This window comes from Salvelinus fontinalis, unplaced genomic scaffold (genome assembly GCF_029448725.1).
Source record: "Salvelinus fontinalis isolate EN_2023a unplaced genomic scaffold, ASM2944872v1 scaffold_0009, whole genome shotgun sequence".
Lineage (NCBI taxonomy): Eukaryota > Metazoa > Chordata > Actinopteri > Salmoniformes > Salmonidae > Salvelinus > Salvelinus fontinalis.
Window position 1 is genome coordinate 212264 of NW_026600218.1, and position 70237 is coordinate 282500.

General features: G+C 43.4%; 2 protein-coding genes across 3 annotated transcripts in view; both read left to right on the forward strand.

The window, feature by feature from the left end:
• The window catches only part of LOC129842051 (guanylate-binding protein 1-like), a 20502-nt gene extending 3403 nt beyond the window's left edge, over nucleotides 1–17099 (forward strand). For both annotated transcript variants that reach the window (XM_055910429.1, XM_055910430.1), the window contains 8 exons: nucleotides 7584–7711; nucleotides 7870–7979; nucleotides 8589–8785; nucleotides 12227–12469; nucleotides 12594–12874; nucleotides 13260–13472; nucleotides 13634–13736; nucleotides 16587–17099. In XM_055910429.1, coding sequence (XP_055766404.1) covers nucleotides 7584–7711; nucleotides 7870–7979; nucleotides 8589–8785; nucleotides 12227–12469; nucleotides 12594–12874; nucleotides 13260–13472; nucleotides 13634–13736; nucleotides 16587–17044 — 1733 coding nt within the window. In that variant the 3' untranslated portion in view covers nucleotides 17045–17099. The remainder of the gene's footprint in view (nucleotides 1–7583; nucleotides 7712–7869; nucleotides 7980–8588; nucleotides 8786–12226; nucleotides 12470–12593; nucleotides 12875–13259; nucleotides 13473–13633; nucleotides 13737–16586) is intronic.
• A 19686-nt stretch (nucleotides 17100–36785) lies between these two features.
• On the forward strand, nucleotides 36786–56859 carry LOC129842052 (guanylate-binding protein 1-like). The gene is given in 10 exon segments (XM_055910431.1): nucleotides 36786–36831; nucleotides 37576–37770; nucleotides 42897–43024; nucleotides 43183–43292; nucleotides 43898–44094; nucleotides 46667–46909; nucleotides 47036–47316; nucleotides 47703–47915; nucleotides 48082–48184; nucleotides 56141–56859. Coding segments are annotated over 9 exon segments (1884 nt in total). The 5' UTR covers nucleotides 36786–36831; nucleotides 37576–37598; the 3' UTR covers nucleotides 56578–56859.
• Nucleotides 56860–70237: the final 13378 nt, after the last annotated feature.

The window sequence follows — 70237 nt, forward strand, 5'->3', positions numbered from 1 at the left end:
TTTACCATAAGGACCCCTTCATGACCTCATTACATGTAGTGAAACAAGACCACTCACGGTCTGGAAAGTTCTCTACTTTTGATAGATTTAAACAAAAGTATTGAAATCACCATGGTCACAATCATAACCTGTCATCTCCATCTCCCTTATGAAACTAAATAAATACTGCACTCTGAACCACAACACGTATTTGATTCATGATAGTGTTAGACAAAGCAAGGAACGAGAACTTTAAAACATGATGTGTTTTTTTTGGGAATTTGCAGCTGTTGTTGGTAAGTTACGAAATATGCTAGCTTCTGAAATTACTTTCTCAACCTTGAAATCCTTTAACCTGTCTAGCCCCGGGGTTCCGCTAGCAGAACTCCTCCCACATTCCACTGAAAAGGCAGAGCGCGAAATTCAAAAAATATTTTTGAGAAATATTTAACTTTCACACATTAACAAGTCCAATACGGCAAATGAAAGATAAACATCTTGTGAATCCAGTCAACATGTCCGATTTTTAAAATGTTTTACAGCGAAAACACCACGTATATTTATGTTAGCTCACCACCAAATACAAAAGAGCACAGACATTTCTTTCACAGCACAGGTAGCTTGCAGAAAACCAACCAAACTAACCAAGAACCAACCAAACTAACCAAGAAACAACTTCATCAGATGACAGTCTTATAACATGTTATACAATAAATCTATGTTTTGTTCGAAAAATGTGCATATTTGAGGTATAAATCAGTTTTACATTGCAACTACCATCACAGCTACCATCACAAATAGCACCGAAGCAGCCAGAGTAATTATAGAGACCAACGTGAAATACCTAAATACTCATCATAAAACATTTATGAAAAATACATGGTGTACAGCAAATGAAAGACAAACATCTTGTGAATCCAGCTAATATTTCAGATTTAAGTGTTTTACAGCGAAAAGACAATATAGCATTATATTAGCTTACTACAATAGTCTACCACACAACAGCATTGATTCAAGACAACAGTAGCGATAGCGACAAAACCAGCAAAAGATATTAATTATTTCACTAACCTTCATAAACCTCATCAGATGACAGTCCTATAACATCATATTACGCAATACATATATGGTTTGTTCGAAAATGTGCATATTTAGAGCTGAAATCCGTGGTTATACATTGTGAAAACGTAGCAAATATTTTCCAGAATCTCCGGATATATTTCTGACACTCACCTATTCTGACCAAATAACTAATCATAAACGTTACTAAAAAATACTTGTTGTACAGCAAATGATAGATACACTAGTTCTTAATGCAATCGCCGTGTTAGAATTCTAAAAATAACTTTAGTACGACATGCAGCTTACGTTATAGCGAGAGAGCGCCCAAAATCTGGGCGTAAACTAATAGTAAACATTTTCGACAGAAATATGAAATAACATCAAATGGGTCCTACTTTGGTTGAGCTTCCATCAGAATCTTGCACAAGGGGTCCTTTGTCCAGAACAATCGTTGTTTGGTTTTAGAATGTCCTCTTCTCCAGTCAATTAGCACGGAAAGCTAGCAAAGTGGCACGAAGCTCTCCTTCGTGAACAAATGCAGACAACGCAACACGCCTAACGTCCCGAAAAAATTTCAATAATCTAATAAAACTATATTGAAAAAACATACTTTACGATGATATTGTCACAATTATCAAATAAAATCAAAGCCGGAGATATTAGCCGTCTATAACGACAGCTTTTCAGAAGGCAATACCCGGTCCCTTCTCGCGCCTTCCAGAAAATAGGAAATTGGTGTCACGTCATGCCAAGAGCTCTTATTCGACCTCAGATCAAGTTATACACTCCATTTCTTCTCTCACTGCCTGTTGACATCTAGTGGAAGGCGTATGAAGTGCATGTATACTAATACATATCAAGCACATTTATAGGCAGGCCCTAGAACAGAGCATCGATTTCAGATTTTCCACTTTCTGTCAGGAAGATTGCTGCAAAATGAGTTCTGTTTTACTCACAGATATAATTCAAACCGTTTTAGAAACTAGAGAGTGTTTTCTATCCAATAGTAATAATAATATGCATATTGTACGAGCAAGAATTGAGTATGAGGCCGTTTGAAATGGGCACCTTTTATCCAGGCTACTCAATACTGCCCCTGCAGCCCAAAGAAGTTAACTTCTTGGAACTATAGGGGGTGCTGTTCCGCATTAGCATATTTGGGTCTCCAAATTAAACTGCCTCGTGCTAAATTCTTGATCGTACAATATGCATATTATTGTTATTATTGGATAGAAAACACTTTCTAGTTTCTATAGCCGTTGGAATTTTGTCTCTGTGGTACAGAACAATATCTACAGCACTTCATGACAGGGGTCAGATTTCAGAAATTTTTACCCCTGATCTGGAGTCTGTTTTTAAGGCGACAGTGAATGCTATGAAGAAACCGACACTGCCTACGTCTTCCTCTGGGTGTCTGTACGTCATCACGTTTTGAATGGAGTCTATTGCACAATCACAGCCACTATAAAACAAGAAAACGTAGAAGTACCGCTCTCTTCCTGCATGCGTCGTGCGCAAGATGGGCATCAGACCTGCCTCCTTCCAAATCGTTGTTTAGAGAGTGATATTTCTCCGGTCATGTTTTTAGTCGTTATAGTTGTTAAAAACATCATAATGTAGTTAATTTGAACCGTTTTATAGCAATTTATATCCGTTTAGTGCGATTTTGAGGAATTTCTTTGTTGTGCACTCTGAAACTTTGGACACGTTTTGGGGTCCCGTTCGATCGTTAGTGGATATTTCGAAGGACAGAGGACATCTATCGACCAAAAGAAGATTACAACATAGAAAGGATACATTGCCCAAGAATCTGATGGAAGAACAGCTCAAAGTAAGCAATATTTAATATGATAAATCGTTGTTCTGTCGAAATATTTTAAACGCATATTTCGCCATTTTGTTTGTTATCGCGTCACTTGGCGAACCCTGTATTGAAAAGTAAGGATAATTTTAAAAATGTAAGTCAGCGGTTGCATTAAGAACTAATTTGTCTTTCGATTCCTGTCAACCCTGTATTTTTTAGTCAAGTATATGATTAGCTTTCGATTAAACTAGATCACTCTGAAAACTGACGTCCCTCATTTTGATGCTTGAGTTGCTACTATTTTCATTGTATAACCACGGTTTTGTATGGCTAAATATGCACATTTTCGAACAAACTGTATATGTATGTTGTAAAATGATGTTACAGGAGTGTCATCGGAAGAATTCTGAGAAGGTTAGTGAAAAAATTAATATATTTTGGCGGTGATTACGTTATAGCGCTCTTTGGCTGGAATCGATGCTCTGGTAACGTTTTCACATGTGGTATGCTAACTTATCGATTTATTGTGTTTTCGCTGTAAAACGCTTAGAAAATCTGAAATATTGTCTGGAATCACAAGATCTGGGTCTTTCCATTGCTATGCTTTGTCTATTCTTATGAAATGTTTTATTAAGAGTAAATTGGTCATACACGTTGCTCTCTATAGTAATTCTAGTCGTCTTGTGATGGTCGGTGCAATTGTAAACTGTGATTTCTACCTGAAATATGCACTTTTTTCTAACAAAACATATCCTATACCATAAATATGTTATCAGACTGTCATCTGAAGAGGTTTTTTTCTTGGTTAGTGGCTATCAATATCTTAGTTTAGCCGAATTGGTGATAGCACCTGAAGTAGTAAGAAACTGATGGAGTTAGAAAAGTGGTGTATTTTGCTAACGTGTTTAGCTAATAGATTTACATATTTTGTCTTCCCTGTAAAACATTTTAAAAATCTGAAATGGTGGCTTTATTCACAAGATCTGTATCTTTCATCTGGTGTCTTGGACTTGTGATTTAATGATATTTAGATGCTACTATCTACTTGTGAAGCTATGCTAGCTATGCTAATCAGTGTGTGGGGGGATGGGGGGTGATCCCGGGGTAGAGGCTCGTTAGAGGTTAATGCAACCGCTGTGTCAGATTTAAGAAAAGCTTTACCGAAAAAGCACACCATGCAATAATCTGAGTACAGAGCTCAGACAAAAACACAAGCAATACACATATCCGCCATGTTTTGGAGTCAACATAAGTCAGAAATAGCATTATAAATATTCTATTACCTTTGATCTTCATCAGAATGCACTCCCAGGAATCCCAGTTCCACAATAAATGTTTGATTTGTTCGATAAAGTTCATAATTTATGTCCAAATACCTCCTTTTTGTTTGCGCGTTTAGTACACAACCCAAACTCACGATGCGTGAGCAGACAGAAAGTCAAAAAGTTCCGTTACGGTCCGTAGAAACATGTCAAACGATGTATAGAATCAATCTATAGGATGTTTTTATCATAAATCTTCAATAATGTTTCAACCGGACAATTCCTTTGTCTTCAGAAATGCAATGGAACAGAGTTAACTCTCACGTGAACGTGCGTGGTCAGCTCATGGCACTCTGCCAGACCTCTGACTCATTCAGCTCCCATTCCCCCCTCCTTTATAGTAGAAGCATCAAACAAGGTTCTAAAGACTGTTGACATCTAGTGGAAGCCTTAGGAAGTGCAAAATTACCCCATAGACACTGTATATTCAATAGGCCATGAGTTGAAAAACTACAAACCTCAGATTTCCCACTTCCTGGTTGGATTTTTTCTCAGGTTATTGCCGGCCATATGAGTTCTGTTATACTCACAGACATCATTCAAACAGTTTTAGAAACTTCAGAGTGTCTTCTAATCCAAAAATACTAATACTATGCATATCTTAGCTTATGGGACTGAGTAGCAGGCAGTTTACTCTGGGCACCTTATTCATCCAAGCTACTCAATACTGCCCCCATACTGCTCCCAGCCATAATGAATGTTCTATTGTCTCCAAATTTCATCTCATTAGCCTAGTATCTGCAAATGTTACATTCTAACTAGTTTAGAAGTTAATACCCTACTACTGGGTTTCACTTTACAATAATTTGCTTGCTCTGGTACATGATAATTACTGTGTAACTACATTGTTCTTAAACTGGGGTCCATTTGGTGTCGATTGCATCTCTCTGATTCAGAGGGGTTGGGTTAAATAAGGAATACCCATTTCAGTTCAATGCATTCAGTTGTACAACTGACTAGGTATCCCCCTTTCCTTTCCATTGAGCCAGGTCATAACATATTAATTAACCTGTTGAAAATAACCAGTAGTTAATGACAGAGTATGCCTTGTTACAATTGTTGTTACCAGGTCCTAGCCTTGGACCGGCACTGCATGAGGAGTTATTACCATGGTAATACACAGGTGACGTTCCAACATGTAATTACAAATCACAATAGTTACATATGGGAACAATAAAATGTGTAATTACATCAAATAAATCATGAATAATTACACATGTGGAACTAAAAAATCACTTTTCCTGACAAACATTTGGTGTTGTGATGGTAATTAAAGAAATGTAGGGGTAGTGGTCAGAGCCTTTTGGGGGCCCCAAATGTTTTTGGTGTTAAAATGCATTTCCTGCAATTCTACACATTTTGCCATGGGGTGGTGAGAAAGGTTTGCCATTTTAAAGCACATTTCCTGCGATTACACACATTTTGTCTTTATTTAACTAGGCAAGTCAGTTAAGAACAAATTCTTATTTTCAATGACGTCCTAGGAACAGTGGGTTAACTGCCTTGTTCAGGGGCAGAACGACAGATTTGTAATTTGTCAGCTCAGGGATTTGAACTTGCAACTTTTCAGTTACTAGCCCAATGCTCTAACCACAAGGCTACCCTGCCACCCCAAATGTGGCAGATAACATATAACAAAATCAACAGAAACCCCCTGGAGGTCAGGGTCCCTGAGCACATGCCCTGCTTGTCCGGTCGGTCATTTGGTGATGATTAAGCCTAGGGTTAGATAATTGTCTGGAATACCTTACCTAGCAATCTACAGTAAAAGCTGACGTGGGCTAATTGAGTAAATGACGTGCAGTAACAAGAGGGTATGTGCTGATTCGCCAACACATTTTGAAGTTTCACTTTGTGTATTCTACTTTTCTGACTCTCAATAGTAAGTTGAGACCCCGACTGAGCTACAAAATATATATACAGTAGATATATATACAGTGAGCAAACAACGTATTGGTAAACATTTTGTGTTTTGGCTCTGTACTCCAGCACTTTGGATTTGAAATGATAAAATGAATATGAGGTTAAGCTGTAGACTGTCAGCTTTATTTTGAGGGTATTTTCATCCATACCAAGTGAACCGTTTAGAAATTACAGCACTTTTTGTACATAGTCCCCCCTTTTTAGGGACCAAAAGAATTAGGACAGATTCATGTGTATTAAAGTAGGTTTAGTATTTGGTCCTATATTCCTGGAACACAATGATGATATCAACCTTGTGACTCTGCAAACTTGTTGGATCCATTTGCTGTTGGTTTTGGTTGTTTCAGATTATTTTGTGCCAAATGGAAATGAATGGTAAATAATGTGTTGTGTCATCTTGGACTCACTTTTATTGAAAATAAGAAAATAATGTTTCTAAACACGTCTCCATTACTGTGGATGCTACCATGATTACACAGAGTCCTGAATGAATCGTGAATAATAATGATTGAGAAAGTTACAGACGCACAAATATCATACCCCCAAAAATTGATAACTTCCCCTGTTATTGTAATGGTGAGAAGTTAGCATGTCTTGGTGGTATGATATAAAATGCTAACCTCCCCTGTTATTGTAATGGTGAGAGGTTAGCATGTCTTGGAGGTATGATATAAAATGCTAAACTCCCCTGTTATTGTAATGGTGAGAGGTTAGCATGTCTTGATGGAATGATATAAAATGCTAACCTCCCCTGTTATTGTAATGGTGAGAGGTTAGCATGTCTTGGAGGTATGATATAAAATGCTAAACTCCCCTGTTATTGTAATGGTGAGAGGTTAGCATGTCTTGGAGGTATGATATAAAATGCTAACCTCCCCTGTTATTGTAAAGGTGAGAGGTTAGCATGTCTTGGGGGTATGAACTTTCTCACTCATCATTATTCACGATTCATTCAGGACTATGCATAATCATGGTAGCATCCACATTGTGTTACCAAACATATACTATTCTTATTTACAACAAAAGTGACTCAAATATGACACGATACATTATTTACCAATTATTTCTTAGTGAATTTTGTCCCAATACTTTTTGTCCCCTAAAATGGGGCAACTATCTCCCCCTACCCCCCTAGTTCTGGTCTGCAGTAGTTCTGGTCTGCACTAACTAACTCTGGTCTAGGGTTTTGCTAGTAGCTAGCTAGTTCTGGTCTGCAGTAGTTCTGGTCCGCACTAACTAACTCTGGTCTAGGACTTTGCTAGTAGTTAGCTAGTTCTGGTCTGCAGTAGTTCTGGTCTGCACTAACTAACTCTGGTCTAGGGCGTTGCTAGTAGTTAGCTATTTCTGGTCCGCACTAACTAACTCTGGTCTAAGGCTTAGCTAGTAGTTAGATAGTTCTGGTCTGCAGTAGCTTTGATCGAGCTCTGTAACAGTGTTATAGGCTGGTTTAATATTTATACTGTAAATGTCCTCAACAATCTATGTTGATATAGGTTTTGCCCTTGGAGCCACCATCCAGTCCAAGACTAAGGGCATCTGGATGTGGTGTGTCCCTCATCCTGAAAAAACAGACCACACCCTGGTGCTGCTGGATACAGAGGGACTGGGGGACGTGGAGAAGGTGGGAGGTCAAAGTTCAATCTCTTTACAATCCACATTAAAGATTCACATTCCTTCATTTACCAACAAAGCACGGTGAACACATATCTGCACACTCATCTTTTAAATGAGATGATTACTTAGTCAGAGATCCAATACATGTTGTGATACTTGTTTCAGGGGGATTCTAAGAATGATGCCTGGATCTTCTCTCTGGCCATTCTGTTAAGCAGTACTCTGGTCTACAACAGTCAAGGGACCATCAACAATGATGCTGTGGAGAAGCTTCAGTATCCTTTTGGGTTAACATTTGGCTCCATTCTGTGGCATCTTGTGGACACAATCTGTGGTATTTGATATGATAGTTTGCTTGTTTGTTAGGCTTTTGACAGTCATCTCAGACATATTAGTGGTAGCCAGGCTAATTGTGATGGACATTTTCATGAATTTGTATGTATATTTTAATCATTATTTAATTGTAGGCTAGACCTAATCACTGATATGGTAGAGAATTTAAATGTTCATAATGTGCCAACTAAATATGTTCCATTTAATTAAATATACTATATGCAAGTTGCATATGTCGTGTTTATCAGTACTACGTAGTAATTTATTTCTCTGGAAACTGTAAAGGGCTTGAGAAATCTCAGGATGCCGGTTCCCGGGATTGATTCTTAGCTTTAGTGAACATGAAGAGTTGGTGTTGACTAAAAGCAATGTCTGTGACTTTCAAACAAATGAAGTTACTGTGTCAGTTGAAATCTAAACTGAAAATTACTTGTTTTTTTTGTTTTTTTTGTTTGTAGTTTCCCTGAAATTCAAACCCCTGTACTCAAACTGTTCATGACACTGACATGAGCTTTGGGAACTCCTGTATCAATCCTCAACCGGTCCTACAGATATGTTAACGAGCTGACAGAGATGATCAAGGTGAAGTCTTCCACTGACAATGAGGAGGAAGGAGAGGGCACCCAGTTTATGCAGTTCTTTCCTAATTTTGTGTGGACCGTCAGAGATTTCACTCTACAGCTCGAGATCGACGGCAGAGAAATCACTCCAGACCAGTATCTGGAGAATTCCCTGCAACTCAAGAAAGGTGAATGTCATTAATATAAACCATGTAGTTTGAGACCTAGATGCTGATTGGTTCAAATAGCATTCCAGCTGTGTGTATATCAGACAATATACCACGGTATGATGCAAAGCGTAGCGTTATGACTATAACTACTGTTCCCTGAAGGAGTACAACATACTATGGGGAGTCACACTCTCGCGACTTCGGATGAAGGATCTACAATCATGCCTGATAAGGCCAATGAAATCCTGGGACTGGGAGAGATTCTTCCACCAATCTTGACAACTGTGTGTCTCAACATGGAGATGGGACACTTTTCATCCAACTCATATGTGGGAGACACAACACTTTTTACACCCGTGAACACTGTGGAACTCAGTTGAAAAACCTGTGTTCATGTGCCAAGGTTTGCCTAAAGCCTTGCCCACTCTGGGTACACAGGCTCCAGCGATCAGTGAGGAGCCTAGAGCCTCACTCGGTTTAGGCGGTAAGATGCGTTCCGGCAACCGGCTGGTACCCAGCACTGGAACGCATGCATTACAAATAGACCTAGGGAAAAAGCCTTATCATGGAGGTTACCCTACCGACAAGTCATAGCTACTGGCGACAAAATACATTGTAACATAGCTGGGAATAGAACAGACAGCTGTTGTAACAGACCTAATTCCCAGGAATGAAAAGAGTTGAGCTGGAGACAGACAGCTCATTTGGGGGCTCATCATTTGGGGGCTCATATGAACCACAGAGACTTTGTGTTGGATAATAGGGTGGTCGTGTCCAACCCTGCTCGTTCCCTCAACTCCGCTACCAGCAACTAATCACCTATAGAGACCATAACCTGTATCACTAGACACCAGAGGCCATTGAGATCCAGGCAGGGAACAGCAATGAATCTCAGTAATGAGCCACCCATGGGGGAGGGGCGCCCCCTTGTGGACAAATACCCAACTTTTCACTCTCACTCTGGAGAGATTGATATAGCCCCTGAACCCCGTTGACACCGTGGAACGTGGGGTAACAAAGGGGGGGGGGACATTAAACATAGACAAGCTTCCAACATATGTAGTGCTTCCATGAGACTGTATAACCTGCTATATCTGTATAACCTAAGCTAGCATCTGTGACCGATGCAGTCTATTTAGAATAACCAAGTGACTTTACGCTACGTATTCTTAACAGGGCAGCTAACCCAGCAACTCCACCATGGGCAGGTAGGAATAGCTAGTTATATGCAGTGCTTGTTTAGCTAGCCCAGTCTCAAAAGTCCAAGTAGTGAATGGTTTACTGGGGTGGGACCGGACCGTTCATCAACATGTCTGGGAAGAAAGGTAAACGGTGCTTGACCGAGGCAGGCACAGGCAGCGGGGGGTACCCACCGAACCTGGCCACCCTCTCTCTTCGGGTAGCCTCATCCTAACTGGCGACAGGAGCGCACAGGAGCCAGGTGGCTGCGCAGGTAGGAACTCGCTTTGAGTCCCACAATCACACCGGCGTGATTCATTAACTTCAACCCCTTTAAAACATTGTGTGTTTGAGCTACATACTCCTTTTTTTGCATCAGATTCGTTCCTTCTGTATCCACAGATACCAACAATTAACATGTGTAATTAATGGGGGCTGAGCTAGAGTGGAGTTTGTGTGACAAGGACGGATCCCGAAAACGGTTCTTCTCACAAAAAAAAGTCTGTAATGTCCAACCAGTTTGAGCTACGGACCATTATGACCCCAATATGAAAAGCTTGGACATACAAACGTATACATCTTCTACATAGAAGATGATAGGAAATCCCAGGACATAGTGTCTATAATACTGTAAGGGGTTCTTCTACATAGAAGATGATAGGAAATCCCAGGACAGTGTCTATAATACTGTAAGGGGTTCTTCTACATAGAAGACCATAGTAAATCCCAGGTCACAGTGTCTATAATACTGTAAGGGGTTCCTCTACATAGAATATCATAGGAATCCCAGGTCATAGTGTCTATAATACTGTAAGGGGTTCCTCTACATAGAAGATCATAGGAAATCCCAGGACATAGTGTCTATAATACTGTAATATGATCACATAGTTGCTGTCACAAACTCCAAACTCCACACAGTCGTCACTGAGTAGTTGGATATTAGTTTCCCACTGAGCAAACAATTTCTGGACTTAAAAATTATCAGGTTTCTGTTAAGTCGGACCGTATTTTTTACTTTTTTTACATTTGAAATAAATCTCACGAATGCAACTGTTTATGTCAAATTGTTGTTCTACATGTAGTCTGGTTGTCCTGAAAAGAGCGTGGTAAAACACTTCAATGTGATGCTAAATATAAGATCAAGCAGATGAATGAAACCGAGGCGGTCAGTGACGTTTAAGACGAGGGAGAAAGAATCTTTTTTTTCATGAGCATGGACTTATTTCTATTACAGCATATTGGATGACTGTCATTCATATTCCATTCACCCAGTTTAATTACTTCTTCGGGATCGGTGTACCTTCCACGGGACAGTTGAGCTAACGTAGGCTAATGCGATTAACATGAGGTTGTAAGTAACAAGAGCATTTCCCAGGACATAGACATTTCTGATATTGGCAGAAAGCTTAAGAAATGTTTTTCAACAGAATCGGCGGAATGAATACACCCCTGATCACACGCAAACACTGTTCGTTTCATAGCAGCCACATACAAACGGCATGATCATTTTGCTCATTTTATATATATATTTACATATAAATATATAATTCCTTCGCGCGTCTACACGCTCTCCACCTGTCACCATTTTCCCTTCATTTGTAGACTTCAGTGCACAACACATCAGCTGTCTGTGACCAGGCAAAAAAAGTAAAACCTTCATATCATAACTGCTAACTACTACACACATCTGCATCATTGTCACCATATTAGCTAACGTCATAGTCAACATAGCTAATAGAAGTAAGGTGTTACTAAACCCGCTACATTCATGCAATAACGTTACAGTTAACAGTCAGCAAGCAGTTTAGCAGTTAAACCGGCGGGCCCTGGTGGCAATAAATTACTAAAACCAAAAGCTTACCTTGGAAGAGTTTCAATGTTAGACTTTTCCAGCTAGGTAACATAGCATCCCTCGCTGTTTTAGCCGGTTGTTTGAGTAGGCTAAACTAGCTAGCTGCATTCACTAGCTAACTGAAAGTGGAAAAAATACAACAAAAAATACACCATCGCTTCTCCTTCATTTTTAAAGAAATTAATTAGTTAAAATCTGTTAAAATATTGTCTTTCTCTTTGAGTCAATTAATCATTACACTGCAGTGCTAGCTAGCTGTAGCTTATGCTTTCAATACTAGATTCATTCTCTGATCCTATGAATGGGTTGATAACATGTCAGTTCATGCTGTAAGAGCTCTGATAGGTTGGAGGAGAAAGGAGATATTATTGGGACGTCTAAGATCTGCTTGTAATATAAAAACTAGTAATGCCAATGTTATCTTTCAGGTACTAGTAAAAAGATCAATGACTACAACTTCCCGCGAGAGTGCATCCGGAACTTCTTCCCCTCACGCAAGTGTTTTGTGTTCCCCTCCCCTACAACTCCTGACAACATGCAACGACTGGACTCCATGGACGAGGCTGAGCTGTCTGAAAGATTCAGAGAGGTCGCAGATACTTTCTGCCGCTTCATTTTCCAGGAGAGCCGTACGAAGACTGTTATAGGGGGACACACATTGACCGGAGAGAGTGAGTCAGATATCTACCTACAGTACAGTATGTGAAAATTGATAAATATATTGATATATTGAATTTTATTATACCACTAAATATTAAGTGGCACATGTTTTTCCTCACACCTGTCTGATTGCAGTGCTGGGGCACTTGGTCACCACCTATGTGGAGACCATAGCCAAAGGCAATGTGCCTTGTCTGGAGAATGCTGTGTTGGCCATGGCTAAAATTGAGAACCAGGCTGCTGTGGATGAGGGCCTGGCGGTGTACCAGGAGGGAATGGAGGATGTGAAGGCCTTATTCCCGGTGGACATCAATCAGCTGTCAGAGAACCAGCTTTGCTCAGAGGCCCAGGCCAGACAGGCGTTTATGAAGCGATCCTTCAAAGACGAAAATGGGGAATTCTTGAAAGCTCTTGCGGTATGGATCATCATTCTAGATCTGTGCCTGGTTCACACAATGCATTTTTAACATCGTCAAGGCCGTTCAATAGAAACATTATTGGTTAGTTTATGCAACAAAATGATAATCACCAGTAACAATAACACCAGTAGGACCCAAGGACACTAGGTGGAATATGACCAAGCAGTGCAATTCCTCAATCAATTAACTTCTAGAGACAAAAGAACACAACTGCAAAAATCATTGCTCAGATTAGATTTTTAATCTTGGAATAAAAATTACACTATATTGAATAAAAGCCTAATATAGATATGGAGCCAATATGTAACAATTTATCACTGTAGGAACACGGCATTCCGGGTTTCACATGCCTGAATCTGAAAATTCCCAATAAATCTTTCAGGAAGCCATTGGCAACCACAACGTCAACCTTTTCAAACAGAACAAGGATGCCTCTGAGAAGAAGTGCAAGGCCCTTCTGGAGAATCTGTCTGCTCTGATGGATCAGTGGGTGAAGAAGGGGACGTACACCACACCAGGAGGCTATGAGCTTTACTGCAATCACCATGACAACATAGTGGCACAGTACCGGGCCGAGCCCAACAAAGGAGTCCGGGTAAGAGCTAGAACCCAAACAACATCAACAATGTAGTGTATTAGAGAATCAAAACATCCATCATTAGTCAGTAATGATGACCAACATTTCAACATTTTTGTCACCTGGTTACAGTTTGAATCAAATTCAATGCAACAACCTATAAGGGCTGTTTTCTGCAGGCTGAGGAGGTTCTGGAGCAGTTCCTGAAGGGAAAGAGTGCAGAGTCCAACTCCATCCTGCAAGCTGACAAAAAAATGACTGAAAAAGAGAAGGAAATCCAAGGTAAGCCACACCTCAAACTTTTTTATTTCCAATTAAAAAATAATAATCAACTGTGTGAGGTTAATGTTCGGAAGACAAGACCAGTGGCAACGCCCTAATGCCAGGCCCCGCCCAAAAAGACAACTTTAAGTAATATGGAGTTAAAAGTATTATTAGTGGCTGGCTAGAACATATAAATTATGACAGATTTTACAAATAAGCATTTTGCTACTATCTGCTATTTTGAATGATATGATTTTATTTCCAGTCCCTTCAGAAAGTATTCCCACCCCTTGACTTTTCCAAACACAGATTCAACCATAAAGACCAGGGAGGTTTTCCAATGCCTCTAACCGATGTGAAATGGCTAGCTAGTTAGCGGTGGTGCGCGCTAATAGCGTTTCAATCGGTGACGGGTGACGTCACTCGCTTTGAGACCTTGAAGTGGTGGCTCCCCTTGCTCTGCAATGGGTAAAGATGCTTTGAGGGTGACTGTTGTTGATGTGTGCAGAGGGTCCCTGGTTTGCGCCCGGGTCGGGGCAAGGGGAAGGACTAAAGTTATACTGTTACACCTCGCAAAGGTCACCTATTGGTAGATGGGTAAAAAGAATAAAAGCTGACGCTGAATATCCCTTTGAGCATGGTGAAGTTATTAATTACACTTTGGATGGAATACACCCAGTCTTTACAAAGATACAGGCGTCCTACTTATTAACTCAGTTGCCGTAGAGGAAGGAAACCACTCAGCGATTTCACTATTAGGTCAATGGTGACATTAAAACAGTTACAGAGTTTAATGGCTGTGATAGAAGAAAACTGAGGATGGATCAACAACATTGTAGTTACTTCACAATACTAACCTAATTGACAGAGTGAAAAGATGGAAGCCTGTACAGATCAAAAATATTCCAAAAGATGCATCCTGTTTGCAACAAGGCACTCAAGTAATACTGCAAAAAATGTGGCTAAGAAATTTACTTTTTGTTATGAATGCAAAGTGTTATGTTTGGGGTAAATCTAATAGAACTGTCACGTTCCTGACCTTATTTCCTTTGTTTAGTTGTTCAGGATGTGAGATGGTTGGACATTCTATGTTTTGTGTTTCTATGTTGGGTTTGTTGTTTGGCCTAATATGGTTCTCAATCAGAGGCAGGTGTTTGTCATTGTCTCTCATTGGGAACCATATTAAGGTAGCCTGTTTTTCACTGTTGGTTTGTGGGTGATTGTTCCTGTTCGTGCGTTCATGTGTTTTATGTTCTCTAGTTCAGGACTGTAGCTTTGTTGGTTTTCGTTTGTTTATTGTTTTGTTCGTATTTGAAGAACTATTCTAATAAATATGGATACATACCACGCTGCGCTTTGGTCCTCTTCTTCAACCGACGAAAGCCGTTACAATAACACATTGCTGAGTACCACTCTCCATATTTTCAAGCATAGTGGTGACTGTATCATGTTATGGGTATGCTTGTAATTGTTAAGGACTGGGGCCATTTTTGTATTTTTTTAAAAGTTTAAACATGTTGTCATTGTAGGTTAATGTTTGTAGGTAGGTGAGAGAAAACATATTTAATCAACAAAACAACAACATGTGGAATAAGTCAAGGGGTATGAATACTTTCTGGATGCACTGTCTACCAATCTGGTGCCCAACTAACTAGCGCCGTAGGGATATCCAAATTGAACCCAAATTTAACTCAGGCATTACGATCGGGTTGCGTGCAGCTGCACTCTGAATTGATGATTACTTGCGTGCTGCCAGCAGGGGGCATGTGGGCCGGATTGATACAAACCCAACCTTCATTTACATTGTGATGCCGTCACGACCACAAAAATCTGTTTTGGGACTGACTTCATGACCAAAATGATCCTTTATACACTTTTTAGTACATTTTAATAGTAGAATAAATGTTGGACTCATATCGATTAACTAAAGGAGAAGTCTGTTTTTTTACAGGCAGTTGCTCTTTAAAATCAAGGGGAATAGACCAGACCCGAGCTATGAACCAGCTCACCACTGCAAAGCACTGAATAATCGCCCCTCTTCAAACATGCAATATGTGCTGTTGAGGGTAATTTACAGTGGAAATTAAATTGATTTACAAAGTAACTCAAAATGTGCTTGCCTGGTTCAGCAACGATCATCTCGCCCATTTGTTGTTTGATTAATTCTTAAAAGTACAAAACAGTCTATATAAAACAATTATTTTATCAAATATTGAATTCAGCCTTAGAAACGCATTAAATAACACACTCTTAAATGGCAAGAAAAGACAGTCAAATTAAATCATAAGGAATAAGGTTTTGAAATGTCTGTCCTAAATCTAGGAGATATAAGAAAGCTCGGGGGAAAAAATATATACTTTTTTTTACAAATATTTAACACTTTTTTTTGTTGGCACAAAGCTACCTCCTTTTTTAAACCGGTGCTGGGTTACCTTCAGATGAGTCCCGTGACACTTGTGGTAATAGAGCAAAACGGGGAACAAGATGTCCGTGAGAGTCTCCACTTTCTACAGAGTGGTCATATTAGTTTGTAGACCAAACCGTTCGGATACTACAGATGTTTTCATGAGAAGACCAATTTTCATGATGTCTCCCGGTCTGACAAACAGCGCAGTAGATCTGCCCCTTTCCACCGCAGATGCGGAAGGGCGACATAAATGGATGTGGTGGATTGAGACTCAGCTCAATGCAAAATAAATCTCTAGTTTAAATCTGCCAGATTTTAATGGGTATTTTTTTATTTTGTTACTTAGATTGACGCACCATTGCGCCAATAGACTCTAGAGGGTTTTAATGAGTGTGAATCTGTATGAGAAAATGAGTTGTCCAGTTTTCCTACTTATTTCTCGCTCTCCTTGGCTCTTCCAGCTGAGAAGATGAAAACAGCTGAGCTGGAGCACGAGAAGGCAGCATTCAAGGAGCAACAGGCAGAGATGGAGCGCACCATTGAGAACAATCGCATTCGCCAGGAGAAGTACTTGAAGGAGATGGAAGAGAAGATGGAGAAGGAGAAGAAGCAAGAGCAGCAGGAGTTCAACAGGACCCTGGACCGCAGGATGCAGGAGCAGAAAGATCTCCTGGAGAAGGGCCATAAGGAGAAGGCTGAGCTGATGAGACAAGAGATCTTGGAGATTAAGAAGAATAATCAATTGGAAAGGGAAGCCAATGCCCAGAATCAGAAGGCTCTGCAGGAATTATTCAAGCAGCAGGCTGAGGGACAGAGTAAAGAGAGGGAAATGTTAATGAGGGACCTCAACAATAGATCACAGGCCCCTGTACAAGTTGTTGAACGACTTGTTCCTCAACAGCCCTGTATCCTAATGTGATCCACTCCACCTTGAATTCCTGACTATGAAAAGTAAACTGATATTGAGTCTTGAAGCGTTGAAGTGTTTGTCTTCTATAACCATCATTGTTTTTATCTGATCCTGCTGGTTATCTATGAAAGCTGATGTAACAAGGGCTTTATAAAATACAGTTGATTGATTGACCTCTTGTGAACCCTCCAAACCCTAAACAGTCCACACACAGATCGTGAGTATCTTTCAGATAAATGCTATAAGCACATGACTGGGATCCTGATCTCGATCCCGAATCCGGCTCAGTCATCGTCGTCCTTGTCGTTTTCTTGCACCAGCAAATTGAAGAATAACTAATTGATTGTGATTAGAAAATGTATAAGCACAAGTACAAACTTCAGCACACAACATCCAGGGAGTAAGCACTCTGCCAATAAGGGAAATGTTAGTTTGAGCAACATAAGACCATCTCGCTTTCCAATTGTTTGATTTAGTAGCGTGAATCATTCCTGTGCACACCAAAGAGAAGAGGGAATAATTGAAGGAATGAATCAGAGTTTATGGTAGCAATAAGGCACCTCAGGGGTTTGTTATATATGGCCAATATACCACGGCTAAGGGTTGTATCCAGGGACTCCGCGTTGCGTCGTAAATTAGAACAGCCCTTAGCCGTGGTATATTGGCCATATACCACTCTCTCATGCATTATTAAATATACCTCACTCTCTCATGCATTATTGCTTAAATATACCTTACTCTCTCAGGCCTTACTGCTTAAATATACCTCACTCTCTCATGCCTTACTGCTTAAATATACCTCACTCTCTCAGGCTGTACTGCTTAAATATACCTCACTCTCTCAGGCTGTACTGCTTAAATATACCTCACTCTCTCAGGCCTTATTGCTTAAATATACATCACTCTCTCAGGCCTTATTGCTTAAATATACCTCACTCTCTCAGGCCTTACTGCTTAAATATACCTCACTCTCTCAGGCTGTACTGCTTAAATATACCTCACTCTCTCAGGCCGTACTGCTTAAATATACCTCACTCTCTCAGGCCTTATTGCTTAAATATACCTCACTCTCTCAGGCCTTATTGCTTAAATATACCTCACTCTCTCAGGCCTTACTGCTTAAATATACCTCACTCTCTCAGGCTGTACTGCTTACATATACCTCACTCTCTCAGGCCTTATTGCTTAAATATACCTCACTCTCTCAGGCCTTATTGCTTAAATATACCTCACTCTCTCAGGCCTTATTGCTTAAATATACCTCACTCTCTCAGGCCTTATTGCTTAAATATACCTCACTCTCTCAGGCCTTATTGCTTAAATATACCTCACTCTCTCAGGCCTTATTGCTTAAATATACCTCACTCTCTCATGCATTATTGCTTAAATATACCTCACTCTCTCATGCATTATTGCTTAAATATACCTCACTCTCTCAGGCTGTACTGCTTAAATATACCTCACTCTCTCAGGCTGTACTGCTTAAATATACCTCACACTCTCAGGCTGTACTGCTTACATATACCTCACTCTCTCAGGCCTTATTGCTTAAATATACCTCACTCTCTCAGGCTGTACTGCTTAAATATACCACACTCTCTCAGGCCTTATTGCATAAATATACTTCACTCTCAGGCCTTATTACTTTAATATACCTCACTCTCTCAGGCTGTACTGCTTAAATATACCTCACTCTCTCAGGTTGTATTGCTTAAATATACCTCACTCTCTCAGGTTGTATTGCTTAAATATACCTCACTCTCTCAGGCTGTATTGCTTAAATATACCTCACTTTCTCAGGCCTCTACTATTTACCAATTGAAGTATAATCATGATAAATCAGCAATAGGCCTATTATTTTTTATCTATCTCGCTTTGAGTCCCACAATTACACCAGCGTGATTTAATACTTCCAACCCCTTTATTTTTTAGCTACAGTGAGGGAAAAAAGTATTTGATCCCCTGCTGATTTTGTACGTTTGCCCACTGACAAAGAAATGATCAGTCTATAATTTTAATGGTAGGTTTATTTGAACAGTGAGAGACAGAATATCAACAAAAAAATCCAGAAAAACGCATGTCAAAAATGTTATGAATTGATTTGCATTTTAATGAGGGAAATTTCTATTTCTATTACAGCATAGTCATTCATATTCCATTCACCCAGTTCAATGTAACAGTGATAGGTTTAGGCGACTACATGATACTTTAATGTTCCCTATACCCATCATGAGGTTTCTACAACCTGGCCTATGAATTAAAGTTTACAACGTAGGTGCACAGGTCGAGAGACAAATTTGAGTAATCAAGGTGACAGACAGTGACACGTTCAATACCATCTTGAACACTCTGGCCTGCATCTAGCTGATCTAGGCTGTAATCATTAGTCCAACAGTTTCAAACGAGATTTTCTATTGGACAAATTCAAGTATGTTAATCCCCGTTTTCTTCCATTTAAGAAATGTTTTTCAACAGAATCGGGGGAATGAATACACCTCTGATCACACGCAAACACATGACAAACAGCATGATCATTTTGTTTCTTGTAGAATTCCTTCTCACATCTATGCGCTCTAATCCTCTCACGTTTTCCCTTCGCTTGTGGACTTCAGTGCACAACACATCAGCTGTGTGTGACCAGAAGAAAAATACCTTTCCAAACCTTCATATCATAACCACTAACCGCTACACACAGCCTACATCATTGTCACCATATTAGCTAACGTCATAGCTAGACAACATAGCTACTAGAAATTATGCATTAGTAAACCAGCTACAATCATCCAGTACAGTGTACAGTCAGCAAGCAGTTAAGCAGTTACACCTGCAGGCTCCGGTGGCAATTCATTCATAAAACCAAAAGTTTACCTTGGACGAGTTCCAGTGTTGGATAGCCATGGCCAGCTAGCTAATATAGCATTCCTCACTATTTTAGCCGGATGTTTGAGTAGGATAATCTAGATAGTTACATTCGAAGTTTTAAAAACTGCAACTAAATATTGCTCTGTCTCTCTCTTTCGCTTCTCCTTCATTATTAAATAAATGAATTTGTTAACTGTTAATCTATTGTCTTTCTCTTTGTGTTCATTACTCACCACATTTTATACACTATAGTGCTAGCTAGCTGTAGCTTATGCTTTCAGTACTTGATTCATTCTCTGATACTTTGATTGGGTGGACAACATGTCAGTTCATGGTGCAATCTGATAGGTTGGAGGAGAAAGGAGATATTATTGGGACATACCCAAAATTGAGAACAATCGCATTAGCCAGGAGAAGTACTTGAAGGTGATGGAAGAGAAGATGGAGAAGAAGAGGATGCAACAGCAGCAGGAGTTCAACAGGACCCTGGAGCGCAGGATGCAGGAGCAGAAAGATCTCCTGGAGATGGGCCATAAGAAGGCTGAGCTAATGAGGAAAGAGATTGAGGAGATAAAGAAGAATAATCAATTGGAAAGGGAGGCCAATACCCAGAAATAGAAGGCTCTGCTGGTTGAATGTAAAAAGGTGAAAAGCTCAAAAGCTCCTAAACACTTGTGATCCACTCCACTTTGAATGCCTGACTATGAAAAGCCAACTGATATTGAATCTTGAAGCGTTTGTCCTCTATTGCCGTCGTTGTTTTTATCTGGTTATCTATGAAAATTTTAACGTCTTGAAAAACAATCTGGCGTTAATGGCCACATGAGCCTGGTTCCTCTCTAGTTTTCTTCCTAGGTTCCTGCCTTGTAGGGAGTTTTTGCTAGCCACTATGCTTCTGCCTCTGCATTGCTTGCTCTTTATGGTTTTAGGCTGGGTATCTGTAAATCACTTTGTGACAACTGCTGATGTAAAAGGGCTTTATGAAATAAATAAAGTTGACTGTGCCTTTAAACAGCTCTGAAAATTCCAGAAAATGTTGTCATGGCTTTAGTAGCTTCTGATAGGCTAATTTACATAATTTGAGTCAATTGGAGGTGTACCTGTGGATGTGTTTCGAGGCCTACCTTGAAGGAAAATCAAAGGAAATCAGCCAAGACCTAGGAATAAGAAATTGTAGACCTCCACAAGTCTGGTTAATCCTTGGGAGCAATTTCCAAACGCCTGAAGGTACCATGTTCATCTGTACAAACAATAATACGCAAGTATAAACACCATGGGACCACGCAGCCGCCATACCGCTTAGGAAGGAGAAGCATCCTGTCTCCTAGAGATGGACGTACTTTGTTTTGCGAAAAGTGCAAATCAATCCCAGAACAACAGCAAAGGACCTTGTGAAGAAGCTGGAGGAAATAGGTACAAAAGTATCTATATCCACAGTAAAACGAGTCCTATATCGACATAACCCGAAAGGCCGCTCAGCAAGGAAGAAGCCACTGCTCCAAAACCGCTATAAAATAGCCAGACTACGGTTTGCAACTGCACATGGGGACAAAGATCGTACTTATTGGAGAAATGTCCTCTGGTCTGATGAAACAAAAATCTAACTGTTTGGCCATAATAACCATCGTTATGTTTCGAGGAAAAAGGGCGGTCGCTTGCAAGCCGAAGAACACCATCCCACCCATTAAGCACGGGAGTGGCAGCATCATGTTGTGGGGGTGCTTTGCTGCAGGAGGGACTGGTGCACTTCACAAAATAGATGGCATCATGAGGAAAGGAAAATGATTTGGTATATTGAAGCAACATCTCAAGACATCAGTCAGGAAGTTAAAGCTTGGTCGCAAATGGGTCTTCCAAATGTACAACGACCCAAAGCATACTTCCAAAGTTGTGGCAAAATGGCTTAAGGACAAAAAAGTCAAGGTATTGGAGTGGCCATCACAAAGCCCTGACCTTAATCCCATAGAAAATGTATGGGTAGAACTGAAAAAGCGTGTGCGAGCAAGGAGGACTACAAACCTGACTCAGTTACACCAGCTTTGTCAGGAGGAATGGGCCAAAATTCACCCAACTTATTGTGGGAAGCTTGTGGAAGGCTACCCGAAACGTTTGACCCAAATGAAACAATTTAAAGGCAATGCTACCAAATACTAATTGAGTGTATGTAAACTTCTGACCCACTGGGAATGTGATGAAAGAAATAAAAGCTGAAATAAATCATTCTCTCTACTATTATTCTGACATTTCACATTCTTAAAATAAAGTGGTGATCCTAACTGACCTAAAACGGGGAATTTTTACTAGGATTAAATGTCAGGAATTGTGAAAAACTGAGATTAAATGTATTTTGCTAAGGTCTATGTAATCTTCCGACTTCAACTGTACATGTAGGTAGAGTTAATTAAAGTGACTGTGCATAGATGACAACAGAGTGGCAGTGGAGAGGGGAGGGGGCAATGTGAATAGGTTTAAGTACCTCACCCTCATACACTGGGCTCCCAGTAGGGGACGTACGGCCCAGAGAAGGCAGGAACAAGGTATTTATTTTTATTTTTAAATTTAACCTTTATTAAACTAGGCAAGTCAGTTAAGAACTAATTATTTTTTACAATGACGGCCTACTCCGGCCAAACCCTAACCCGGACGACACTGGGCCAATTGTGCGGTGGTTGTGATACAGCCTGGAATCGAACTGAGATGCAGTGCCTTGGACCGCTGCGCCACTCGGGAGGCCGAGTAACATCCATAGAACGAGCCCACATCACCTGAAGGGGGAAGGGAGAGAAGGAAAGGGGGGAGACGAGAGAGAGCGAAGTGGGGGTGAGAGAAGAGAGAGAGAAGTGGGGGGAGAACAGAGAGTGAAGTGAGGGGAGAAGAGAGAGAGAAGTGGGGGAGAAGAGAGAGAAGTGGGGAGAGAAGTGGGGGAGAAGAGAGAGAGAGAAGTGGGGGGAGAAGAGAGAGAGAGTGAGAGAGAGAGGGAGAGGGAAATAAAAATAGGGAGAGAGAGGGAGAGGGAAAGAAAAATAGGGTGAGAGAGGGAGAGGGAAAGAAAAAGAGAGAGGGAGGGAGAGGGAAAGAAAAAGCGAGAGGGAGAGAGAGGGAGAGAGAGGGAGAGAGAGGGAGAGGGAAAGGAAAAGAGAGAGAGAGAAGTGGGGGAAAAGAGAGAGAGAGAAGTGGGGGGAGAAGAGAGAGAGAGAAGTGGGGGGAGAAGAGAGAAAGAAGTGGGGGGAGAAGAGAGAGAGAGAAGTGGGGGGAGAAGAGAGAGAGAGAAGTGGGGGGAGAAGAGAGAAAGAAGTGGGGGGAGAAGAGAGAGAGAGAGGGGGAGAGAAAGGGAGAGGGAAAGAAAAATAGGGAGAGAGTGGGAGAGGGAAAGAAAAAGAGGGAGAGGGAAAGAAAAAGAGAGAAGGAGGGAGAGGGAAAGAGAGAGGGAGAGGGAGAGGGAAAGAAAAAGAGAGGGAGAGAAAAAGAGCGAGAGAGAGAGAGAGAGATGTGTATGAGGAGGGTCTTTAGTAAATATTCATCATAGAGTTATATTACACTGCTAATGCCTGCCAGTCCACCCATTATACCATTGAGTTGAATGGGGAGGCCCATTCTAAGGATTACATTTCCATGATACTATACACCTTCTAGATGTCTGGTGTGTTGCAGAGCAGAGCTCACCTATCTCTGAGGAGGACCGGATGATTCCCAGGTTATCTTCCAGCCAGCGCACCACCACCCCAGCTATGGACACCGACCCCTGGAATAGACCAATCGCAGGTCAGCGCCAGGAGAGGGGAGCCAATCAGAGCATGGCACATACACATACTGCAAGGCTTCATTTGATAGGGGCCATAATATGACTAATATAACTGTAGACGAACACCTCGAGAGCGTAGCAGGCCGGTGTGTCCTTCCCCAGTTTGTAGGAGTGACACAATGACAACCTAAACCATCACTTCCTGTTCCAGAGAGAGACAGTGTGCTAGGGCACATGCCCAACCATACCAACCAACCACACCACAGCCACACCTAACTGTAAACCCATAGCAACAAATAACCGGAAACCCATAGCAACACCTAACCATGAACCCATAGCAACACCTAACCATGAACCCATAGCAACACCTAACTGTAAACCCATAGCAACACCTAACTGTAAACCCATAGCGACACCTAACTGTAAACCCATAGCAACACCTAACCATGAACCCATAGCAACACCTAACCATGAACACCACTAGCTGTACTAATGTTACCCCAACAGGCCACAGTCTTGTTACCCCAACAGGCCACAGTCTTGTTACCCCAACAGGCCACAGCCTTGTTACCCCAACAGGCCACAGTCTTGTTACCCCAACAGGCCACAGTCTTGTTACCCCAACAGTTCACAGTCTTGTTACCCCAACAGGCCACAGTCATGTTACCCCAACAGGTCACAGTCTTGTTACCCCAACAGGCCACAGTCTTGTTACCCCAACAGTTCACAGTCTTGTTACCCCAACAGGCCACAGTCTTGTTACCCCAACAGGCCACAGCCTTGTTACCCCAACAGGCCACAGTCTTGTTACCCCAACAGGCCACAGTCTTGTTACCCCAACAGGCCACAGTCTTGTTACCCCAACAGGCCACAGTCTTGTTACCCCAACAGGCCACAGTCTTGTTACCCCAACAGGCCACAGTCTTGTTACCCCAACAGTTCACAGTCTTGTTACCCCAACAGGCCACAGTCTTGTTACCCCAACAGGCCACAGTCTTGTTACCCCAACAGGTCACAGTCTTGTTACCCCAACAGTTCACAGTCTTGTTACCCCAACAGGCCACAGCCTTGTTACCCCAACAGGCCACAGTCTTGTTACCCCAACAGGCCACAGCCTTGTTACCCCAACAGGCCACAGTCTTGTTACCCCAACAGGCCACAGCCTTGTTACCCCAACAGGCCACAGCCTTGTTACCCCAACAGGCCACAGTCTTGTTACCCCAACAGTTCACAGTCTTGTTACCCCAACAGGCCACAGCCTTGTTACCCCAACAGTTCACAGTCTTGTTACCCCAACAGGCCACAGCCTTGTTACCCCAACAGGCCACAGCCTTGTTACCCCAACAGTTCACAGTCTTGTTACCTCAACAGGCCACAGCCTGTTACCCCAACAGGCCACAGTCTTGTTACCCCAACAGGCCACAGCCTTGTTACCCCAACAGACCACAGCCTTGTTACCCCAACAGGCCACAGTCTTGTTACCCCAACAGACCACAGCCTTGTTACCCCAACAGGCCACAGTCTTGTTACCCCAACAGGCCACAATCTTGTTACCCCAACAGGCCACAGTCTTGTTACCCCAACAGGCCACAGCCTTGTTACCCCAACAGACCACAGAGGAACCTCCGAGCCCCTGAGATGGGAGCCCCTGAGATGGGAGCCCCTGAAGATGGGAGCCCCTGAAGATGGGAGCCCCTGAAGATGGGAGCCCCTGAAGATGGGAGCCCCTGAAGATGGGAGCCCCTGAGATGGGAGCCCCTGAGATGGGAGCCCCTGAAGATGGGAGCCCCTGAAGATGGGAGCCCCTGAGATGGGAGCCCCTGAAGATGGGAGCCCCTGAGATGGGAGCTCCTGAGATGGGAGCCCCTGAAGATGGGAGCCCCTGAAGATGGGAGCCCCTGAAGATGGGAGCCCCTGAGATGGGAGCTCCTGAGATGGGAGCCCCTGAAGATGGGAGCCCCTGAAGATGGGAGCCCCTGAGATGGGAGCCCCTGAAGATGGGAGCCCCTGAGATGGGAGCCCCTGAAGATGGGAGCCCCTGAGATGGGAGCCCCTGAAGATGGGAGCCCCTGAAGATGGGAGCCCCTGAAGATGGGAGCCCCTGGAGATGGGAGCCCCTGAAGATGAGAGCCCCTGAAGATGGGAGCCCCTGAAGATGGGAGCCCCTGAGATGGGAGCCCCTGAAGATGGGAGCCCCTGGAGATGGGAGCCCCTGAGATGGGAGCCCCTGAGATGGGAGCCCCTGAAGATGGGAGCCCCTGAGATGGGAGCCCCTGAAGATGGGAGCCCCTGAAGATGGGAGCCCCTGAAGATGGGAGCCCTTGAGATGGGAGCCCCTGAGATGGGAGCCCCTGAAGATGGGAGCCCCTGAAGATAGGAATCCCTGAAGATGGGAGCCCCTGAGATGGGAGCCCCTGAAGATGGGAGCCCCTGCCAGTGAGTCATAATTCTACAGAATGGACATAAAGAGAGAGGCATGATGAGAGTAAGACAAAAAGTTACTGATCCAGACCTGTGTCAAATCTCAACAAATTCCATCTCCTACTTCAATCCCATTTAAATATTTTCCCTTTAAAAGTCCTCAATCAAATCAGATATCCTTGTCATTGAGAACTAATAGCAGTGGTTGGGCATGTGCCCTAGCACACTGTCTCTCCCTGGAACAGGAAGTGATGGCCACCCAGACCATACTAAAATGTAAACCACACCCCTACAGGGCATCCGCCCAAATAGCTGTTACCCCTCCTGCTGTGTTCCGGTCGAATTGGACCAATTTACAAGTTTTCTCTCTGAAAAATGTATTTAATTTACTCTGATTGTCATAAGGTTCCATGACTTTGTCCACACAGGGCATCTGAACACACAAAATACATTTTGATGATTTTCATTACATTTCGGGTGTTTTATTTAACTTTTGTACACTTGTGGTGCTCCCAGTCAAAAATGACCGGTCATTAGAAATGAATGGGTGAGACTACAATTAGTGTATAAAATTGAGTTCAGGCACATGTCCATTCATCAGATGGACACACGTTCTCTCCCAGACCCCCACATGCATGTGTGTTTGAGCACACACACACACACACACACACACACCTCACTCCCCTTCATAGCTTCCATGGCAACCCCCACTGGAACCTTTCCCCAATAGAATCTTTCCCCCACAGGAACCACACCAATGGCAACATTGTTTCAAAAATATATATAACTTTTCTAGCAGCTCTGGTATATAAAGCTTTGAGGCTTTGCTCACAATTCATTCTGTGGCAGCACAATGACCAAACAATATACTGTATGTAAACATGACTCTAACACCATCATTAAGTTTGCTGACAACACATCATCAGTTTCAAAGATTGTGATAAAAAAAAACATTGGTTGGTTTTGTCTTTGTGTTTTCTTCTCCCAGAGCTATTGTGTTATATTCTCCTACATTCAATTCACATTTCCAAAAACTTCAAAGTGTTTCCTTTCAAATGGTACCAAGAATATGCATATCCTTACTTCAGGGCCTGAGCTACAGGCAGTTAGATGTCATTTAGGAGAACATTGAAAAAAAGGGGGCTATCCCTAAGAAGTTTCTACACCCAAGCCATAAGACTGCTGAACAATTAGTGAAATGGCCACTGGACTATTTACATTGACCCCCTCCCTTTTGTACACTGCTGCTACTCACTTTTTATTACCTATGCACAGTCACTTCACTCCTACCTACATGTACAAATGAACTCTATCCTGTACCCCCTCACATTGGCTCGGTACCGGTACCACTGTATATAGCCTCGTTATTTAATAAAAAATTAAAAAATACTTTTGTTTATTTGCTAAATATTTTCTTAACTCTTCTTGAACTGCACTGTTGGTTAAGGGCTTGTAAGAATTTCACTGTAAGGTCTACATGTGTTGTATTCGGCGCATGTGACAAATAAAGTTGGATTTGATTTTATAAATGTCAGCTAGCATGCTAAATGGCAGCTAGCATGCTAAATGGCAGCTAGCATACTAAATGGCAGCTAGCATAGTAAATGGCAGCTAGCATGCTAAATGGCAGCTAGCATGCTAAATGGCAGCTAGCATGCTAAATGGCAGCTAGCATGCTAAATGGCAGCTAGCATGCTAAATGGCAGCTAGCATACTAAATGGCAGCTAGCATGCTAAATGGCAGCTAGCATACTAAATGGCAGCTAGCATAGTAAATGGCAGCTAGCATGCTAAATGGCAGCTAGCATGCTAAATGGCAGCTAGCATACTAAATGGCAGCTAGCATGCTAAATGGCAGCTAGCATGCTAAATGGCAGCTAGCATGCTAAATGGCAGCTAGCATACTAAATGGCAGCTAGCATACTAAATGGCAGCTAGCATGCTAAATGGCAGCTAGCATGCTAAATGGCAGCTAGCATACTAAGTGACAGCTAGCATGCTAAATGGCAGCTAGCATGCTAAATGGCAGCTAGCATACTAAATGGCAGCTAGCATGCTAGCTGCACCTATAGACTTCCAGTCATTGCTTCCAGGGCTTAGTTGCCAAAATGCTGAACTATCCCTTCAAAACATTCAAAGTAAAACCAGGCATGAAGAATGATTCTCTTGTCCTCCATCACAGTTCAGTCACACAGTCTATCTAGTTACACCAATCACACAACATAGCATTTCTTCAATGATTAGTTCACAGTAGGGATTTTGTACATGGGACTAAGAGGAAGGTGATGTGTACAGAAATGCTGCATACAGAGAGGAGGCCATGGCAGTACTAGAAATCGTCTCAGGGAGAAGGCAAAATACAGTATGCCCAAACAACCATCAGATGTAGGTGCTATGCGGACCTGTGGCGGGGTGGGTGTTACATTATGTATGTTCCCCCTTCAATTCAATATTCATTACCATGCTACCTTAGTTCCTAGTGACTAGTGGTGGCCTGTGTGATTAGAGGGAGACGAGGGTGACAGGTTTAGATGACAGCATAGAGATGGTAATAACATTGGTTTATTAAAATCATAATCTTTAAGTCATTGAAATGATCAACACAACAGTTAAGGTCTGTGTTGATGGTTTGGCTATGGTAGTTTTACAGTGGAGAAGCATCTCACTCAAGACACAAAAACATAAACCATATGGCATCCGGATCCTAGAGGTCAGTTGACATGGAGAGAGGGGTGGGAGGGATACCCCAGGATCCTCCATTCCCCCTCGGTCCCAACACTGCAGTTATAGAGGACATAGAGAGAGACCCGGGGTATCATGGTCAGACTATACCATGTGTACTATACATAATGGTGCAGCATAGACCACAACAAAGGAGATGGGTAACGCAGTTACAAACAGGCTGTGATCTTATTGGTCAATACTCACCGTTCCCATTGCTGATAGGCTCCGTGGTCTCCCAGTTCAAGGCCCTCTGGACGGCCTTCTATCAGCGTGTGTTCCGGAACTCTCTCTCTACAGGAGAAAAAGAGACAGTTTCATCCTGACTGATCATTGGATCATCCTGTCCTCATGAATACTATGCAATTAGTGGCACCTGTATTGTTTTGTAATGTATACATTTAACCACCAGATGGCAGTCTGAGGTAAATATTGACAAGGCATCTCATGGTCAGGACTAATGACAGGGTTGGGGTCAAATCAGTCAATTGAGGACGTGGATTGAAATGAAATGAATTAATGAATTTTCTCATGGAAAAACAACAAGGTTTTAAATTCATGGTCTGATGCTGCTCTCTCACCCTCAGGGTTGATCTGGGTTTGATATTTCTCAGTACAGATGGTTGTGAGGTCACCAGGGGCCAGGCTCCAGACACTGGCCCCCTCTGCTACTCCAGCTACCATGGCTGAACCCAGTGCAGGAACACATATGACTTGAAAATCCAATACTGCACTCCCTCAGGAGTAGATAGAGGTTCATGTTAGAATGTACTCTGTGTTATTGTGCTTTCAGAATGTACTCTGTGTATTTGTGTGCTTTCAGAATGTACTCTGTGTGTGTCTGCTTTCAGAATGAACTCTGTGTCTGCTTTCAGAATGTACTCAGTGTCTGTGTGCTTTCAGAATGTACTCTGAGTGCATCTGCTTTAAGAATGTACTCTGTGTCTGTCTGCTTTCAGAATGTACTCTGTGTCTGTCTGCTTTCAGAATGTACTCTGTGTCTATGTGCTTTCAGAATGAACTCTGTGTGTGTGTGCTTTCAGAATTTTTTATTTTTATTTAACCTTTATTTAACTAGGCAAGTCAGTTAAGAACAAATTCTTATTTTCAATGACGGCCTAGGAACAGTGGGTTGACTGCCTGTTCAGGGGCAGAACGACAGATTTGTACCTTGTCAGCTCAGGGATTTGAACTTGCAACCTTTCGGTTACTAGTCCAACGCTCTAACCACTAGGCTACCCTGCCGCCCTCAGAATGTACTCTGAGTGCGTCTGCTTTTAGAATGTACTCTGAGTGTGTCTGCTTTTAGAGTCATGTTTTCCTGTGTAGAGTGACGTCAATGTGCCTGTGTGTCCTTGGGAGTGGACTTACAAATGTGTCTATTTGAGTCAAAGTTCATGTTAGAGTTTACTGTGTGTGTGTGTGTGTGTGTGTGTGTGTGTGTGTGTGTGTGTGTGTGTGTGTGTGTGTGTGTGTGTGTGTGTGTGTGTGTGTGTGTGTGTGTGTGTGTGTGTGTGTGTGTGTGTGTGTGTGTGTGTGTGTGTGTGTGTGTGTGTGTACCTACCCGTGCCTCTCTCCACCTGGAGCTGGCTCAGAGGAACCCCATAGTCCTGGTTCATGGCATCCAGGATCTGGACAATTATCCATCCATTATTTAATATCAGAGTGCTATCTGATGTGTGTGATGGTGTCTGAATGGAATGAAAAGCCTTTACCTCTAGTCTGATAACAGACAGCTTCCAGCTCAGCAGGAACCAGGTGAGATGTGTTAGTGGACTGAGTCAGTCCACAGATGATACCGTCAGAATGAGAGAGGGAAGGAGAGAAGGAGAAAGGGATGAAATCAAGCTGTAAACATATATACAGGCATCTCTGTTGAACTAGAGGTCAGAATACATGCATGTTAAATTAAACACACCTCAAATACAGTGACGTCATATGAAACCTTGTTGGGCTCTGAAAAACTGTTTGAAAAACTAAACGGACAACTAGCTCAAACCAAGTTTATTCACTCAATGGGTCCAACAACTGCATAGACAAAAACATGTTCCCACCAGCACCAGTATTTATACCCCCTTTAGGTGGAGTCTCCTCCGTTTGTCTAAACATTCAATGTTTTGTTGCTACTGTAGGCAGGAAGTTAAGTGACGTGTGAAATAAAACTGTTCCTTCTGCCTTCATGTGACCTGACCTCGGCCCACGTTCCTCACTAATCCACAGCTTTCCACCCGTATCAACCACGTGATTGCCTTTTCCCTTACTTAGTCATTTTCCAGGCCCATACTTCTTTTCCACCCTCCATTGACCCCATAAAATACATTCCTCCTACATACAAACATTACATTTTGGTGTTGCAAGTTTTTCCGCAGCTTGAGGTAGTTTTAAAGGTTGACGTCACTCAACCTCGTGCACTGGGCTCCCAGTAGAGGGCGTACAGCCCAGAGACGGCAGAAAGAAAGTAATATCCATAGGACAAGCCCATATCACCTGCCAGCTTCTCTGTGAGAGTAGGGGGAGAGAGAGAGAGAGAGAGAGAGAGAGAGAGAGAGAGAGAGAGAGAGAGAGAGAGAGAGAGAGAGAGATAGAGAGAGCAAAAAAGAGAGAGAGGGAGAGAAAAATAGAGAGAGAGACAGAGAGAGAGACAGAGAGAGAGAGAGAGATGTGTATGTGGAGGGTCTTTAGTAAATATTCATATTTTTTTTTTAAGCGTAATAAATTGTTTCCAGCAGCACAGTAACAGTCACCAACGCTCTGGGTAACATGAAAACTGCCTAACCAGCTCTGCTAGGGTGAGTAAAATGGTCAGAGTGTTCTCATTTGTGTCTGGAAGTAGCTAGCAAGCTAGCCAATTGTTGCGTCAAAAAACAGAACACTCAAAACATGAGCACAATGGCAGCTCTTCCTTTAAAGAACTCCGTAGAAGACTGGTGGTGGATCCCAGGAGGCCTGAACAGTGCTGACATCATAACAAGAGGGGCAGCCCCAGAAGACCTGCAGGAAGATTCCATGTGGCAGGATGGACCAGCATTCCTGAGGCAACCTGTGAAAGAGTGGCCACATAAGTCAGCCAAAGAAATCGCCGCGTATGCCAAGGAAGGCATAAACAAACTTTGAAGGAAAGCTTTCTCGGCAGCACTGACCAGAGCGCAGGTCAAGAGAAACCAGAGTGATGCACAGCAAAATAACCCAGATGAACCCAAGACTCGGATCCGAAGATCACCAGCCGGCTCTGCGGTAACCAAACTGATTGACATCAGGAAATTCAGCAGTCTGACCAGGTTGAGCCGAGTCATTGCCTGGGTTTGGAGAGCCGCAACGAGATGGAAAGAAATGTTGACCAAGAATTCAGCCTCAGATAAACCAAAGTGGGAGGACGCTCTTTCAACAAACTGGAGGTACAGAGCCAAACAAGCTGTACTCACTGTTGGGGAGTGTGAAGATGCACTAAGAGACTTGTTCCTTGCAGCTCAAGAAGGTATAACCTTTCAAGACACCACTCTCAACAGACTCGCTGTTTACAGAGATAAAGAGACTGGGCTCTTAGTTTGTGGAGGAAGGTTCCAGATCTTTGATGAGGACGAAACTGCCGTACCAATTCTACCATATGAGGCATGGATATCCACTCTCCTAGCTCAAGAGGCCCATGGTGCAAACCATGAAGAAATAGCAGGCACACTCCTCCGGATGAGGAAGAAAGCCTGGGTGATAAAAGGCCGGAAGCTGGCTAAAAAGAGAGTTGACAACTGTGTCGTGTGCAGAAAGGCCAGGGCCAGAAAGTGCCAACAGATCATGAGTGACCTTCCATCCGAGCGGATAACACCAGCCAGACCATTTGAGTACACAACAGTGGACTTATTTGGACCGTATGAAGTCAATGACGAGGTGAAAAAGAAAACCAAGCTCAAGGTGTGGGGTATTGTCTTCTGTTGCATGGTATCCAGAGCTATACACACAGATGTTGTCAGTGACCAGTCGACTGAAGGCTTCCTACTGGGTTATCAAAGATTCACGGCACTGAGAGGGCACCCAACACATAGGAATGTGGCTGTTGGAGATGTTGTCTGGCTGGCTGACCAAAATGCCTGGAGGGGTCACTATAAACTAGCCAATGTCATCAGTGTCAACATTGACAAGAAGGGCATCGTCAGAGATGTGCATGTCAGAACTTTTCCCAGCTACCCAGTCCCAACTGTGAAGCCTGCTCAAGAGAAGTCAAAGAAACTCTCAACTAAAATACCTGCTACAGTTCTTCATAGGGATGTCAGACGCATCATTGTTTTACTTCCTGTTGAAGAAGGAATAGCCTGATAGCTGAAATCGAACCTGCCCCAACACCGAGGTTCGTGTGACCTCCTTGGGTTCAAGAACCAGGAGGTCAAGTGGGAGGTGTTGCGTCAAAAAACAGAACACTCAAAACATGAGCACAATGGCAGCTCTTCCTTTAAAGAACTCCAGGCCTCAAGAGGGCAGATAACCCAAAAACACGGGTGGAACTAAAAAATTGAGCCAGGATTTCTGGAGGGACTACTTTTACATGCGCACCTGGCAGATAAGCATGGGTATAAAATGTTTGGGCTTAGCTTTGCTTGGGTCCTCAACATACAAACAGCTCATTGTTCAACCCTAAAGACGCAACTGGTATGTAATGTTTGGAATTATTTATTATGTTGCATCCAGTGCTTAGCACAATTTACATGTTTAACTCTGGTAGGAGTGGTGACTTATTTTGTTGTGGATATTTTCTGACTGCAGAAGTAATTGCTTGAAGTGCTAGATTAAATTGTTTAAATGTTTACTTTATTCAAAGCCATGCTTTGTTGCTGTGTCATGCATTGTTTATTGTGTAAAATAATGCATGTTAATTCTCTGTGTAAGGTTATCAACCTATTCCTATTCCCTATTCCTTATTCCTCTGTCATTCAACTACTCTATTCAACAAATCAACGGTTTCAACATTTTCAACAAATGGCATCAAAACCATAATAAAACACTGGAAAGGAATTGAGTTGTCCCTTTGCATCCTTCACGTGTTGAGCAAGCCGTTTTCAAGTTTGGGCAGAGCTGAAATAATTATAACACCTAGACAACTTGGGTGCTTGACTGCAGTTGTAAGGCCAGAACGCTCAAATCAACCCTACTCCCCGGTCCGAACGTCCAGTGTGCTTTCCGAGAGCAAAACAGTCTGAATTTACAAACTGACCCTGAATTTATCAGCGCAGGCACTCCAGATTGAATTAAACTAGGCAAGTCAGTTAGGAACAAATTCTTATTTACAAGGACAGCCTACTCCTTCCTCCCCATCGAGGGATTAAACCCCTGTCTCCTGCATGCCCTTATTTTGTAGTACAGACATGGCCTGCTCTCCTTTGTATTTCTTCATCAGCATCTTTATGCTTTCATTAATTAAAGAATGGTAAAAACACACTTTCAAAATGCAGATGTTGATTTAGTAATGGATCCATAACGAATTACTATGGGAATAAATATCACTGATTTACAGAAATATTGTAACAAGTTGTCTAATGATGGCAAACAATTTAGAATCCTCCAGTCCTCTTATGCTGTAGCCTACTCCCGACCATCACGTTGTACAGCACCATATTTCCCATTCCATCCTAATAGAAACACCATAATATTAACAAAATGAATTAAACCAAATTTCTTCAAATCAATCCCATATGCTAGTTATTACAAAAAAGGTTTTAAATTCTCTGGTAATGCCAATATGGAAGACTATCAAATATTTCTCAAAGATGCCCTCTGGTGGTCAAACTAGCACTAACTTGCATTAACAGAAAAAGGCTGACAATTAGATAATGTGTCACAGAAGGCTGCCGCAGCCCGCAAGGTGTGCTGCAGTATGACACAACTTTTAAAGGAGCAATCACTGTATCTACATAGAGCAGCAGCCTCTAAGGTGCAGGGTTGAGTAACCGGGTGGTAGCCGGCTAGTGATGGCTATTTAATAGTATCTTGGCATTGAGATTGAAGCTGTTTTTCAGTCTCTGTCCCAGCTTTGATGCACCTGTACTGACCTTGCCTTCTGGATGATAGTGGGGTGAACTGGCCGTGGCTAGGGTGGTTGATGTCCTTGATGATCTTTTTGGCCTTCCTGTGACATCGGGTGCTGTAGGTGTCCTGGAGGGCAGGCAGTGTGTCCCCGGTGGGGGATGCGTTGGGCAGATCGCACCACCCTCTGGAGAGCCCTGCGATTGCTAGCGGTGCAGTTGCAGTACCAGCCGGTGATACATCCCGACAGGATGCTCTGAATTGTGCATCTGTAAAAGTTTGTGAGGGACTTAGGGGACAAATTTCCTCACCCTCCTGACTGACCATGGATTTCTACCATGGATTCCCCAATGTGCCTCTTTAAAAACAATGACAGAGACATGTTATTTATCTCATAAAGCAGTCCTGAGCGTGCGGCCAGACATTTTGAGGTGCTGGCTGTGATGCTACTGTGACTCAGGAAGGACATGCAACAGTACCTGCCTGGGTATGATAGGCAAACATAACACACCTCAAGACAACTCTTGTTTGGCTTCAGTCATGGCCGCTAGCATTTGTTAATGAGCATTGGTGAAAAACGTGGACAAATTAGGAAAAACTGTCGTCCTTTAAATATTTGAATATCTTGTTAATGCTTGGTTTGTCGTGCCCTGACCTTAGAGAGCCTTTTAATGTCTCTATTTGGTTTGGTCAGGGTGTGATTTGGGGTGGACATTCTGTGTTTTGCTTTCTATGATTTTATGTTTCTATGTTTTGGCCGGGTATGGTTCTCAATCAGGGACAGCTGTCTATCGTTGTCTCTGATTGGGAACCGTACTTAGGTAGCCCTTTTCCTTCTTTCTGTGTGTATAGTTAACTTTGTTTGTGGCACATAGCCCTTAAGCTTCACGGTTGTTTTGTATTGTTTATTGTTTTTGTCGGCGTCATCCTAAATAAAAGGTATATGTACGCTTACCACACTGCACCTTGGTCCAGTTCTTTCAACAGCCCTGACAGTACTAAAATTTGTAATATTATTTAATTCATTAATGAGGATTAACTCGCATCAATCATTCACAAAAGCATTTGGGGATTGGCTTGTAGGCTATTTGGTGTGAGTAAAATTAGGCCCTAAAATGTAGGCTTAAACACTAATGCCAGATAAAAATCATGAAAGAGAAAACCGATAGAAATTACACAAAAATTATGATTTATTTATGGATTTTTTAATGGATTCTTTCCTCTTTATTCTACCAGACCGCCACCCATCCTTCCTCCAACCGGACAATATTTATTGAACGTTTGAGCCCCATGGACATAACCACTGAAGGTATTTTTCCCCTACTGTCTATACTCTAATCTTACTAGCACTACAGACTATTCACCTCTCCTCTCTTGAAACTAACAATGGATTAAAACTAAGCAAATAAGAAATTAATCTCAGCATTTTTTTGTTGAGTCCTCCATCTCCTTTCTGCCTTGAATTGTCCTTTTGGACTTTTTTCTTGATAAGCCCTTTTGTCAGAAGGCATAGTACATGAGGACCATTGGAACAAGGAAGAAAGGTTGCTGAGGGTGCTGCAGCACCACCTGAAAAATCAGAAGAAAAAAATATATATTAATAAATAACAAATATATTTTGGGGGGAAAAAATAAATTCTCACAAAAATAATAAAAATATATATTCATAATTAACTCATATATTTTGAGAAATAAACGTTTTTTCCTCTGACAAATAGTGCACTGTGTCTTTGCTGGCTCTGTATTAGTGGACCGATATAGCCGTCTGTAACATGGGAAAAACAGTGTCTGCATCCCCCTTCCACAAAACATTATCACCACAAAATTCCCCCCCATGAATACAAGGCACTTGGAATCTGGGGTAGTTTCCCACAGCAGTTCCTGTTATGATGGATTCTTGTAGTACTTAGGTCATGAAAGAGTTCACCAGACAGGAGGTCACTTTCACTTTCAGTGTCTGCAGCCTTCAAATAGCCTGCTGCTTACTGCTTTTGCCATCATTGCAGAGGATCCTTGACTCTCAGCGAAACTACGAGTATATGTGAGTATCAAGCCTGACTTTAACCTGACTTCTGATTTCCAAAACCCACAGGTATTCATGGGAAAAATAATCTTCAAACTCTTCGCTGGTTGACCTAATCCTGACAAATTGGCTCCATAAGTGCTTGGACAGTGGTGTTTTTTAAAATGATTTCAGTGACAACTTTCCTATTGCTTGTACTGAAGATACCAAACTGAAACTCTGATCGTTGTATAATTATGAAGAGACATTTATAAAATTTCTCACCCCAGGCGTTCCTTCATGATCAATATTTTTCAGAGTTTATCTATACCTCACCCTGATTTGGCTGTAGAATTGTTCTCATGTCTTATTATCACTCTGGCAGACAAACACCAATAGCAATAACAAACCTGTGTCAAATGATCTACTAATGATGATCTTCAGTCTGGACCTTGATATTTTGGACCAGGCATGTTAGTGCTGGACTACAATACAAGCCTGTAGAACAAGTCACTACTGGACTGGAGCAGGAAATCCCTGCATTAGAATTTTGTCTTAAGATGCTGTCAAATTATTTACTATTTATTATTGTTACAGATCATTATTGGAATTTAAATGGTTTGTAAGTCGCTCTGGATAAGAGCGTCTGCTAAATGACTTAAATGTAAATGTAAATGATGACAAAATGTGTTGTATTTTGCTATTGACATGACAAGGAATAGCATCATAGAGGTAAAATAAGTATTAATGATGATGAACTTGTATCAACCATTTACCTTTAAGTGATCTTGTTAAGCCACTTGACCATGGACTCCCCAATGTGCCTCATTAACAACGCCGACGGAGAGCTTCGCGTAGAAGCAGAGGCCATCAACTACCTGAAGGAACTGAAACAGAAAGTCGTAGTTGTGGCGGTGGTCGGGCTGTATCGCACCGGAAAGTCCTACCTCATGAACAAGCTGGCTCAGAGGAAAAGAGGTGAGAGACAAATATATCTTTCTATACAAACAGGTTTGGACATCATCTGTGCCTCAGTCATTTTTGGTAACACTGTACATTAAGTTACTCCTACTACTTTGTAACTACACAGTAATAACTTTAGTAACAACATAGCAGGACAGGGATTCTTGAAACTGGTACAGTCTTTGTATGGCAGAAGAAAACAAAATATAGTAAACAAAAAAAAGAAATTATTTTGTTTCAATAAAATAGATTGCGATATATACAGTTTAAGTCAGATGTTTACATACACCATAGCCAAGTACATTTAAACTCAGTGTATCACAATTCCTGACATTTAATCCGTGTAAAAATGTAATCCAGTTAGGATCACCACTTTATTTTAAGAATGTAAAATGTCAGAATAATCGTAGAGAATTATTTCTTTCAGCTGTTATTTCTTTCATCACATTCCCAGTGGGTCAGAAGTTTACATACACTCAATTAGTATTTGGTAGCATTGCCTTTAAATTGTTTAACTTGGGTCAAACGTTTCGGGTAGCCTTCCACAAGCTTCCCACAATAAGTTGGGTACATTTTGGCCCATTCCGCCTGACAGAGCTGGTGTAACTGAGTCAGGTTTGTAGGCCTCCTTGCTCGCACACGCTTTTCAGTTCTGCCCACACATTTTCTATAGGATTGAGGTCAGGGCTTTGTGATGGCCACTCCAATAGCTTGACTTTGCTGTCCTTAAGCTATTTTGCCACAACTTTGGAAGTACAGTGGGGCAAGAAAGTATGTAGTCAGCCACCAATTGTGCAAATTTTACCACTTAAAAAGATGAGGCCTGTAATTTTCATCATAGGTACACTTCAACTATGACAGACAAAATGAGAAAAAAAAATCCAGAAAATCACATTGTAGGATTTTTAATGAATTTATTTGCAAATTATGGTGGAAAATAAGTATTTGGTCACCTACAAACAAACAAGATTTCTGGCTCTCACAGACCTGTAACTTCTTCTTTAAGAGGCTCCTCTGTCCTCCACTCGTTACCTGTATTAATGGCACCTGTTTGAACTTGTTATCAGTATAAAAGACACCTGTCCACAACCTCAAACAGTCACACTCCAAACTACACTATGGCCAAGACCAAAGAGCTGTCAAAGGACACCAGAAACAAATGTTTTCTCTATGAACAAAAATGCCCATGTCCTGATGAAAGGATAACAATTTCAAACTCTTCCAAAATGTGGTTGTAAAAAAATGATCTTATGTGGTTCCTTACAATAGCTCTCTGTGACGTCAGGGAGTATTTCTCCCAAAACTGTTATTCCTTAAAAATGTGTGCAGAATTTTGGTCAACTAAGATTTTTCTAAAATCTTTAATTAATCAGAAATGAGCAGGGTCAGCTTTACCATAAGGACCCCTTCTTCATGACCCCATTACATGTTGTGAAACAAGACCACTCACGGTCTGGAAAGTTCTCTACTTTTGATAGATTTAAACAAGTATTGAAATCACCATGGTCACAACCATAACCTGTCATCTCCATCTCCCTTATGAAACTAAATAAATACTGCACTCTGAACCACAACACGTATTTAATTCATGATAGTGTTAGACAAAGCAAGGAACGAGAACTTAAAAACATGATGTGGTTTTATTGGAATTTGCAGCTGTTGGTAAGTTATGACATATGCTAGCTTCTGAAATTAATTTCTCGACCTTGAAATCCTTTAAAGAGAAGTCAAACTGAAAAATGTTCTCCTGTCTCTAATTTCTCCTGGTTAGTCTGTTGTCTGCAAAGGTTGTAACTACATAGTAATTAAAAATGTCACCTCACTTTAGATTAAATTGCTTGCTTCTGGGTAAGTACATTTTAAATACATATGTATCCCATGTAACAACATTGTAATTACAGAGTTGGTTGTTAAAAATTGTTATATATATATATATATATATATATATATAGTATACTTAAAACTTCTTATGGCTGAGATCCCGCTAACGGGATCGATATGACAACAGCCAGTGAAGTGCAGGGCGCCAAATTCAAAACAGATATCTCATAATTAAATTCCTCAAACATAGAAGTATTTTATACCATTTTAAAGAACCTTGTCAATCCTACCACAGTGTCCGATTTCAAAAAGGCTTTACTGCGAAAGCACAACATATCATTATGTTAGGTCAGCACCTATTCACAGAAAAACACAGCCATTTTTCCAGCCAAAGAGGAGTCACAGAAAGCAGAAATAGAGAGAATGAATCACTAACCTTTGATCTTCATCAGATGACACTCATAGGACTTCATGTTACACAATACATGTATTTTTTGTTCGATAAAGTTCATATTTATATCCAAAAATCGGAGTTTCCATTGGCGAGTTATATTCAGTAATTCCAAAACATCCGGTGAATTTGTAGAGAGCCACATCAATTTACAGAAATACTCATCATAAATGTTGATGAAAATACAAGTATTATACATGGCACTTTAGATGAACTTCTCCTTAATGCAACCGCCGTGTCAGATTTCAAAAAAGCTTTACCAAAAAAGCACACCATGCAATAAAAGTACAGCGCTCAGACAAACACAAGCAATACAGATATCTGCCATGTTTTGGAGTCAACATAAGTCAGAAATAGCATTATAATTATTCACTTACCTTTGATCTTCATCAGAATGCACTCCCAGGAATCCCTGTTCCACAAATGTTTTATTTGTTTGATAAAGTTCATCATTTATGTCCAAATACCTCCTTTCTGTTCGCATTTAGTACACAATCCAAACTCACAATACATGTGTTTTTTGTTCGATAAAGTTCATAATTATATCCAAAAACCTGTGTTTACATTGGCGCGTTATATTCAGTAGTTCCAAAACATCCGGTGATTTTGCAAGCAGACGGAAAGTCAAAAAGTTCAGTTACAGTCCGTAGAAACATGTCAAACGATGTATAGAATCAATCTTTAGGATGTTTTTATCATAAATCTTCAATAATATTTCAACCGGAGAAGTCCTTTGTCTTCAGAAATGCAATGGAACAGAGCTAACCCTCACGTGAACGTGCGTGGTCAGCTCATGGCACTCTGCCAGACCTCTGACTCATTCAGCTCCCATTCCCCCCTCCTTTATAGTAGAAGCATCAAACAAGGTTCTAAAGACTGTTGTCATCTAGTGGAAGCCTTAGGAAGTGCAAAATGACCCCATAGACACTGTATATTCAATAGGCCATGAGTTGAAAAACTACAAACCTCAGATTTCCCACGTCCTGGTAGGATTTTTTTTCTCAGGTTTTTGCTGGCCATATGAGTTTTGTTATACTCACAGACATCATTCAAACAGTTTTAGAAACTTCAGTGTTTTCTATCCAAATGTACTAATAATATGCATATCTTAGCTTATGGGACTGAGTAGCAGGCAGTTTACTCTGGGCACCTTATTCATCCAAGCTACTCAATACTGCCCCCATACTGCTCCCAGCCATAATGAATGTTCTATTGTCTCCAAATTTCATCTCATTAGCCTAGTATCTGCAAATGTTACATTCTAACTAGTTTAGAAGTTAATACCCTACTACTGGGTTTCACTTTACAATAATTTGCTTGCTCTGGTACATGATAATTACTGTGTAACTACATTGTTCTTAAACTGGGGTCCATTTGGTGTCGATTGCATCTCTGATTCAGAGGGGTTGGGTTAAATAAGGAAGACCCATTTCAGTTCAATGCATTCAGTTGTACAACTGACTAGGTATCCCCCTTTCCTTTCCATTGAGCCAGGTCATAACATATTAATAAACCTATAACCAGTAGTTAATGACAGAGTATGCCTTGTTACAATTGTTGTTACCAGGTCCTAGCCTTGGACCGGCACTGCATGAGGAGTTATTACCATGGTAATACACAGGTGACATTCCAAAGTAATTACAAATCACAATAGTTACATATGGGAACAATAAAATGTGTAATTACATCAAATAAATCATGAATAATTACACATGTGGAACTAAAAAATAACATTTCCTGACAAACATTTGGTGTTTTGATGGTAATTAAAGAAGTTGTAGTGGTTAGAGCCCTAAGCGAGGGCCCCCAAAAGTGGAAGGTCAGGGTCCCTGAGCACATGCCCTGCTTGTCCGGTCGGTCATTTGTTGATAATTAAGCCTAGGGTTAGATAATTGTCTGGACTACCTTACCTAGCAATCTACAGTAAAAGCTGCCGTGGGCTAATTGAGTAAATGACATACTGTAACAAGAGGGAAACTGCTGTTTCACTTTGTGTATTCTACTTTTCTGACTCTCAATAGTAAGTTGAGACCCCGACTGAGCTACAAAAATATATATACAGTAGATATATATACAGTGAGCTAACAACGTATTGGTACACATTTTGTGCTGTTTTGGCTCTGTACTCCAGCACTTTGGATTTGACATGATAAAATGAATATGAGGTTAAGCTGTAGACTGTCAGCTTTATTTTGAGGGAATTTTCATCCATACCAAGTGAACCGTTTAGAAATTACTTTTTGTACATAGTCCCCCCTTTTTAGGGACCAAAAGTATTAGGACAAATTCATGTGTAAAAAGTAGGTTTAGTATTTGGTCCTATATTCCTGGAACACAATGATGATATCAACCTTGTGACTCTACAAACTTGTTGGATCCATTTGCTGTTGGTTTTGGTTGTTTCAGATTATTTTGTGCCAAAAGGAAATGAATGGTAAATAATGCTTTGTTGTCACGTTCCTGACCTGTTTTATGACGATAGCCGTAACATTTGTGTCGTCTTGGACTCACTTTTATTGTAAATAAGAAAATAATGTTTCTAAACACGTCTCCATTAATGTGGATGCTACCATGACAACAGATAGTCCTGAATGAATCGTGAATAATGATGATTGAGAAAGTTACAGACGCACAGACGCTAGTAGCTAGCTAGTTCTGGTCTGCAGTAGTTCTGGTCTGCACTAACTAACTCTGGTCTAGGGCTTTGCTAGTAGTTAGCTAGTGCTGGTCCGTACTAACTCTGGTCTAGGGCTTTGCTAGTAGCTAGCTAGTTCTGGTCTGCAGTAGCTCTGGTCCAGCTCTGTAACAGTGTTATAAGCTGGTTTAATATTTATACTGTAAATGTCCTCAATAATCTCTGTTCATTTAGGTTTTGCCCTTGGAGCCACCATCCAGTCTAAGACTAAGGGCATCTGGATGTGGTGTGTCCCTCATCCTGAAAAAACAGACCACACCCTGGTGCTGCTGGATACAGAGGGACTGGGGGACGTGGAGAAGGTGGGAGGTCAAAGTTCAATCTCTTTACAATCCACATTAAAGATTCATATTCCTTCATTTACCAACAAAGCACAGTGAACACATATCTGCACCCTCATCTTTTAAATGAGATGATTACATTGTCAGAGATCCAATACATGTTGTGATACTTGTTTCAGGGGGATTCTAAGAATGATGCCTGGATCTTCTCCCTGGCCATTCTGTTAAGCAGTACTCTGGTCTACAACAGTCAAGGGACCATCAACAATGATGCTGTGGAGAAGCTTGAGTATCCTTTTGGGTCAAAATGTTTCTCCATTCTGTGGCATCTTGTGGACATAATCAGTTGTGGTATTTGATATGATAGTTTGCTTGTTTGTTAGCTTTTATACAGTCATCTCAGACATATTAGTGGTAGCCTAGCTAATTGTGATGGACATTTTCATGAATTTGTATGTATATTTTTAACATTATTTAATTGTAGGCTAGACCTAGTCACTGATATGGTAGAGAATTTAAATGTTCATAATTCGCCAACTAAATATGTTCCATTTAATTAAATATACTTTATGCATGTTTCATATGTCGTGTTTATCAGTTCTACGTAGTAATTTATTTCTCTGGAAACTGTAAAGGGTTTGAGAAATCTCAAGATGCCGGTTCCCAGGATTGATTCTTAGCTTTAGTGAACATGAAGAGCTGGTGTTGACTAAAAGCAATGTCTGTGACTTTCAAACAAATGACGTTACTGTGTCAGTTGAAATCTAAACTGAAAATTACTTGTTTTGTTTGTTTGTTTTTCACTTCCCTGAAATTCAAGCCCCTGTACTCAAACTGTGCATGACAGACATGAGCTTTGGGAACTCTTGTATCAATCCTCAACCGGTCCTACAGATATGTGAACGAGCTGACAGAGATGATCAAGGTGAAGTCTTCCACTGACAATGAGGAGGAAGGAGAGGGCACCCAGTTTGTGCAGTTCTTTCCTAATTTTGTGTGGACCGTCAGAGATTTCACTCTATAGCTCGAGATCGACGGCAGAGAAATCACTCCAGACCAGTATCTGGAGAATTCCCTGCAACTCAAGAAAGGTGATATTGATTATTATAAACCAGGTAGTTTGAGACCTAGATGCTGATTGGTTCAAACTGCATTCCAGCTGTGTGTATATCAGACAATATACCACGGTATGATGCAAAGCGTAGCGTTATGACTATAACTACTGTTCCCTGAAGGAGTACAACATACTATGGGGAGTCACACTCTCGCGACTTCGTTTGAAGGATCTACAATCACGCCTGACAAGGCCAATGAAATCCTGGGACTGGGAGATTCTTCCACCAATCTTGACAACTGTGTGTCTGAACATGGAGATGGGACACTTTTCATCCAACTCATATGTGGGAGACACAACAGTTTTTACACCCGTGAACACTGTGGTACTCAGTTGAAAAACCTGTGTTAATGTGCCAAGGTTTGCCTAAAGCCTGGCCCATTCTGGGTACACGGGCTCCAGCGATCAGTGACGAGCCTAGAGCCTCACTCGGTTTAGGCGGAAAGATGCGTTCTGGAAACCGGCTGGCACCCAGCACTGGAAGGCATGCATTAAAAAATAGACCTAGGGAAAAAGCCTTATCATGGAGGTTACCCTACCGACCAGTCATAGCTACTGGCGACAAAATACATTGTAACATAGCTGGGAATGGGACAGACAGCTGTTGTAACAGACTGGAGCGATTCGTAATTTAATATAATTCCCAGGAATGAAAAGTGTTGAGCTGGAGACAGACAGCTCATTTGGGGGCTCATATGAACCACAGAGACGTTGTGTGGGATAATAGGGTGGGCCTGTCCAACCCTGCTCATTCCCTCAACTCCGCTACCAACAACTAATCACCTGTAGAGACCATAACCTGGATCACTAGACACCAGAGGCCAGTGAGATACAGGCAGGGAACAGCAATTAATCTCAGTAATGAGCCACCTATGGGGGAGGGGCGCCCCCTTGTGGACAAATACCCAACTTCACACTCTCACCCTGGAGAGATTGATATAGCCCCTGAACCCTGTGGACACCGTGGAACGTGGGGTAACAAAGAGGGGAACATTAAACATGGACAAGCTTCCAACATACGTAGTAATTCCACGAAACTGTATAACCTGCTATACCTGTATAACCTAAGCTAGCATCTTTGACCGATGCAGTCTATTTAGAATAACCAAGTGACTTTACACTACGTATTCTTAACAGGACAGCTACCCCAGCAACTCCACCGTGGGCAGGTAGGAATAGCTAGTTCTATGCAGTGCTTGTTTAGCTAGCCCAGTCTCGAATGTCCAAGTAGGAAACGGTTTACTGGGGTGGGACCGGACCGTTCATCAACATGTCTGGGAAGAGAGGCAAACGGTGCTTGACCGAGGCAGGTACAGGCAGCGAGGAGTACCCACCGAACCTGGCCCTCTATCTTCAAGTAGCCTCACCCTAACTGGCGACAGAGCGCACAGGAGCCAGGTGGCTGCGTAGGTAGGGACTCGAGTCCCACAATCACGCTGTCGTGATTTATTAACTTCAACACCTTTTAAACATTGTGTGTTTCAGCTACATATGTATTTTTTGCATCGTATTCGTCTATTCCGTCTGTATCCGCAGATACCAACCATTAACCTGTGTGATTAATGGGGGATGAACTCTAATAGAGGAGTTTGTGTGACAAAAGCGGATCCCGAAAACAGTTCTCACAAAAAAACGTCTAATGTCCGACCAGTTTGAGGTACGGACCATTATGACCCCAATATGAAAAGCTTAGACACACAAACGTATACATCTTCTACATAGAAGATAATAGGAAATCCCAGGTCATAGTGTCTATAATATTGTAATGTATGTTAATCCCTTTTTTTTGTTATTATATATATAATTCCTCCTTGCCTCTTCACGCTCTCCTCCTCTCACCTTTTCCCTTTGCTTGTAGTCTTCAGTGCACAACACATCAGCTGTCTGTGACCAAGTCAAACCTTCAAGTCAAACCTTCAAATCATAACCGCTAACTACTACACAGTCTACATCATTGTCGCCATATTAGCTAACGTCATAGTCAACATACCTAATAGAAGTAAGGTGTTACAAAACCCGCTACATTCATACAGTAACGGTACAGTTAACAGTCAGCAAGCAGTTTAGCAGTTAAACCGGTGGGCCTCGGTGGCAATAAATTACTAAAACCAAATGCTTACCTTGGAAGAGTTTCAATGTTAGACTTTTCCAGCTAGGTAACATAGCATCCCTCGCTGTTTAAGCCGGAAGTTTGAGCAGGCTAAACTAGCCAGCTGCATTCACTAGCTAACAAAGTGGGAAAAATACAACAAAATATACACTCCATCGCTTCTCCTTCATTTTTAAAGAAATGAATTAGTTAAAATCTGTTAAACTATTGTCTTTCTCTTTGAGTCAATTACTCATCACACTTCATACACTGCAGTGTTAGCTAGCTGTAGCTTATGCTATCAGTAGTAGATTCATTCTCTGATCCTGTGATTGGGAGGACAACATGTCAGTTCATGCTGTAAGAGCTCTAATAGGTTGGAGGAGGAAGGAGATGTTATTGGGACGTACCCAAGATCTGCATGTACTATAAAATCTAGTAATGCCAATGTATCTTTCAGGTACTAGTAAAAAGACCAGTAAATACAACTTCCAACGAGAGTGCATCCGGAACTTCTTCCCCTCACGCAAGTGTTTTGTGTTCCCCTCCCCTACAACTCCTGACAACATGCACCGACTGGACTCCATGGACGACGCTGAGCTTTCTGAAAGCTTCAGAGAGGTCGCAAAAACTTTCTGCCGCTTCATTTTCCAGGAGAGCCGTACGAAGACTGTTATAGGGGGACACACATTGACCGGAGAGAGTGAGTCAGATACCTACCTACAGTACAGTATGTGAAAATGGATAAATATATTGATATATTGAATTTTATTGTACCACTAAATATTTAGTGGCACATATTTTTCCTCCCACCTCTATCTGATTGCAGTGCTGGGGCACTTGGTCACCACCTATGTGGATACCATTGCCAAAGGCAATGTACCCTGTCTGGAGAATGCTGTGTTGGCCATGGCTAAAATTGAGAACCAGGCTGCTGTGAGTGAGGGCCTGGCGGTGTACCAGAAGGGAATGGAGGATGTGAAGGCCTTATTCCCGGTGGACATCAATCAGCTGTCAGAGAACCACCTTCGCTCAGAGACCCAGGCCACGCAGGCGTTTATGAAGCGATCCTTCAAAGACGAAAATGGGGAATTCTTGAAAGCTCTTGCGGTATGGATCATCATTCTAGATCTGTGCCTGGTTCACAACAATTCATTTTTAACATCGTCAAGGCCGTTCAATAGAAAAATTATTGATTAGTTTATACAACAAAATGATAATCACCAGTAACAATAACACCAGTAGTACCCAAGGACACCAGGTGGAATATGACCAAGCAGTGCAATTCCTCAATCAATTAACTTCTAGAGACAAAAGAACACAACTGCGAAAATCATTGCTCAGATTAGATTTTTAATCTTGGAATAAAAATTACACAATATTGAATAAAAGCCTAATATAGATATGGAGCCAATATGAAACAATTTATCACTGTAGGAACATGGCATACCGGGTTTCACATGCCTGAATCTGAAAATTCCCAATAAATCTTTCAGGAGGCCATTGGTAACCAATCTGCCGACCTTTCCAAACAAAACAAGGATGCCTCTGAGAAGAAGTGCAAGGCCCTTCTGGAGAATCTGTCTGCTCCGATGGATCAGGAGATGAAGGAGGGGACGTACGCCACACCAGGAGGCTATGAGCTTTACTGCAATCACCATGACAACATAGTGGCACAGTACCGGGCCGAGGCCAACAAAGGAGTCAGGGTAAGACCTAGAACCCAAACAACATCAACAACGTGGTGTATTAGAGAATCAAAAACATCCATCATTAGTCAGTAATGACCAATTAAACATTTCAACTAATTTCAGTCACCTGGTTACGGTTTGAATAAAAATCAATGCAACAACCTATAAGGGCTATTTTCTGCAGGCTGAGGAGGTTCTGGAGCAGTTCCTGAAGGGAAAGAGTGCAGAGTCCAACTCTATCCTGCAAGCTGACAAAATAATGACTGAAAAAGAGAAGGAAATCCAAGGTAAGACACCTCAATCTTTTTTATTTCCAAATATAAAATAATAATCAACTGTGTAAGGTTAATGTTCGGAAGATGTAGACAAGACCATTGGCAACGCCGTAATGCCAAGCCCCGCCCAAAAAGACAACTTTAAGTAATATGGAGTTAAAAGTACACTGCTCAAAAAAATAAAGGGAACACTTAAACAACACAATGTAACTCCAAGTCAATCACACTTCTGTGAAATCAAACTGTCCACTTAGGAAGCAACACTGATCGACAATAAATTTCACATGCTGTTGTGCAAATGGAATAGACAAAAGGTGGAAATTATAGGCAATTAGCAAGACACCCCAAAAAAGGAGTGATTCTGCAGGTGGTGACCACAGACCACTTCTCAGTTCCTATGCTTCCTGGCTGATGTTTTGGTCACTTTTGAATGCTGGCGGTGCTCTCACTCTAGTGGTAGCATGAGACGGAGTCTACAACCCACACAAGTGGCTCAGGTAGTGCAGTTCATCCAAGATGGCACATCAATGCGAGCTGTGGCAAAAAGGTTTGCTGTGTCTGTCAGCGTAGTGTCCAGAGCATGGAGGCGCTACCAGGAGACAGGCCAGCACATCAGGAGACGTGGAGGAGGCCGTAGGAGGGCAACAACCCAGCAGCAGGACCGCTACCTCCGCCTTTGTGCAAGGAGGTGCACTGCCAGAGCCCTGCAAAATGACCTCCAGCAGGCCACAAATGTGCATGTGTCAGCATATGGTCTCACAAGGGGTCTGAGGATCTCATCTTGGTACCTATTGGCAGTCAGGCTACCTCTGGCGAGCACATGGAGGGCTGTGCGGCCCCACAAAGAAATGCCACCCCACACCATGACTGACCCATCGCCAAACCGGTCATGCTGGAGGATGTTGCAGGCAGCAGAAAATTCTCCACGGCGTCTCCAGACTATGTCACGTCTGTCACGTGCTCATGTGCTCAGTGTGAACCTGCTTTCATCTGTGAAGAGCACAGGGCGCCAGTGGCGAATTTGCCAATCTTGGTGTTCTCTGGCAAATGCCAAACGTCCTGCACGGTGTTAGGCTGTAAGCACAACCCCTACATGTGGACGTCGGGCCCTCATACCACCCTCATGGAGTCTGTTTCTGACCGTTTGAGCAGACACATGCACATTTGTGGCCTGCTGGAGGTCATTTTGCAGGGCTCTGGCAGTGCACCTCCTTGCACAAAGGCGGAGGTAGCGGTCCTGCTGCTGGGTTGTTGCCCTCCTACGGCCTCCTCCACGTCTCCTGATGTACTGGCCTGTCTCCTGGTAGCGCCTCCATGCTCTGGACACTACGCTGACAGACACAGCAAACCTTTTTGCCACAGCTCGCATTGATGTGCCATCCTGGATGAACTGCACTACCTGAGCCACTTGTGTGGGTTGTAGACTCCGTCTCTTGCTACCACTAGAGTGAGAGCACCGCCAGCATTCAAAAGTGACCAAAACATCAGCCAGGAAGCATAGGAACTGAGAAGTGGTCTGTGGTCACCACCTGCAGAATCACTCCTTTTTGGGGGTGTCTTGCTAATTGCCTATAATTTCCACCTTTTGTCTATTCCATTTGCACAACAGCATGTGAAATTTATTGTCAATCAGTGTTGCTTCCTAAGTGGACAGTTTGATTTCACAGAAGTGTGATTGACTTGGAGTTACATTGTGTTGTTTAAGTGTTCCCTTTATTTTTTTGAGCAGTGTATTATTAGTGGCTGGCTAGAACATATAAATTATGACAGATTTTACAAATAAGCATTTTGCTACTATCTGCTATTTTGAATGATATGATTTTATTTCCAGTCCCTTCAGAAAGTATTCCCACCCCTTGACTTTTTCAAACACAGATTCAACCATAAAGACCAGGGAGGTTTTCCAATGCCTCTGTAACCGATGTGAAATGGCTAGCTAGTTAGCGGTGGTGTGCGCTAATAGCGTTTCAATCGGTGACGTCACTCGCTTTGAGACCTTGAAGTAGTGGCTCCCCTTGCTCTGCAAGAGCTGCGGCTTTTGTGGAGCGATGGGTAAAGATGCTTCGAGGGTGACTGTTTTTGATGTGTGCAGAGGGTCCCTGGTTTGCGCCCGGGTCTGGGCAAGGGGACGGACTAAAGTTATACTGTTACACCTCGCAAAGGTCACCGATTGGTAAAAATAATAAAAGCTGACGCTGAATATCCCTTTGAGCATGGTGAAGTTATTAATTACACTTTGGATGGAATACACCCAGTCTTTACAAAGATACAGGCGTCCTACTTATTAACTCAGTTGCCGTAGAGGAAGGAAACCACTCAGCAGTTTCACTATTAGGTCAATGGTGACATTAAAACAGTTACAGAGTTTAATGGCTGTGATAGAAGAAAACTGAGGATGATTCAACAACATTGTAGTTAATACACAATACTAACCTAATTGACAGAGTGAAAAGAAGGAAGTCTGTACAGAACAAAAATATTCCAAAACATGCATCCTGTTTGCAACAAGGCACTCAAGTAATACTGTAAAATATGTGGCAAAGAAATGTACTTTTTGTCATGATTGCAAAGTGTTATGTTTGGGGTAAATCTAATAGAACTGTCACGTTCCTGACCTTATTTCCTTTGTTTAGTCTTTGTTTAGTTGTTCAGGATGTGAGCTGGGTGGGCATTCTATGTTTTGTGTTTCTATGTTGGGTTTGTTGTTTGGCCTAATATGGTTCTCAATCAGAGGCAGGTGTTTGTCATTGTCTCTGATTGGGAACCATATTAAGGTAGCCTGTTTTTCACTGTTGGTTTGTGGGTGATTGTTCCTGTTCGTGCGTTCATGTGTTTTATGTTCTCTAGTTCAGGACTGTAGCTTCGTTGGTTTTCGTTTGTTTATTGTTTTGTTCGTATTTGAAGAAGTATTCTAATAAATATGGATGCATACCAGGCTGCGCTTTGGTCCTCCTCTCCTTCAACCGACGAAAGCCGTTACAGAATCACCCACCAAACTCGGACCAAGCAGCGTGGTAACGGGCAGCAGCGGCAGCAGCGATGTCAGGAGGAATGGATTTGGGAAGACGTGTTGGACGGAAAGGGTTGCTACACATGGGAGGAGATCCTGGCTGGAAGGGATCGCCTTCCATGGGAACAGGTGGGTGAATGCACCAATTTGTAAGTCGCTCTGGATAAGAGCGTCTGCTAAATGACTTAAATGTAATGTAAATGTGGAGGCAGCTATGAGAGCGGAGGCAGCTGCGAAAGGGAACCGGTGTTACGAGGGAACACGGTTGGCAAGGAAGCCCGACAGGAAACCCCAAAAATGTCTTGGGGGGGGGGGGGGGGGGGCTAAAGGGGAGTGTGGCGGAGTCAGGTATGAGACCTGCGCCAACTTACCGTGGAGAGCGAGAGTACGGGCAGACACCGTGTTATGCGGAAGAGCGCACGGTGTCTCCTGTACGTGTGCATAGTCCGGTGCGGTACATCCCAGCTCCACGTACCGGCCGGGCTAGAGTGGGCATTGAGCCAGGTGCCATGAAGCCGGCTCAACGCATCTGGTCTCCAGTGCGTCTCCTCGGGCCGGCGTACATGGCTCGAGCCTTACGCATGGTGTCCCCGGTTCGCCAGCACAGCCCAGGGCGGGCTATTCCACCTCGCCGCACTGGCCTGGCTACGGGGAGCATTCAACCAGGTAAGGTTGGGCAGGCTCGGTGCTCAAGTACGCCTTCACGGTCCGGTATATCCGGTGCCACCTCCTCGCCCCAGTCCAGTACCACCAGTGCCAACACCACGCACCAGGCTTCCTGTGCGTCTCCAGAGCCCTGTTCCTCCTCCACGCACTCGCCCTGTGGTGCGTGTCTCCAGCCCGGTACCACCAGTTCCGGCACCACGCACCAAGCCTCCTGTGCGTCTCCAGAGCCCTGTACGCCCTGTTGCTGCTCCCCGCACTAGCCTTGAGGTGCGTGTCCTTAGCCCGGTACCACCAGTTCCGGCACCACGCACCAGGCCTACTGTGCCCCTCAGCAGGCCAGAGTCTGCCGTCTGCCCAGCGCCGCCTGCGCTGCCCGTCTGCCCAGCGCCGCCTGCGCTGCCCGTCTGCCCATCGCCGCCTGCGCTGCCCGTCTGCCCAGCGCCGCCTGCGCTGCCCGCCTGCCCAGCGCCGCCTGCGCTGCCCGTCTGCCCTGCGCCGTCTGAGCTGCCCGTCTGCCCTGCGCCGTCTGAGCTGCCAGTCTGCCCAGCGCCGTCTGAGCCGTCCGTCAGTCAGGAGCCTTCAGAGCCGTCCGTCAGTCAGGAGCCGTTAGAGCCGTCCGTCAGTCAGGAGCCGTTAGAGCCGTCCGTCAGTCAGGAGCCGCCAGAGCCGTCCGTCAGTCAGGAGCCGTCAGAGCCGCCCGCCAGTCAGGAGCCGTCAGAGCCGCCCGCCAGTCAGGAGCCGCCAGAGCCGCCCGCCAGTCAGGAGCCGCCAGAGCCGCCCGCCAGTCAGGAGCCGCCAGAGCCGCCCGCCAGTCAGGAGCCGCCAGAGCCGCCCGCCAGTCAGGAGCCGCCAGAGCCGCCCGCCAGTCAGGAGCCGCCAGAGCCGCCCGCCAGTCAGGAGCCGCCAGAGCCGCCCGCCAGTCAGGAGCCGCCCGAGCCGCCCGCCAGTCAGGAGCCGCCCGAGCCGCCCGCCAGTCAGGAGCCGCCCGAGCCGCCCGCCAGTCAGGAGCCGCCCGAGCCGCCCGCCAGTCAGGAGCCGCCCGAGCCGCCCGCCAGTCAGGAGCCGCCCGAGCCGCCCGCCAGTCAGGAGCCGCCCGAGCCGCCCGCCAGTCAGGAGCCGCCCGAGCCGCCCGCCAGTCAGGAGCCGCCCGAGCCGCCCGCCAGTCAGGAGCCGCCCGAGCCGCCCGCCAGTCAGGAGCCGCCCGAGCCGCCCGCCAGTCAGGAGCCGCCAGAGCCGCCCGCCAGTCAGGAGCCGCCCGCCAGTCAGGAGCCGCCCGCCAGTCAGGAGCCGCCAGAGCCGCCCGCCAGTCAGGAGCCGCCCGAGCCGCCCGCCAGTCAGGAGCCGCCCGAGCCGCCCGCCAGTCAGGAGCCGCCCGAGCCGCCCGCCAGTCAGGAGCCGCCCGAGCCGCCCGCCAGTCAGGAGCCGCCCGAGCCGCCCGCCAGTCAGGAGCCGCCAGAGCCGCCCGCCAGTCAGGAGCCGCCTGAGCCGCCCGCCAGTCAGGAGCCGCCTGAGCCGCCCGCCAGTCAGGAGCCGCCTGAGCCGCCCGCCAGTCAGGAGCCGCCTGAGCCGCCCGCCAGTCAGGAGCCGCCTGAGCCGCCCGCCAGTCAGGAGCCGCCTGAGCCGCCCGCCAGTCAGGAGCCGCCTGAGCCGCCCGCCAGTCAGGAGCCGCCTGAGCCGCCCGCCAGTCAGGAGCCGCCTGAGCCGCCCGCCAGTCAGGAGCCGCCTGAGCCGCCCGCCAGTCAGGAGCCGCCTGAGCCGCCCGCCAGTCAGGAGCCGCCTGAGCCGCCCGCCAGTCAGGAGCCGCCTGAGCCGCCCGCCAGTCAGGAGCTGCCTGAGCCGCCCGCCAGTCAGGAGCTGCCTGAGCCGCCCGCCAGCCATGAGCCGCCCGCCGGCCATGAGCCGCCCGCCAGCCATGAGCCGCCCGCCAGCCATGAGCCGCCCCTCAGCCATGAGCCGCCCCTCAGCCATGAGCCGCCCCTCAGCCATGAGCCGCCCCTCAGCCATGAGCTGCCCCTCAGCCATGAGCTGCCCCTCAGCCATGAGCTGCCCCTCAGTCCGGAGCTGCCCCTCAGTCCGGAGCTGCCCCTCAGTCCGGAGCTGCCCCTCAGTCCGGAGCTGCCCCTCAGTCCGGAGCTGCCCCTCAGTCCGGAGGCGCCCCTCAGTCCGGAGCTGCCCCTCAGTCCGGAGGCGCCCCTCCGTCCGGAGGCGCCCATCAGTCCAGTGGGGTTAATTTGGAGGGTCGCCGTTAAGAGGAGGCCACGGAAGCGAGGATTAACTATGGTGGGGTGGGGGCCACGTCCAGCGCCAGAGCCGCCACCGTGGACAGATGCCCACCCAGACCCTCCTCTATATTATCAGGTTTTGCGGCCGGAGTCCGCACCTTGGGGGGGGGGGGGGGGGGGTACTGTCACGTTCCTGACCTTATTTCCTTTGTTTAGTCTTTGTTTAGTTGGTCAGGACGTGAGCTGGGTGGGCATTCTATGTTTTGTGTTTCTATGTTGGGTTTGTTGTTTGGCCTAATATGGTTCTCAATCAGAGGCAGGTGTTTGTCATTGTCTCTGATTGGGAACCATATTAAGGTAGCCTGTTTTTCACTGTTGGTTTGTGGGTGATTGTTCCTGTTCATGTGTTCATGTGTTTTATGTTCTCTAGTTCAGGACTGTAGCTTCGTTGGTTTTCGTTTGTTTATTGTTTTGTTCGTATTGAAGAAGTATTCTAATAAATATGGATACATACCAGGCTGTGCTTTGGTCCTCCTCTCCATCAACCGACGAAAGCCGTTACAAGAACACATTGCTGAGTACCACTCTTCATATTTTCAAGCATAGTGGTGACTGCATCATGTTATGGGTATGCTTGTAATTGTTAAGAACTGGGGCCATTTTTGTATTTTTGTATGTTTTTTAAAGTTTAAACATGTTGTCATTGTAGGTTATTGTTTATAGGTAGGTGAGAGAAAAAACATATTTAATCAACAAAACAACAACATGTGGAATAAGTCAAGGGGTATGAATACTTTCTGGATGCACTGTCTACCAATCTGGTGCCCAACTAACTAGCGCCGTAGGGATATACAAATTCAACCCAAATTTACCTCAGGCATTACGATCGGGTCGTGTGCAGCTGCATTCTGAATAGATGATTACCTGAGTGCTGCCAGCAGTGGGCATGTGGGCAGGATTGATACAAACTCAACCTTCATTTACATTGTGATGCAGTCACGACAACAAAAATCTGTTTTGGGACTGACTTCATGACCATAATTATCTTTTTTACACTTTTTAGTGCATTTTAATAGTAGAATAAATGTTGGACTCATATCGATTAACTAAATGAGAAGTCAGTTTTTTACAGGCAGTTGTTCTTTAAAAACAAGGGGAATAGACCAGGCCCGAGCTATGAACCAGCCCACCACTGCAATGCACTGAAAAATCGCCCCTCTTCAAACTTCAGACATGCAAGATGTGCTTTTGAGGGTAATTTAGAGTGGTGATTAAGTTGATTTACAAAATAACTCAATGTGCTTGACTGGTCCAGCAACGATCATCTCGCCCATTTGTTGTTTAATGAATTCCTAAAAGTATAAAAAAGTCTATATAAAACAATTATTTGATAAAATTTTGAATTTATCCTTTACTACTATAGCCCCTAGAATCGGATTAAATAACACACTCTTAAATGGCAAGAAAAGACAGTCAAAAATTAAATCATAACGTATAAGGTTTTGAAATGTCTGTCCTAAATCTAGGAGATATAAGAAAGCTCAGGGGAAAAAGATATATATATTTTTTGACAAATATTTAACACTTTTTTTTGTTGGCACAAAGCTACCTCCTTTTTTAAACCGGTGCTGGGTTACCTTCAGATGAGTCCTGTGACACTTGTGGTAATAGAGCAAAACGGTGAACAAGATGTCCATGAGAGTCTCCACTTTCTACAGTGTGGTCATATTAGTTTGTAGACCAAACCGTTCGGATACTACAGATGTTTTCATGAGAAGACCGATTTTCAGGATGTCTCCTGGTCTGACAAACAGCGCAGTAGATCTGCCTCTTTCCACCGCAGATGCGGAAGGCGACAGATGGATGTGGTGGATTGAGGCGCAGCCCAATGCAAAATAAATCTCTAGCTTAAATCTGCCAGATTTTAATGGGTATTATTTTATTATGTTACTTAGATTGACGCACTGTTGTGCCAATAGACTCTAGAGGGTTTTAATGTGTGTGAATCTGTATGAGAAAATGAGTTGTCCAGTTTTCCTTCTTATTTATCTCTCTCCTTGGCTCTTCCAGCTGAGAAGAAGAAAACAGCTGAGCTGGAGCAGGAGAAAGCAGCATCCAAGGAGCAAAAGGCAGAGATGGAGCGCAAAATTGAGAACAATCGCATTAGCCAGGAGAAGTACTTGAAGGAGATGAAAGAGAAGATGGAGGAGGAGAAGAAGCAAGAGCAGCAGGAGTTTAACAGGACCCTGGACCGCAGGATGCAGGAGCAGAAAGATCTCCTGGAGATGGGCCATAAGGGGAAGGCTGAGCTGATGAGACAAGAGATTGATGAGATTAAGAAGAATAATCAATTGGAAAGGGACGCCAATACCCAGAATCAGAAGGCTGTGCTGGAATTATTAAAGCAGCAGGCTGAGGGACAGAATAAACAGATGGAAATGTTAATGAGGGACCTCAACAATAGATCACAGGCCCCCGTTCCTCAGCATCCCTGTATCCTAATGTGATCCTCTCCTCTTTGAGTTCCTGACTATGAAAAGTAAACTGATATTGAGTCTTGAAGCGTTGAAGTGTTTGTCTTCTATAGCCATCATTGTTTTTATCTGATCCTGCTGGTTATCTATGAGAGCTGATGTAACAAGGGCTTTATAAAATACAGTTGATTGATTGACCTCTTGTGAACCCTCCAAACCCTAAACAGTCCACACACAGATCGTGAGTATCTTTCAGATAAATGCTATAAGCACATGACTGGGATCCTGATCTCGATCCCGAATCCGGCTCAGTCATCGTCGTCTTTGTCGTTTTCTTTCACCAGCAAATTGAAGAACAACTGTTTGTGATTAGAAAATGTATAAGAACAAGTACAAACTTCAGCACACAACATCCAGTGGGTAAGCACTCTGACACTAAGGGAAAGGTCAGTTAGCGCAACATAAGACAGTCTCGCTTTCCAATTGTTTGATTTAGTAGCGTTAATCATTCCTGTTCACACCAAAGAGAAGACCGGAATAATTGGAGGAATGAATCAGAGTTTATGATAGCAATAAGGCACCTCAGGGGTTTGTTATATATGGCCAATATACCACGGCTAGGGGTTGTATCCAGGGACTCCGCGTTGCGTCGTAAATTAGAACAGCCCTTAGCCGCGGTATATTGGCCATATACCTCACTCTCTCAGGCCTTATTGCTTAAATATACCACACTCTCTCATGCATTATTGCTTAAATATACCTCACTCTCTCAGGCCTTATTGCTTCAATATACCTCACTCTCTCAGGCCGTATTGCTTAAATATACCTCACTCTCTCAGGCCTTATTGCTTAAATATACCTCACTCTCTCAGGCCTTATTGCTTAAATATACCTCACTCTCTCAGGCTGTATTGCTTAAATATACCTCACTCTCTCATGCTGTATTGCTTAAATATACCTCACTCTCTCAGGCTGTATTGCTTAAATATACCTCACTCTCTCAGGCTGTATTGCTTAAATATACCTCACTCTCTTAGGCTGTATTGCTTAAATATACCTCACTCTCTCAGGTTGTGCTGCTTAAATTTACCTCACTTTCTCAGGCTGTATTGCTTAAATATACCTCACTCTCTCAGGCCTTATTTCTTAAATATACACTGCTCAAAAAAATAAAGGGAACATTTAAACAACACAATGTAACTCCAAGTCAATCACACTTCTGTGAAATCAAACTGTCCACTTAGGAAGCAACACTGATTGACAATAAATTTCACATAAATTCCACAAATGGAATAGACAACAGGTGGAAATTATAGGCGATTAGCAAGACACCCCCAATAAAGGAGTGGTTCTGCAGGTGGTGACCACAGACCACTTCTCAGTTCCTATGCTTCCTGGCTGATGTTTTGGTCACTTTTGAATGCTGACGGTGCTTTCACTCTAGTGGTAGCATGAGACGGAGTCTACAACCCACACAAGTGGCTCAGGTAGTGCAGCTCATCCAGGATGGCACATCAATGCGAGCTGTAGCAAGAAGGTTTGCTGTGTCTGTCAGCGTAGTGTCCAGTGCATGGAGGCGCTACCAGGAGACAGGCCAGTACATTAGGAGACGTGTAGGAGGCCGTAGGAGGGCAACAACCCAGCAGCAGGACCGCTACCTCCGCCTTTGTGCAAGGAGGAGCAGGAGGAGTACTGCCAGAGCCCTGCAAAATGACCTCCAGCAGGCCACAAATGTGCATGTGTCTGCTCAAACGGTCAGAAACAGACTCCATGAGGGTGGTATGAGGGCCCGACGTCCACAGGTGGGGGTTGTGCTTATAGCCCAACACCGTGCAGGACGTTTGGCATTTGCCAGAGAACACCAAGATTGGCAAATTCGCCACTGGCGCCCTGTGCTCTTCACAGATGAAAGCAGGTTCACACTGAGCACATGAGCACATGTGACAGACGTGACAGAGTCTGGAGATGCCGTGGAGAACGTTCTGCTGCCTGCAACATCCTCCAGCATGACCGGTTTGGCGGTGGGTCAGTCATGGTGTGGGGTGGCATTTCTTTGGGGGGCCACACAGCCCTCCATGTGCTTGCCAGAGGTAGCCTGACTGCCATTAGGTACCGAGATGAGATCCTCAGACCCCTTGTGAGACCATATCATGGTGCGGTTGGCCCTGGGTTCCTCCTAATGCAAGACAATGCTAGACCTCATGTGGCTGGAGTGTGTCAGCAGTTCCTGCAAGAGGAAGGCATTGATTCTATGGACTGGCCCGCCCGTTCCCCAGACCTGAATCCAATTGAGCACATCATGTCTCGCTCCATCCACCAACGCCACGTTGCACCACAGACTGTCCAGGAGTTGGCGGATGCTTTAGTCCAGGTCTGGGAGGAGATCCCTCAGGAGACCATCCGCCACCTCATCAGGAGCATGCCCAAGCGTTGTAGGAAGGTCATACAGGCACGTGGAGGCAACACACACTTCTGAGCCTCATTTTGACTTGTTTTAAGGACATTACATCAAAGTTGGATCAGCCTGTAGTGTGGTTTTCCACTTTAATTTCAAGAGTGACTCCAAATACAGACCTCCATGGGTTGATACATTTGATTTCCATTGATCATTTTTGTGTGATTTTGTTGTCAGCACATTCAACTATGTAAAGAAAAAAGTATTTAATAAGAATATTTCATTCATTCAGATCTAGGATGTGTTATCTTAGTGTTCCCTTTTTTTGAGCAGTGTACTTCACTCTCTCAGGCCTCTACTATTTACAAATTACAGTATAATCATGATAAATCAGCATTAGGCCTATTATTTTTTATTTTTTTATTTTTTTATCTATCTCGCTTTGAGTCCTACAATCACAACAGCGTGATTTAATACTTCCAACCCCTTTATTTTTGAGCTACATACTTTTCAATTGGATGCATCATATTCGTCTATTCCTTCTTCATACCATCCAGATACCATCCATTAACTGGTGTGTTTTATGGGGGCTGAGATAGAGAGGTGTTTGTGTGACAAGGTAGTAAATATTCAATAGAGTTGTATTACAGTCATAATGGCTGCCAGTCTACCCTTTATGCCATTGAGTTGAATGGGGAGGCCTGTTCTATGGATTATATTTCTATGAAGAGCAGAGCTCACCTATCTCTGAGGAGGACTGGATGATTCCCAGGTTATCTTTCAGCCAGCGCACCACCGCGCCAGCTATGGACACCAACCCCTGGAATAGACCAATCGCAGATCAGCACCAGGAGAGAGGAGCCAATCAGAGCATGGCACATACACATACTGCAAGGCTTCATTTCATAGGGGGCATAATATGACTAGTATAATATAACTGTAGACGTACACCTCGAGAGCTTAGCAGGCCGGTGTGTCCTTCCCCAGTTTGTAGGAGTGACACAATGACAACCTAAACCATCACTTCCTGTTCCAGAGAGAGACAGTGTGCTGGGGCACATGCCCAACCATACCAACCAACTGCACCACAGCCACACCTAACTGTAAACCCATAGCAACACCTAACTGTAAACTCATAGCAACACCTAACTGTAAACCCATAACAACACCTAACTGTAAACCCATAACAACACCTAACTGTAAACCCATAACAACACCTAACTGTAAACCCATAACAACACCTAACTGTAAACCCATAACAACACCTAACTGTAAACCCATAACAACACCTAACTGTAAACCCATAACAACACCTAACTGTAAACCCATAACAACACCTAACTGTAAACCCATAGCAACACCTAACTGTAAACCCATAGCAACACCTAACTGTAAACCCATAACAACACCTAACTGTAAACCCATAACAACACCTAACCGGGAACCCATAGCAACACCTAACTGTAAACCCATAGCAACACTTAACCGGGAACCCATAGCAACACCTAACTGTAAACCCATAGCAACACCTAACCGGGAACCCATAGCAACACCTAACCATGAACACAACTAGCTGTACTAATGTTACCCCAACAGGCCACAGCCTTGTTACCCCAACAGGCCACAGAGGAACCTCCGAGATGGGAGCCCCTGAAGATGGGAGCCCCTGAGAAGGGAGCCCCTGAGATGGGAGCCCCTGAAGATGGGAGCCCCTGAAGATGGGAGCCCCTGAGATGGGAGCCCCTGAGATGGGAGCCCCTGAAGATGGGAGACCCTGAGATGGGAGACCCTGAGATGGGAGCCCCTGAAGATGGGAGCCCCTGAGATGGGAGCCCTGAAGATGGGAGCCCCTGAGATGGGAGCCCCTGAAGATGGGAGCCCCTGAAGATGGGAGCCCCTGAGATGGGAGCCCCTGAAGATGGAGCCCCTGAAGATGGGAGCCCCTGAAGATGGGAGCCCCTGAAGATGGGAGCCCCTGAGATGGGAGCCACTGAAGATGGGAGCCCCTGAAGATGGGAGCCCCTGAGATGGGAGCCCTGAAGATGGGAGCCCCTGAAGATGGGAGCCCCTGAGATGGGAGCCCCTGAGATGGGAGACCCTGAGATGGGAGACCCTGAGATGGGAGCCCCTGAAGATGGGAGACCCTGAGATGGGAGACCCTGAGATGGGAGACCCTGAGATGGGAGACCCTGAGATGGGAGCCCCTGAAGATGGGAGACCCTGAAGATGGGAGACCCTGAGATGGGAGACCCTGAGATGGGAGCCCCTGAAGATGGGAGACCCTGAAGATGGGAGCCCCTGAGATGGGAGCCCCTGAGATGGGAGACCCTGAGATGGGAGCCCCTGAAGATGGGAGCCCCTGAAGATGGGAGCCCCTGCCAGTGAATCGTCATTCTACAGAATGGACATAAAGAGAGAGGCATGATGAGAGTAAGACAAAAAGTTACTGATATCCAGACCTGTGTCAAATCTCAACAAATTCCATCTCCTACTTAAATCCCATTGAAATATTTTACCTTTAAAAGTCCTCAATCAAATAAGATATCCTTGTCAATTGAGAACTAATAGCAGTGGTTGGGCATATGCCCTAGCACACTATCTTTCTCTGGAACAGGAAGTGATGGCCACCCAGACCATACTAAAATGTCAACCACACCCCTACAGGGCATCCGCTCAAATAGCTGTTACCCATCCTGCTGTGTTCCGGTTGAATTGGACCGATTTGCAAGTTTTCTCTCTGAAAATTGTAGTTCATTTAATCTGACTGTCATAAATTTCCAAGACTTTGTCCACACAGGGCATCTGAACACACACAATACATTTTGATGAACACTTGTGGTGTTCCTTGTCAAAAATGACCGGTCATTAGAAATGAATGGGTGAGACTACAATTAGTGTATAAAATTGAGTTCAGGCACATGTCCATTCATCAGATGGACACACTTTCTCTCCCAGACCCCCACATGCATGTGTGTTTGAACACACACACACGCACGCACGCACGCACACACACACACACACACACACACACACACACACACACACACACACACACACACACACACACACACACACACACACACACACACACACACACACACACACACACACAAACACACACGACACACTTCACTCCCTTTCTTGACATCCATGGCAACCCCCACGGGAACCTTTCCCCAATATAATCTTTCCCCCACAGGAACCACACCTGTTGGCATTCTCACAAACAATAAAAAACATTGTTTCAATAATAAATATGACCTTTCTCGCAGATTTGAAAGCCAATTGATTTTAAAACTGTAACTAAAGCCACTCAGGAACATTCAATGTCGTCCTGGTAGGCAACTCCAGTGTATATTTGGCTTTGTGTTTTAGGTTAGTTAGGTTAGTTACTACTGAAAGGTGAAATTATCTCCCAGTGTTTGGTGGAAAGCAGACAACCAGGATTTCCTCTAGGATTTTGCCTGTTCTTATAGCTGTATTCCGTTTCTTTTTATGCAAAAAAAAACATCCTAGTCCTTGCCGATGACAAGCATACCCATAACATGATGCAGCCACCACCATGCCTGGAAATATGAAGAGTGCTACTCAGTGATGTATTTGTATTTATTATGGATCCCTGTTAGCAGCAGCTACTCTTCCTGGGCTTCAGCAAAATGAAGGCAGTTATACATTTTAAAAACAATACATTCACAACATATTAAGTGTGTGCCCTCAGGCCTCTACTCTACCACCACATATCTTATAATACTAAATCCATGTGTACATGCGTGTATAGTGTGTATGTTATGTGTTTGTATGCATGTGTCTGTGTCTTTGTTTGTGTTGCTTCACAGTCCCCGCTGTTCCATAAGGTGTATTTTTATCTGTTTTTTAAATCTAATTTTACTGCTGCATCAGTTACTTGATGTGGAATAGCGTTCCATGTAGTCATGGCTCTATGTAGTACTGTGCACCTCCCATAGTCTGTTCTGGACTTGGGGACTGTGAAGAGACCTCTTGTGGCATGTCTTGTGGGGTATGGATGGGTGTCTGAGCTGTGTGCCGGTAGTTCAGACAGACAGCTCATTGAAGCACAAGTATTTCGCTACACCCGCAATAACATTTGCTAACCACGTGTATGTGACCAATACAATTTGATTTGATTCAACATGTCAATACCTCTCATAAATACAAGTAGTGCTGAAGTCAATCTCTCCTCCACTTTGAGCCAGGAGAGATTGACATGCAAAAAATGGAAACTACATTCATCAAGTACATTTTGATTTCAAAACGATATGTCCTACAAACACATGCTTAGTATTGCTAGAAAGGTAAGAACCGTGGGATTCTGATATAGGTGCACAGCAACAACGTGACTATTACAGAGCAAGAGCGCTTGCAGGCAAGAAAAGCAAAACCAAATATATGTATTTTAGTTTTTTGGGGGGTGAGGGGGAGATAATTTGGTTCCCAAATTGTCCCCATCCTAATTGTGCCGATGTTGGGGAAAAACATATTTCAAAGTCTAGGTTTGAAATAAAATATGTCATCAATTACCATTACAAAGGGATAAAATAAAAATCGAAAATAAAATAGTAATATTTTGTACCTGGCGGTGGCGCTCAAAACAATGCGCACATTGCCATGGGAACACGGCCATTTTAAAAGCGCAGGTCATGTGCAACGTACCATGCCTTCTTTTTTCGTCTTAAAGGAATGAGTTACATACATAAGAGGAGAAAGTTGAAGTCATAACCTTTCCACCGATGTAAATCAGATATCATGTCTGATTCCCAGGTCATCCACTAGAAGATCACATGACATGACTTGGCCACTTTGTCACTGTGGGAAAATGGCTGAACGAATTTTCAAAACTGACATCTTAAAATGACCCAAGCGAGTTATCAAGTTTTTTTTTTCTTTTTAAATAACAAACTGACAGGGGAGGAAACGTACAACTTATTCTACCATTCATTTTCCCCCATTGGTAACGAGTGAGATCAACAGCATATTTGGAGGACGTTTCAAGGTGGATGCATTGCATTACGATGACCACCAGGGGGTGACCTTTTCATGCATACAATAATTTAGCACTTTTGGGCAGGAGTTCCTCATCTTTTTTGACACATGACCCCATTTTTTTACCCCATCTGAAAATTCTCGCGACCTCAACCATGTGTGAAAAAAATGATGTAATTAACAGCCAATGTTTACTTTTTATTTAAACATGAAAAAAAAAAAAAAAAAATCGGACTATTGCAGTCAATTGAAAAACATTCTAACAGTATTTCTGATTGTCTTCACAACTCATCATCACATACTTTTAATGTGGGGCTATACATAATAATAATATATCAATTGCAAATTAGTCGGACAATTTCATATAGAGACCGTTGCCCTAGAGCACACAAAAAACTATACATACCTTGGCCTTAACATCAGCTCCACAGATAACTTCCACAAAGCTGTGAACGATCTGAGAGACAAGGCAAGAAGGGCATTCTATGCCATCAAAAGGAACATAAAATTTGACATACCAATTAGGATCTGGCTAAAAATACTTGAATCAGTTATAGAACCCATTGCCCTTTATGGTTGTGAGGTCTGGTCCGCTCACCAACCAAGAATTCACAAAATGGGACAAACACCAAATTGAGACTCTGCATGCAGAATTCTTCACAAATATCCTCAATGTACAACATAAAACACCAAATAATGCATGCAGAACCGAATTAGGTCGATTCCCGCTAATTATCAAAATCCAGAAAAGAGCCGTTAAATTCTACAACCACCTAAAAGGAAGCGATTCCCAAACCTTCCATAACAAAGCCATCACCTACAGAGAGATGAACCTGGAGAAGAGTCCCCTAAGCAAGCTGGTCCTGGGGCTCTGTTCACAAATACAAACAGACCCCACAGAGCCCCAGGACAGCAACACAATTAGACCAAACCAAATCATGAGAAAAGAAAAGATAATGACTTGACACATTGGAAAGAATTTACCAAAAAACAGAGCAAACTAGAATGTTATTTGGCCCTAAACAGAGACTACACAGTGAAAAATACCTGACCACTGTGACTGACCCAAACTTAAGGAAATCTTTGACTATGTACAGACTCAGTGAGCATAGCCTTGCTATTGAGACAGTCCGCCGAAGGCAGACATGGCTCTCAAGAGAAGACAGGCTATGTGCACACTGCCCACAAAATGAGGTGGAAACCGAGCTGCACTTCCTAACCTCCTGCCCAATGTATGACCATATTAGAGACACATATTTCCCTCAGATTACACAGATCCACAAAGAATTCGAAAACAAATCCAATTTTGATAAACTCCCATATCTACTGGGTGAAATACCACAGTGTTTCATCACAGCAGCAAGATGTGTGACCTGTTGCCACAAGAAAAGGGCAACCAGTGAAGAACAAACACCATTGTAAATACAACCTATATTTATGATTATTTATTTTCCCTTTTGTACTTTAACTATTTACACATCATTACAACACTGTATATATACATAATATGACATTTGAAATGTCTTTATTCTTTGAAAATGTTGTGTTTGTAATGTTTACTGTTAATTTTGTATTGTTTATTTCTCTTTCGTTTATTATCTACTTCACTTGCTTTGGTAATGTTAACACATGTTTCCGTGCCAATAAAGCCCTTCAATTGAATTGATTTGATTCTGCGCGTCAGACAGTGTGCACCTCATCTCTGCTCTCACGTTCAACCAGGATCAATATTTGATTTCAATGCAGACGAGAGCACTGAATCGAGCTTCACACAGATTTGAGCTGGAGAAAGATACCATGAGTTTTTTGGTGCTTTCAAGACAACTGGGAACTCTGAAGAATACGATGTCAAATCGTGACGTCAGTGATCTTCAGAGTTCCCGAGTTGGAATTCCGAGTTGGATCACCGTTAACAAATAATTTTCTACGTTTTCTGAGTTCCCTGTTGTCTAGAACGCACTGATGTCGGAAGTCGCAGATTTCCGTGTTCCCAGTTCCGTGTTCTCAGTGGTTTAAAATGCGGTATTAAAGCTCAGAGGGAGACGGCAGGGTATTCCCTTTGAGTCAGGAACCAAAACTCCGCATAGTGATCCGTGAACGCATTCGGTCACATTACAACTCGATCAGCTGTTCGATTTCACATACCCGCATGTCAACTAGGCCAGGATCACAGTCAGTGGATGTGGTTTGAAGTAGTTTACAATCGAAGTTACCTGCTGTAGTATATCTCCGAGTCCTGCGCTCAGTTCTTTTGCCGCCAGTTGCTCTCGGTGTATCCATTATAGCACAGACGGTGTATCATACAATGCGTTCACATGGCAGAGGGAGACACATTAATAACTAGAGTGTAGAGGCCTGCTCGCCGTTCCACCATAGATGTGCCCCCGTCCCCGTCTGTGCAAAAGCCCACCATTCGATCCCATAGAATCTGTTTTACGTCACAACGAAACATCCCCTGTGAGGCGGCATTCTTATGACATCACTAGCAGGAAGTTACATACGAAACATCCCCTGTGAGGCGGCATTCTTATGACATCACTAGCAGGAAGTTTTGAGCTCAATTTCCAGAAAGACAAGTTCTGTAGCTTTTGAAAGATACAGTATGTCACTTTCTATTTTCTGAGCCAAATTGATGAAGTGGGGAACACTTTTAAGTTCAGAGTTTAACAGTTATTTATTTATTAATATTTTGAATACGTTCCTAATATTGAGTTGCCTCAGAACAGCCTCATTTTGTCGAGGCATGGAATTTACAAGGTGACAAAAGTATTCCACAGGGATGCTGACCCATGTTGACTCCAATGCTTCCCACAGTTGTGTCCAGTTGGCTGGATGTCCTTTGGGTGCTGGACCATTATTGATACACACAGGAAACTGTTGAGCGTGAAAATCCCAGCAGCGCTGCAGTTCTTGACACAAACCGGTGCGCCTGGCACCTACTACCATACTCTGTTCAAAGCACTTCAATATTTTGACTTGCCCGTCGATGTACAATTAGTCTCACGCCCTGACGGTAGAGAGCTTTTTATGTCTCTATTTTGGTTTGGTCGGAGTGTGATTTGGGTGGGCATTCTATGTTCTTTTTTCTATGTTTTGTATTTCTTTGTTTTGGCCGGGTGTGGTTCTCAATCAGGGACAGCTGTCTATCGTTGTCTCTGATTGGGAATCATACTTAGGTATCTTTTTTCCACCGAAAAAATCGGGGTCCCTGATTCACCGGTTTGTCTGGGTGGGGGTCCCTGGGCCACCGGTTTGTCTGGGTGGGGTCCTCTGGCCTTAATCTAAAAGCAAACCAAGTTTTGCTTTTAGAAACCTTGGTTTAACAAACAAACCCAGTAAATAGCTAACAACACTCGCTAACACAGACATAACACCAATTTAGCCCATTTCTACAGGCTACAACTGGTCTTCTAGGAGCTATCTCACCTCCCTCTCACAGGCATTTAACCATTCAGTAGATGTATCAAAACAGTAGCACATTATAGGCCTTATAGACAGTGTTCTCCCTCCCAGCATGAACCCTACTGGCCTACTTGTTGTTGTACTATACTCAACAGATCTGTTATGAGCATGGACCACCTGATAGATCGGACCACAGTAAAGAAATATCTATCTCCATCTCTATCAGCAGTCTATTCATTTTACCAACAATAAGCCTTTTTGAAACGGGAGGAGGGGAAAGGTCAAATGATTATGTCCCCTCAAAGGACCAGTGATTTCCACTTACAAAAACTTCAATTATCAATCACCGTTCATCAATCACCAATCACCAATCATCAATCACCAGTCATCAATCACCAATCATCAATCACCAATCACCAATCAGTGATCATCAATCACCAATCACCAATAATGAATCACCAATCAGCGATCATCAATCACCAATCACCAATCATCAATCACCAATAATCAATCACCAATCAGCGATCATCAATTACCAATCATCAATCACCAATCATCAATTACCAATCATCAATCACCAATCACCAATAATGAATCATCAATCAGCGATCATCAATCACCAATCATCAATCACCAATAATCAATCACCAATCAGCGATCATCAATTACCAATCATCAATCACCAATCATCAATTACCAATCATCAATCGCCAATTACCAATCATCAATCACCAATCATCAATCACCAATCACCGATCATCAATCACCAGTCATCAATCACCAATCATCAATCACCAATCATCAATCACCAATCATCAATCACCAATCACCAATCACCAATAATCAATCACCAATCAGCGATCATGAATTACCAATCATCAATCACCAATCATCAATCACCAATCATCAATTACCAATCATCAATCACCAATCATCAATAATGAATCATCAATCAGCGATCATCAATCACCAATCATCAATCACCAATAATCAATCACCAATCAGCAATCATCAATTACCAATCATCAATCACCAATCATCAATTACCAATCACCAATCACCAATAATCAATCACTAATCATCAATCGCCAATCACCAATCATCAATCGCCAATCACCAATCACCAATCACCAATCAGCAATCAGCAATCGCCAATCACCAATCATCAATCACCAATCATCAATCACCAATCACCGATCATCAATCATCAATTACCAATCATCAATCACCAATCATCAATCACAAATCATCAATTACCAATCATCAATCACCAATCACCAATAATCAATCACCAATCATCAATCACCAATCACCAGTCACCAATCATCAATCACCAATCACCAGTCACCAATCATCAATCACCAATCATCAATAATCAATCACCAATCATCAATCACCAGTCATCAATCACCAATCATCAATCACCAATCATCAATCACCAATCATCAATCACCAATCACCAATCACCAATAATCAATCACCAATCAGCGATCATGAATTACCAATCATCAATCACCAATCATCAATCACCAATCATCAATTACCAATCATCAATCACCAATCACCAATAATGAATCATCAATCAGCGATCATCAATCACCAATCATCAATCACCAATAATCAATCACCAATCAGCGATCATCAATTACCAATCATCAATCACCAATCATCAATTACCAATCACCAATCACCAATAATCAATCACTAATCATCAATCGCCAATCACCAATCATCAATCGCCAATCACCAATCACCAATCACCAATCAGCAATCATCAATCACCAATCACCAATCAGCGATCATCAATCACCAATCATCAATCACCAATCAGCGATCATCAATTACCAATCATCAATCACCAATCATCAATCTCAAATCATCAATTACCAATCATCAATCACCAATCACCAATAATCAATCACCAATCATCAATCACCAATCACCAGTCACCAATCATCAATCACCAATCACCAGTCACCAATCATCAATCACCAATCATCAATAATCAATCACCAATCATCAATCATCAATCATCAATCGCCAATCATCAATCATCAATCACCAATCACCAATCACCAATCACCAATCACCAATAATCAATCACCAATCATCAATCATCAATCACCAATCATCAATCACCAATCATCAATCTGATATTTGAACTAATCTGTATCTTATTATAGACTTATTATAGACAGACAGACAGACAGACAGACAGACAGACAGACACAGCGATAGGTACTCGACCTTAGTTGACACTCTCGGTCCCCTTTTCAGAAGAAACATCTATTCTTCAGTTGTGCCTTAGATAGGATGGCATCTTACACTACATGGCCAGAAGTATGTGGACACCCCTTAAAATTAGTGGATTCGGCTATTTCAGCAACACCAATTGCTGACAGGTGTATAAAATCGAGCACACAATCGAGCCCCTCTCTCTCTACCAGACCACGACCCCTCTCTCTACCAGACCACGCCCCCTCTCTCTACCAGACCACGCCCCTCTCTACCAGACCACGCCCCCTCTCTCTACCAGACCACGACCCCTCTCTCTACCAGAACACGGCCCCTCTCTCTACCAGACCACGCCCCTCTCTACCAGACCACGACCCCTCTCTCTACCAGAACACGGCCCCTCTCTCTACCAGACCACGCCCCTCTCTACCAGACCACGCCCCTCTCTCTACCAGACCACGCCTCCTCTCTCTACCAGACCACACCCCCTCTCTCTACCAGACCACGTCCCCTTTCTCTACCAGACCACACCCCCTCTCTCTACCAGACCACGCCCCATTTCTCTACCAGACCACGCCCCTCTCTCTACCAGACCACGCCACCTCTCTCTACCTGACCACGCCCCCTCTCTCTACCAGACCACACCCCCTCTCTCTACCA